The sequence below is a fragment of the Camellia sinensis genome, chromosome 11 (assembly GCF_055761805.1).
Source record: "Camellia sinensis isolate YWXY chromosome 11, ASM5576180v1, whole genome shotgun sequence".
Lineage (NCBI taxonomy): Eukaryota > Viridiplantae > Streptophyta > Magnoliopsida > Ericales > Theaceae > Camellia > Camellia sinensis.
In genome coordinates, this window is record NC_138971.1 from 92,289,477 (window position 1) to 92,361,565 (window position 72,089).

The 72,089-nt window shown below is 36.6% G+C and overlaps 1 protein-coding gene across 8 annotated transcripts; it reads left to right on the top strand.

Annotated features, from left to right (window-relative positions):
* Window positions 1–6,535: 6,535 nt before the first annotated feature.
* On the top strand, window positions 6,536–45,290 carry LOC114314845 (uvrB/uvrC motif-containing protein). 8 transcript variants are annotated; one of them, XM_028261356.2, is made up of 9 exons: window positions 6,536–6,844; window positions 19,746–20,126; window positions 20,263–20,322; window positions 21,376–21,470; window positions 21,674–21,846; window positions 42,768–42,880; window positions 44,242–44,287; window positions 44,561–44,601; window positions 44,685–45,290. In XM_028261356.2, exons 2-9 carry the CDS (start codon window positions 19,812–19,814, stop codon window positions 44,835–44,837), a joined length of 996 nt encoding a protein of 331 aa, XP_028117157.2. In that variant the 5' UTR covers window positions 6,536–6,844; window positions 19,746–19,811; the 3' UTR covers window positions 44,838–45,290. The 8 variants fall into 8 exon arrangements, with proteins under 8 accessions (XP_028117157.2, XP_082750444.1, XP_082750447.1 ...); XM_082894318.1 differs by having other exon boundaries at window positions 6,541–6,844; window positions 19,719–20,126; XM_082894321.1 differs by having other exon boundaries at window positions 6,669–6,844; window positions 19,719–20,126; window positions 44,690–45,290.
* The last annotated feature ends 26,799 nt before the right edge of the window (window positions 45,291–72,089 follow it).

Sequence of the window (72,089 nt, forward strand, 5' to 3'; positions counted from 1 at the left end):
ACACCACTACCACCTCCACTTCGCCTACTCCTTACCTACTACACACTCACCCTCTTCTATATATAGGAATCATGAATCATTGTAATAGAAATCAATATATCAATCAATAATAATACATACAATTTATTCTCTCTCTTTCTCTATACATTATTTCTTACATGGTATCAGAGCTGGTTTAAAACCTAGTATTTTCGCTTCCCCGGCGGGCGGCAACCTCACCTTAGCCGCCCGCCGGACCTCAACCTATTCCGCTGATAAAATCAACAAAGATTTGTGCAACTGTAGTCATGTGTGAGGCTGATGGAGAAGAATTCTTCACCTCATATGACGAGACAGTCTGGAACTGGAAACACTGCAACATTCTGCTCTGGAATTCTGCAGCAGCTAGATTATAGCTTGGTTGAGTGCCAAGCTTTGGTTCTTCCACCCACTCTTGAACTTGCCCAGCAAAGTGTGAAGGTTCATGCTTGTGTTGGAGGGACTAGTGTGCGCGAAGATCAGCGCATTCTCTCCAGTGGGGTTCATGTTGTTGTTGGTACTCCTGGTCGTGTGTTTGACATGTTGCGGAGACAATCACTTCGCCCTGTTTACATCAAAATGTTTGTCTTGGATGAAGCTGATGAAATGCTGTCACGAGGTTTTTTAAAAATCAGATCTATGATATTTTCCAGTTGCTGCCACCCAAAATCCAGGTTGGGGTGTTCTCAGTTGCTGCCACCCAAAATCCAGGTTGGGGTGTTCTCTGCCACAATGCCACCAGAGGCTCTTGAAATCACCAAGAAATTCATGAATAAGCCTGGAAAGAGAAAAAGCTCATGCTAGGATTTGCGAAGTGATTCGCTGCAGGAATTTTGGCTTTGGATGAAACCCTTACCATACTCCACTCATTCTCTCCAACTGTTCTAACTTTTTATTTTTATTATTATTATTATTATATCAAATAATCAATGCACTCATGTTCCCCACTAACAGTGTCCACTTTTGACCCAAACCATTTTCAATCCATCATTTCTCCTTCACCTTTTGCACCCCACTCACCGACTCTCTCTCCACTTTATCACATGGGTTTGTCCCTCTCTCTCCTCCATTTGATTTCAAAAATCACTTATTTTTATTTATTTTTTCCAAGTCACTTTTCCTCTTTTTTAAATACCCCACTTTATTTTGAAACAATCGCACTGATGTTTTTCATATAATCCATCTATAAATATTTTTTATCTATTTTCTTTCTCCCTTGTTTTCTTTCATTTTATTTTTATTTTTTCAACAAAACACTCCCAAAACAAAAACAAAAACAAAAAAAAAAAAAAAAAAAACAACAACAACAACAACATTTTACAAACTTGTCATTTCTTCATGCCGGGGATCAACCCCGATCAACATTTTACACCATAAAAAAAATAAAAAATAAAAAATAAAAATAAAAAAACACAAAACAAAACAAAACACAACCAACACAAATCGGAACAGTGGGATTTTTCTTCTCGCCTATTCCTCTGGTCTTTTCTTCTTGCCACCGTCTTGGGCGGCCCTTGCCGGTGTTGCCTCCGTGTTTCCCACTCCACTGGGCATGATCACTACTCCCTGCTCCTCCACTGCAGCATATGGCGGCCCTCCAAATCGGAACATAAAACTGGCCTTCCGTTTCAGCTCCTTGTTTTCCGCCTTTAGCACACTTATCTCTGCTCGCGCATCCTTATACATGCGTTGGAGCAGAGCCAGTTGGGCGTTTAACTGCTGCACCTCATTTGTCCTACTCTGCAGCCGGTTCGACAAATTTGTAACCGCAGTCATGGTTTCCACACATGACTTCAAGGTATACTGATTGGCCTCCACATCCGACTGCACCGCCATTTTTTGCTCCACCGACCGCATCGGAAAGTTCAACGGAGCAAAACCAGAGGTGTTTGGTTGAGGTTCACTGGCCACCGCACCAGTTATTTCTCTTGTGGACTCGTTCAGTTCTGGAAAGAGCGTGAGCAGACCACGGGAAGAGGAGGCCATGTTCTGGGTAGCTGGACGGGAAGAAGAGGCCATGTTGCTGAGTGTTTCAGAGACGGGTTGGTTACAGAGTATTACAGAGTTTCTTTCTCAGCAAAGGAAGAGTTGTTTTCAGAGGATTTTCAGAAGTTTTTTTGTCTGCCTCAGCCTGAGCATCAACCTTGGTTAAATAGCGAGGCAGCCACGCGTATCGCGCGCCATTTGACGCCAGACGACAAACGGGCGCGCCAGTCAAGGCACTCACGTGCCTCGTCATCATGTCCGGCACACCTTTTGATGAATTGGGCACGCCTTTTGATGGCACGCCTTTTTATGGATTGGGCACGCCTTTTGATGGCACGCCTTTTGAAAGATTGGGCACACCTTTTGAGGGTGCGACTTTTTAGGGGTCCGACAAGACTCTGTAAACTGTCCCGACATTGATTCCGGTTAGTTTCTACAAGGGTCCGACAAGACTCTGTAAACTGTCCCGACATTGATTCCGGTTAGTTTCTACAAGGGTCCGACAAGACTCTGTAAACTGTCCCGACATTGATTCCGGTTAGCTCCTTTATGGGTCCGACAAGACTCTGTAAACTGTCCCGACATAGATTCCGGTTAGTTTCTACAAGGGTCCGACAAGACTCTGTAAACTGTCCCGACATAGATTCCGGTTAGTTTCTACAAGGGTCCGACAAGACTCTGTAAACTGTCCCGACATTGATTCCGGTTAGTTTCTACAAGGGTCCGACAAGACTCTGTAAACTGTCCCGACATTGATTCCGGTTAGTTTCTACAAGGGTCCAGCAAGACTCCGTAAACTGTCACAACAACTGTCACCACATTGTCTGCTACAACGGTCCGACATGACCCCATAAACTGTCTTCTACAACGGTCCGACATGACCCCATAAACTGTCTTCTACAACGGTCCGACATGACCCCATAAACTGTCTTCTACATCGGTCTGACACCCCCATACAGTGTCATCTACAACGTTATGACACCACCATACAGTGTCCTCTACAACGTTATGACACCACCATACAGTGTCTTCACCAATGGTCTGACACGACCATACAGTGTCACCAATCCTCTTTTATTTTTATGTATTTTCTTGTTTTGTTACTCTCTCCAAACTCAAGTTGGTTAGTTCCTATCCCCCTTGAGTTTGCGGGGGGCTGTTAAAATCCACCTACTCTCCACCTACTTCACCCACTTAAACCTACTCCACTAAACCTAACCCACTACACCACTACCACCTCACCTACTCCACTAAACCTAACCCACTACACCACTACCACCTCCACTTCACCTACTCCTTACCTACTACACACTCACCCTCTTCTATATATAGGAATCATGAATCATTGTAATAGAAATCAATATATCAATCAATAATAATACATACAATTTATTCTCTCTCTTCCTCTATACATTATTTCTTACAGATACATTGTAAACACTCAGCTGTTGAGCTTATGGAGTTGTAACTAATTGTTAAATTTGAAGCTCATTACTAGGGAACTCCTTTGGTGTACACTTTTGTAACCATATATGCACAACGATGTGCATTTTTCTGATATATATTATCAGTCCGTTTTGATTAGTTTTAAAAAACCATCTCTGAGTTTTTTATTTTTTATATTTTTTTGTCTTTAGTAAATTTCTTTCATTTGAAAACTGATACTGAGGGCTAGATTGATAGAGGGCCCATTTAAAAGGTGATTTTTTTAATGGCTTTTTGAATTTTTTTCTTTTAATTTTTAAATATAAGATGAAAAAAACAAATTAAAATGTTTGGGAAGGAATTTTTTCAAAAAAAAAAAAAAGTGTAAAAAGTTAAGGGAATGGAAAGAAATATTTGACTCTTTTTTATAAGTTGATTTTTTTTTTTTTTTTTCATGACAGATAGTCTTTTTCCAAACGAAAAGTCTAATTTACCTCTACAGTTGAAGGATATTTTTGTTATTAAGATCCAAATTGAAAAAAATATTAAGGTACATTTGTTATTAAGGTCTAAATTTAAAAATAATAATAATAGATGAAGGAGATTAAATCATCTCAAACACAATTCTTTTCGTCTCATAAAATAATTAAAAAGTCAAAAAGTTAACTATAATATCGAAATTCCAAAACGAGGCCGAACGCCTTATTTGAGATGCAATTTTTTGGTTAAAATAGCTAATAAAGTAAAAAAAACTAAAATAATCAATAAAATAAAATATCGCATCCAAATCATAATCATATCATTTTTTCTCTCACAATCATCAAATGAATTGGAAAAAAAAAATATTAAAAATCATCACTATCATAAGTTTTTGTCAGACTAAAATAACCAAATAGCCAAAAAGGTAGGCTAAAAAATTTCATACAAAAGGAGGGCTAAATATTACAATGTTTAGTGTCGGGGATGCTGTAGCAGTTTGTTGTGCCCCCTTTGTGAAAGTTCGTCCCGAATGTTTTTTTGATAATATGAACCGTACATATTGTAGAGTTCATTAATAATATTGTTTATGTAAAAAATCAAGTTAATCAGATATTCATAACCCCATGATTAGGTCTTAATTGTTTTTAAAAATTTATGAAAGTTACGTTAACCGTTAATTTTTATAAAAACAAATGTGCTTTGGTTATAGGGCTCCAGATATCCAATTAACTTGATTTTTTGCATGGATAATCTACTCGACGAACCCTACAATATGAACGATTCAGATTATTGAAAAAAAGCTCGGAACGACATTCCAAAAGAGAGCACAATAGCCTACTATGTCCAAAGACACAACAGGATTGCTAGATCCCATGTTTAGTTCAACGAGGATAAAGTGGTATAGAAAAATAGTTATAGGAAAGTGTGTTTTGTCGAGAGATGATTCTGCTTACGCCACTATTTAATCTCTTTACACTTTTTATCTTATTGCATCACTAAAAAAAATATAATTCTCATTATATCCACAATATATTATCAAAATTAACCATAAATTAACTATTTTATCTCTTTATACCACTAATTTTGGTAATACGGTGCTAAACAATTTACACTATTCCAATGTTATGTTGCTAGAAAAAATAAATCTTTTCAGCATTTTGTTGCTGTACATTTACAGAGCCACTTTTTTCCAAACAATAATTTTTTAATTTGTGGTGGGCCTGTTCGGTAATACAACGCTAATTAATTTGAATTATTCTAGTGCCATGTTATAGGATAATATATTTTTTCCAACATTATGTTGTCGTCTAATTAGATGATAACAATAAATTAATTTGGGCCACTTGTGAAGTGCCTGTTCAGTGATACATTATTATACAAATGAGATTACTCTAGTGTCATATTGCCAAACTACAATAGAGTTGTGTAGGATCCAGTCGCTGTACATTAAAAAATGTACTTTTCCTTTGAAACATCTATAAAAAAATTCATAAATCAAACATGCATCCATAGAATCGCATATAAAAAGTATCCATAAAAATATCAAGTGTACGAATATCCATCTATAAAATCTGTTATTATTTGCATCCATCAATCAAACATATTATTACAATTCGTCTTGGTAATTTGTAGGTAATTTTTCCTCCCTTAATAGAAATAGACATCACACTTCTTAGAATTTGTTAACCTCAATCGTTCCCTCTTGATCTTCTCGTTGTCTTTATAGTAACTACTCCTTTTACAAGCAAGTGTAAGTCTTGGTTTTCTGCTATTGCCTCCCACATCTGATGTCTTTATAACAATGACAAATCCAGTCTTCTTCCCAACGTCAGAAGCCCATTTAATTAATACTTTACGACTATTAAAAATCTAAAGATAATAAATATATTTATACATCAAATTATTAATAAAACTCAATACAAGTTAAAAATAAAAATAAAAATAAAAATAAAAAACATATTCATAAAAAAAAACTTACAAATTTCGTTTATAATGAATTCATGACTAGTCCACTAATATTTCAGTCCTTGCGTTGTTGCAATAAATATAAGTATAATCTTTCCAGGCAAAAAAAATAAAAAAATATAAAAAAATGAAACTGAATATACATGGTAATGAGAAACCGAATAAATTAAAAAAATTCAATTTGGGGTTACTGGAAATGTATCTTTTATTCGGTAGTTGGTTGCCGAACTAATATTTTTTGTTCAGTAATGTGATGCCAACCTATTTTATTTTGTTCGATTTCGAACCACCGAACGAAAGTCGAACACCAATCCAGCAAAACGAAACAAAAACCTACCAAATAAATAAAAAAACTCACAATGTCACTTTTTTGATGGTTATTTACCACTGTTTCTTCATCCATTGCTTTCTTTAATGATCAAAATATTATGATTATCACTTTTTCAAAAGAGATGCGTAAGAGAAAAGAAAAATTAAGAAAGAAAAAAGAGTACGGATTAAAGACTAAGGGGTGTAAAAAGATAACAAGATATATTTAATTTTAGTGTTTTGTCCTTAAAGATAATTTCACACATGGATAAAATTGAAAAAAAAAACTCATACAAAATGTATAAAAAGATAAAATAGTGGTATAAATAGAATCACCATTTGTGTTCAAAGCAAACTGTAATAAAATGATAAGAGTGTTTTGTAATCAGCTTTCAATATAAAAAAAACTTCTTCTATTTTTTTAAAAATGCAAAATAGGCGTTTGTCAAAAATAAATAAATAAATAAATAAAAACACGAGTTGTTGCGTATAAAAATGGATGGTTATGGATGGTTTCCAGATGCTCAGTGCCATTTGGGCCTTTTTTGTTTCAGAAAAAAAAAAGCTTGAAAAACACTCTTCTGTCAGTCACAGCTTTCTTTCTTCTACGGCAACTACATCCCTCTCAAGATTCAAGATTACCTATATATATATATATCAGGTAGGTATATATATATGGGTCTTCTGTATATTCATGAATTATACACTCTCATATTGGCTTGTGCGAATCTTCGCCAGTGTTTCAATATCGTCTCTTTTAGGGCTTATCATGTCGTCATTTTTGCGGTGTTTATGATTGAGTATTCTGTCGATGATTCCTGATTGTTTTGGGGGTTTGTTTAGCGAATCCTAATTATATATGAACTGTTTATTGATGATTTATTCATCTATCTGTGTTGCTTATTTGGGCACTGTTTGGATATCATTTCTAGAGTACTTGAATGATGTGAGGACTGTGATTGAAAGCAATTTGCAATTTGTAAAATATACATGAAAGTTTTTTTCAATTGGTATATGTACCAACTAATCAACTGCTCACCGCAAATTTTGTAAATAAAAAAATCTGCTTGTAACTTCAAAGAAGGAATATATAACACTAAAAATGATGTATTAGTGGTATTTATTTCAAATAGTAGACCGTATACTCCTCAATCTTGAATACAAAATGCCCAAAACAATTAAACAATAGTATCTATGTCTATGACCATGAATGTAATGCAAGGCATATCAATTAGTTACCACCTATGAAGCATGGCTACTTCGAAAAACATGCCGTACCCGTACCGGGTACCGGCATATGGTACCTTGTACGATACTTCTGCATACGTACCAGGTACACGAAACACATATCCAATTTTTTTCTCTCTTAATTTTTGGCGTATCTAGACGTAACTAGTATATATCCAAACCGTAGTGTACCTCAATTGAAATAATATTTTATTCTACTATAGAGATAAAACTCCTTTCACTAAACTTCTTTTTTATTTTTTGTTTTATGCTTAGCATGATTTTAAAATTAAACTATGGTTTGTAAGTTATTTAATATATTGACATTTGACTTTGATTTATATCTTTACTTTTGGCATTAAATGTTAATTGTAGGTTGGACCTTAACAAATTAAACTATTTAATTAATTTTTGAATTACTCTAAATTAAAAATAAATATTTTTTTACAAGCGTACCAAACCGTACACATATCTTATTTTTTTTTTGAATTTTACCGTATTGACGTACTCGTATTCTACCAGTACTAGTACTCGTACTCGTACCCGTACTTCATGGTGACCACTGAAAAATAAAAAATATAAATAAAAATATGATTGGATGATTATAAAAAACTTGTGCTTGAAGGCGTTATTTGGGCATGACTAATGTGGTCTAGCATACAGTTAGGCAATTTCCTCAATGTATTGATTTAAGCTTAGGCACGCCTTTGGGCCTTTATTGTGCATCTTATTATAAGTTAAAAACTGATAATCAGAAAGGAGAAACTAAAAGTATCCCTCCCGCAACTTTTAGAAAATTAGCTTATTTTTTTTTTTACTTATTTAAGGTATTTCTGCCTAATAAGCTATAAACAAAAGTTGCACCAAACAGTTAGACTCCTGAAATAAAATAAGCTATAATCAGCTCATTTTAGCTGCAACAAACAATATCTTTAACAACCGTGATATACCTGAACAATCTCCTTCACATGTATGCATGACTAGAAGACTTCCGCACACTAACGTGTCCAATTAAACACTACAATTTTTGTTGGTTGATTTTACTTTTTACTCCTTAAAATAACTGCTAGGCAAAGCTAAATATTTTGAGAAAATCTAGTATTCTTGTGGTTACTTTTTGAAATCAAAATTATGTGACAACTAAGTAGCATACAGACACGGACACGGCGACATGTTGATTTTCAAAAAATGTAGGACATAACACGTTTGGGGCACGTTAAAAATTTATATTTTTATAAATTTATTTTGTACAAAATATATGAATAGTTAATAATTAAAAGGTAATAAAAAAATACCCTAACACTAATCAAAATTAAAATCTATATATTCCATAGCTTAAACATCAAAATATCATTTATGTAACAATTACAATCTAAAAAATGCAAAATAGTTGTAGAGTATAGAAATACACATGATGTATTCATCTTATAAATGTTTCAAAACATATTTAGAGTGAATAAATTGCATTCCAAAGAATATGTAACATTGTTATTATGAAGAGATTCATCACATTGGTTGAATTTAGAGGGTTCAAAAAGTTACTGAAGTGTCCAAGAAGTGTATGATATTATAAATTTACATTTTTAATTAAGGCGCGTTGAAGAAGTGTTTGACACGACATGCTCTCTCTATAAAAGTGTTCATGCTTTTTAGTGTGACAAAGTATACACCCATGAAGTGAATTGTGTGCTTTATATAATAGAATAGATGTTTTTGTGAAGCGAAGATTCGTTTTATTGTTTTAAGAAAATGAGAAAAGTAAACTTTTGAAACGAGTTGGATAAAATTCAATTTAAATTCTCCTTTGAAGTGGAGATTGCATTTAAGAAGATAAATCGAACAAGGTTTTAGGACCTCGATGATATCCCTATTGAAACTTGGAAATGTTTGGGTAAGAAAGGTGTTGCTTGGTTGACTAGGTTATTTAGCAAGATTTTGTTGATTAGGAAAATGCCAGAGTAGAGGATGAGTATTTTAGTGCCAATTTATAAGAATAAAAGAGATGTCCAGAATTGCAACAACTATAGATGAATCAAGCTGATGTGTTATACAATGAAAATGTGGGATAGAGTGATGAAATGTCGGTTGCGAGATATAACAGAGGTGTTAGAGAATCAATTTGGATTTTTGACTGGTAGGTCTACAATGGAAGCCATATATCTTTTGAGGAGAGTGATAGAAAAATATAGAGAATTGAAAAGAGTGTCTCGGGATATAGTCTGGTGGGTTTTAGAGAAGAAAGGGCTGACAAAATGTTACATTGATGTAATTAGGGACATGTATGAAGGTGTGGTGACCACTATTAGATCGGCTGCGAGAGAGACAAGTAAATATTCAATTGCTGTAGGGTTATACCAAGGATCAATCTTAAGTCTTTATCTTTTTGTTTTAGTTATGGATGAGTTGATGAGAAATATTCAGAATGTTGTGCCATGGTGTATGCTTCTTGCAGATAATATCGTGTTAGTGGATGAGACTAAAGAAGGAGTCAACACTAAGGTCTCGTTTGACAAGTAGTGATTTTAGCCAAAAAGTCAAAAAGTCACTAAAAAAAATCAAAAAGCTAACATATACCAAAAGGTCAAAGATTCTATTCTCTCTACCTTTTGCATATCTTTTCGTAAAAAATCAAAAAGTCATTCCAAACATACAAGTTTTTTTTACATCATATTTTAGCCAAAAAGTCAAAAAATTATTAAAAAAACTTGTTCCCAAATGAGGCCTAAGTTGGAGGCTTGGAGAGAAGCATTTGAATCTAAAGGATTTAAGATAAGCAAAGCTAAGACGTACATGGAGTGTAGGTTTAGTAACAGTAACAATGGAAGCAGAGGAGAAGTGAAGATTGAGAATCAAGAATTACCGAAGAGTGAACATTTTCGTTATTTGGGATCAATTATCACAACCGCTGGGGAGATTGAAGCGGATGTGGTCCATAGAATTAAAACGGGGTGGCTTAAGTAGATGAGTGCATCTGGGGTATTGTGCAATAAACGAGTACCCACTAAACTAAAATGAAAGTTCTATAAAATGGCTATTAGACTAGCGATGTTGTATGAGACGAAATGTTGAGCAACTAAGAAATAACATGTAGATAAGATGAGTATTGCTGAGATGAGGATGTTAAGGTGGATGTGTGGCAAGACTAAAAAAGACAGAGTTAGGAGTGAGTATATTTGGGAATTGTTAAGAGTAGTACTGATAGAAGATAAGTTGAGAGAGAATAGATTGAGGTGGTTTGGTCATATATAACGGAGACCAACAGAGGCAATAGTGAGGAGATGTGATATAGTAACGGTAGGTGAAAGTATTAGGGGAGGGGCAGACCTAGATTGACATGGGCTAGTGTAGTAAATAGAGATATGAATCTCCTTAATTTGACTAACCAAATGGCTGTTGATAGAGTCGATTGGAGAAGAAAGATTTATGTAGCCAGCCCCATTTGATAGGTATTATTTAGAGATGGATTGATACGCATTTCAAAATTGTTTAATTATGTTGCATTATGATTATAGTTGTTGTGTGGTGGACCATTCTATTTAAACTTGTGGAAACAGATTAAACTACTTTTATAATTTTAACCTTTTGAGTCCTGCTTGGTAAGTTTTGATGCAAAATATAAGAAGCTCAATGAAGGCTAATGTAAAGAAGCGATGATATTTGGACATTGGTATGATTTCATGGAGAAACTAATAGAAATCTTCTATAATTATGTTTCTAGTATTGTTGGAGTCTTATTTTATAATTATATTTATGTTTTTTTAGGGTTTTAAGCTTAGGTATATTTTGGTAATTTGCAAAATTTTCGAATATGGATTGTGTGGGTCACTCATGGGTTGTCTTGTGGGTCAAGTTATTTATTAGTCTTTGTTTTGTTTATTATTTAGTCTTTAAATTAGTTTTGGAAGCCTAAGATATTATAGTAGTTTCATTTTTTGGTTCAAGTTGGTTCAGGAAGTCTCTAAAGTCTATATAACGTCATGTAATGCTTCTAATTCAATAGACTTGATATTTTAGAGATATTTTGAGCTTTTAAAGTATCTTTATGGATTGTGTGATGCAATCAAACCCCAAGTGTGATGCCTAAGGAATTCTAAGAGTGATTCCTAGACTATCTTCTTCTCTTCTTTCTCTATTTTATTTTCTGCACTTTTCACAGTCCAAAAACACTGTTCACCGGTACTGTTCACAGCAGCCAGAACAGCCCGTCTTTTGATCTCTTTCACCTGATTTATTAATCCTAAACCTAGTTCATTCTATTCATTAATTGAAATCCTAAAATTCTTACTGGATTTCAGCTTTAAGCAATCATAAAAGTCCATAGAAAGCCAGTTTTACAGTTCTTACTACCCTGTTCCTAATCATCCTACATCAGTTTTTAGTTTTAGTTACTTTTAGTTTTAATTATTTAACCGGGATATAAATTTAATACTTTTAGGTCCTATTTAATTAGCCCATACTTAATTACTTTAATTATGTTAATGGTGGAGACCCGCTTTAGTCAATTCAAATTATTTTGTACTCCAATCTCTATTGGTGGATTATTTTAGATTATTAAGCTTCATTTATTTTGAACCCAATTGATTAAATCATGACTCCTTTGTAACCAACCACCTATTATTGTTGTTGTTATTATATTTATCGTTAGTATTATTATTATTATTATTTTATTACCATGAGAAAGTTACCAATATTTATGGTGGGTACCATCATGCAAAATATATATTTTTTGATAAGAAAAATTATGTCATTTTATCATTTATATTACAAAATATTAAAATATTATTAAAATATATTTTGTAATTGATATATATATATATACATATAGATAGAAAACGATACATAGATATTTGCATAAAAATAATAATAATAAAAATTTAAATAACATAGCAAAGAGGCAACCACATGGGTTACCCCCTCCCCCACTTTCTTTGTCTTTCCTTTCCTTACTTCTATTCTGTTTCTTTTCTCTTTTCTCTCTTCTCTCTCTCTCTCTCTCTCTCTCTTCAAACCTTAAATAAAACCCTTCGATTTTGCACCGTCAGAGCTAAATCTCAGCATAGTTCTTAAGGTCGAATTGTAGAGCATATTGAGAGCGTCATTTTGGTCTGAAAGATCGTCAATTCAGCAAAGTTGATTTTCAGACCTTTTGCTACCTTTAGCTACTAATTTAAGGCAGGAATTTTTTTAACTTTGTGTATGTATTTTAACAAGATTATGTGGTATTTTGATAGTTATAATTGTTTGATATATTTAGGTTTGTTTATTATTATTGTTATTGCACAAATTGGGGGTTTACTCAAATTTTTAGAAAGTTTCTCAAATTATTCTTCAATAAACAAATCATGGTGTATGAACTTAAACGTTTCGTTCTTAAATTGAGAAAACCCCAATTTTTTTAGAACCCTAGAAAATATGAAAAGTTTGAATGTGAATTGTGAGTGGAGAAATTATGGAAACTCTTGGAAATTATGATCTATCTTGAAAAATGTGAGAAGGAATTGTGGGTTTCTTGAAATTGAAAGTTATGATTTAATTTGTGGTATTATTGGAAGTAGTTGAATTATCTTTAAATATTACCTTATTGGAATATTTTGATATAGATAATTGTTTTGGGAATCGGTAGAGGATTGTTAGAATAGTATATTATTAGTTGGGTTTATTCAATTGTAATTATTCTATGCCTTAGGGCTCCCTTGTAATTATTAATCTTTATTAATGTAAAAAGGTGATGATATCACAATCATTCCCTAATCTTGGTATTCTCCAAAAATCATCATGATATCAGAGCCACAATCCTAAACTCTAAACCCATACACCACACAGCCACCACCAAGCTCCCGTCTAAGGTTTGACTGTATCTGCCGGAGTCAACCCTAAGTCAACCACTGTCGCAGGTGCCCACACAGTGGTTGGTCACTGTCAACAGGCCTTCTAGCCTAAGTCGACCTCTGGGGTTTCGGCCGACAGGCCATCTTGCCTAGTCGCACCTCTGTGGTCCTAGTCGTATCCTTCGTTTGCTATTGCAGGTCCCCAATTATGTGTTTGATCCCTGCTGACAGCCATTCTAGCCTAAGTTACCACCATGTCTGTGTCGTTTGTCTTGTTGACTGCCACTGGCAGTCTCTCAGACCTAGCCGACGGCCCCGAGGCTTTCTTTGGCTTCCTTCGTCTCCCTCTGTGTCGTCTCCCTGTTATGGACCTTCTACTGCCTTCTTTGATGAGGTATTGACCTCGTTTTGTTCTGTTTTTCTTCATTTCATCCCCTCCAAAAAAAAAATAAAAAAATAAATTATGAGTGCTTAATTCTTTAATCTTCTTAGTGGTCTTCGTGCTTATTATTCCTCCACCATCTTTTGGGTGTGTGATTGGCACTAGTTTTTGTTGAGGGTTAGGTAATATAGTATCCATGGCAGATTCCACCAGTGGGTCCACTATTTCTCAAACACCTAAGAGTGAGAGTTTTATTATACCTACAACTATGACTGATAACCCCAACCCTAGTCTTAAAATCACCACCTCTCTATTCAATGGTTAGAACTATCTAGCGTGGTCGCAAAGTTTGACTATTTTTTTGAAGAGCAAAGGCAAGATGGGATATGTTGATGGCAGGATATAGGCACCCAGCACCATGGACCAAGGTTATGATCAATGGGAGATCACCAACTCCCTAATTATGGGTTGGTTGATACATTCTATGGCCTCAGAGATTGGAGAGGGCTATCTATTTATGGACACTGCATAGGATATTTGGGAGGCAGTGGCTACTACTTATTCCCGCAAAGGGAATTTCTCACAGGCATTTGAGTTGCACCGCTCTATTGAGAGCTCTGTTCAGGGGGAGCAAACTGTTCTTTAGTACTTTACTTTCCTCATCAACAACTGGAAACGTCTTGATCACCTGCAGGACTATAAACCTGTTTGCACTGCTGATTCGGTTGGGTATTGGAAGTTCATTGCACAGAAAAGGGTCTTCAAGTTTCTGGTTGGTCTCAATGTGGAGTATGATCCGGTTCGGAGTCGGGTTCTGGGTATGGACACTCTTCCTTCACTTCCAGAGGCATTTGCTTATGTACAAAATGAGGAGAGTCGCCGGTCTGCTATGATGCCACCTGTCTCTATTGACCGCTTAGCATTACGGTCTACCCCTAGAGATGGCCTCAATTTGACTCCTATCCCTCCGTCTGCTGCCAAGGATAGACGCGTTGGAAGCTTCATGGGACTCTATTCGGGGGTCGAGGTGATCGGTCTGGTTCTAGAGGAGGTCGGTCAGGTCAGTCTCGAGGACGTGGCTCCCATCCACGGGCTCATCAGTCTAGTGCCGCTGATACACTTCATTCTCCTTCTGCTTTCACTTTCGTTGGCCAGGCTTCTGATGGTCTCTCTAGCATGACTACTCATGAGCTTGAAGATGTTCTGCGTCACTTACTGGATCGACGGTCTTCTACTGCTCTCAGTACATCTTCCTCGTCGTTTGCGTGCTCAGGTAACTTAGCCTCTTCTCCTCGTGTTTTCCTTTCTCATAAGTTTTTGTCTTGAATTATAGATTCTGGTGCCTCCGATCATATGTCTGGATCCTCTGACCTTTTCTCTTGCTATAAGCCCTCTTCAGGTCAAGACAAAGTTAGGATTGCAGATGGTACTGTTTCTTCCATTTCTGGGAAAGGTTTAGTCCACGTCACTCCTACTATACATCTATCTTTTGTTCTCCATGTTCCCAATTTTTCTGTTAACATGTTATCCTTGAGTCGTATTACAAAGGATTTGAATTGTAATGTGACTTTTTTTTCCTGATCATTGTCTTTTTCAAGACCTTGTCACGAGGAGGACGATTGACAGTGGTAGTACAGACAATGGTTTGTACTTCCTGGATCAACCGGACCAGCTTGTTTATTCTTCTACCACGAGTCTTACTATCCAAGATGATTTATGGTTGTGGCATTGGCGTCTTGGGTATCCTTCTTTTTATTTACTTAAGCATTTATTTCCATCGGTTTTTGCAAACAATAATGTGTCTGAGTTTCTTTGTGAGTCTTATCAACTTGGAAAATAACATAGAGCTTCTTTTGCTCCCAGTTTTAATGAAAGTTTAGTTCCTTTTTCCTTAATACATTATGATGTCTGAGGTCCATCTCGTGTTATGTTTGTGAGAGGTCATCGCTGGTTTGTTACATTTATTGATGATTTTTCTCGTACTACTTGGGTGTATCTCATGAAAGACAAGAGTGAGGTTTTCTTTGTGTTCTGCAATTTTCATAAGATGATTTATACTCAGTTTGGGGCCACTGTCAAAATCTTGCATTCTGATAATAGGGGGAATATGTAGATTCTGGGTTAGGGCAATATTTTCTGCTCATGGCATTATCCTTCAGACTTCTTGCACCAATACCCCTCAAGAAAATGGGTGGCAGAACGCAAGAATCGTCATCTTCTTGACATGGCTTGGTGCATGTGTTTTTCTATGAGTGTGCCTTGGTCCTACTGGGGCAACGCTATTCTCACCACTGCTTATCTTATTAATCGTCTTCCTACCCAGGTCTTGCAAAAACAAGCTCCTATTCAAGTCCTCCTAGGTTCCGAGTCCTTGTTTTCTATTCCTCCAAGAATATTTGGCTGTGTCTGTTTTGTCCACAATCACTCTCCTACTCGTGGTAAGTTGGACCCTCGCTCCCTCAAATGTGTTTTCCTTGTATACTCTCCTACTCAAAAGAGATATAAGTGTTATTACCTTCCTTCTCGTAAGTGGTTTATGTTCATGGATGTCACATTTTTTGAGTCTCAATCCTATTTCTTGTCCTCTCCGGTCTCACCGTCCTCCCTTCAGGGGGAGCCTTGGAGTGAAGTGACCACCACCTCCTCATATAGAGCTTTTGTGTCAAATATTTCCTCTGTTAGTATTCTTACCCATTTTCAGGATGCTCTTACTACCTCTGACTGAAAACTTGCCATGATTGAGGAAATGAAAGCACTTAGGAAGAATGACACTTGGGAATTGACTAAGTTACCTAAGGGCAAACGACCTGTGGGATACAAATGGGTGTATACTGTGAAACACAAAGCTGATGGTTCTATTGAGCGTTACAAGGCTAAACTTGTGGCAAAAGGGTTCACTCAGACATATGGAGTTGACTATCAGGAAACCTTTGCACCCGTGGCTAAGATGAATTCAGTTAGAGTACTTCTCTATCTAGCAGCTAATCTAGATTGGCCACTTCATCAGTTTGATGTAAAGAACGCCTTTTTCTATGGTGACTTAGAAGAAGAGGTATATATGGACATTTCTCCTGGTTTTGAGGATCATCAGACAGAGGGTAAAGTATATCGGCTTAGGAAGTCATTATATGGTCTCAAACAGTCTCCAAGGGCTCGGTTTGAGAGATTCACTTAGGCTATGCTTAAATATGGCTTCAAATAGAGTCAAACAGATCATGACTTATTTGTGAAACATTCCCCACGGGGTAAGACTACAACGTTCATTGTTTATGTGGATGACATAGTTCTTACAGGTGATGATAGTGAGGAAATATCTCTGTCAAAGAAATATTTAGCAAGTGAGTTTGAAATCAAAGATTTGGGAAGCTTGAAATATTTTCTGGGAATTGAAGTTGCTCGCTCTAAGGATGAAATATTTATCTCACAGCGATGGTATGTGCTTGACCTATTGAAGGAAACTGGGATGCTTGGTTGACACTCCATTGGAACCCAATCAGAAACTGGGAGATGATGAAGGAGGAGTAGCTGTTGATAGGGGTAGCTATCAGCGTTTAGTGGGTAAGCTCATCTATCTATTTCACTCCCATCCTGATATAGCTGTTGCTATTAGTGTGGTTAGCCAGTTTATGCATGCTCCTCATCAGATTTACTTCGAGGCTGTCATAAGAATTTTGCGGTACTTGAAGTCTGCTCTTGGTAATGGTCTGTATTTTTCAAAGCATGATCATCTTCGTGTGGAGGCCGATACAGATGCTGATTGGGCTAGATCAATAACTGATAGGAGATAGACTTCAGGGTATTGCACCTTTGTTGGAGGCAACCTAGTTACTTGGAGGAGTAAGAAACAAAATGTGGTTGCCAGGTCCAGCGCAGAAGCTGACAAAATGTGGTTGCCAGGTCCAGCGCAGAAGCTGAGTTTAGAGCTATGGCACAAGGGGTGTGTGAGCTCTTATAGATCAAGTTATTGTTGGGTGATCTAGGTCTTGATCAGACGGACTCCATGCGGTTATACTGTGATAATAAGGCCACTATCAATATCACTCACAATCTGATTCAACATGACAGGACAAAGCATGTTGAGATTGATCGCCACTTCATTAAGAAGAAACTCACTAATGGCACAATATGTACTCCATTTGTGCAATATGGTGAACAACTCGCTGATATCCTCACTAAGGGAGTTGGGAGTAAGCCATTGCATGACATCCTAGGCAAGCTGGGCATGAGAGATATCTTCGCATCAGTTTGAGGGGGTAGTGTTAGAATAGTATATTATTAGTTGGGTTGTATTCAATTGTAATTATTCTATGCCTTAGGGCTCCCTTATAATTATTAATCTTTATTAATATAAAAAGGGGATGATATCACAATCATTCCCTAATCTTGGTGTTCTCCAAAAATCATCAAGGATTGCATTGATTTGTTGTAGAATTGATATAAAATTAAGAGAATTGAAATCGTTTGCAAAACCATGCATTACATTTGCATTTCTATGAAATTCATGTTATTGGCTTTTATTACATTTTGAGAAAATGCATTTAAATTGATTTATTTCGGAAATTTTGTGAAGGAAGTGTAATGGCGGTAAATAACGTGGTAAATCCGATTAGGGGGTGTAGCTATGTTTGAGAATTAAGTTGGCTTGACGTCCATGGTGAAAGTCCTAAAACACGTGCAAAATAGGTATCAATTTTCTTCCGATTAGTAACCGATAAAGTGGGGGTGATTTTGGTAGTTCTTTGATAGACTAATGGCGGAAACGTACCTAGAAATTTTTTTGGTTTGTTTGGTTGTGTATTTTGAAAGTAGTTTTGGAGTTTGGGATTTTGGAATGATTTGATATTTTATTGTAATTGAGTAGATGTGTGTGAGAGAAAAAGTGATTGAGAAGGAGAAAGGAGAAAGAAAAAGTGATTGATTGATGTGTAAGAGAGAGAAAGTGATTTTAGAAAAATTACTAACCAAACAAGTTTTTTAGAAATTTTTTTCCAAAATCACTATACAAATCCAAACCAAACATACCCCTAGTGTTGTATTTACTGCCCAGTCTATTTTGAAGAAATGAAAGTGTTGAATCAGATGTTTGGAAAATTTTGCATGGAACATTCTCATGGAAAGAAAAACTTATTTTTTTTTAGCAGTACATGTCATTGCATCTCATGATCATGGTTGTGTTAAAACTCATGCACATCATTAAGATTATCTCTGCTGGGCATTAGTGCTCGTCTCTTGTGGAAATCATTTTTTAGGTGTTGATGTTGTTCCTCTGCTTAGAAGATGGCTCGGGGATTTTAGAGCAAGACGCTCATTATTTTTTTGTTTATTTGTAAAGCCTTGGGCTCTTTTTGTATTGGGTCAAGATTCCCCTTTTGTTGTAAATAGGGCAATGTCCCTTTATACATGTAAGCCTTTGGGGCACTTTATTTGAATAATCGATCAATTTTCAATGTGATGTTTTTGCATGTTTCATCTTCATGCCACGTAGTGATTGAATATAGAATGCATGACATTCCTAAATTTTCATGAAGTGAATGAAATGCATTGCCGGAGAGTGGTTCGTATATTATATTGTCTAAATTAGGAAGTTGCTACATATATGTTTTTATTTTATTTTATTTTATTTTTTATAATTTAAATCTTAAAGGTTTTCTGTAAAACTAAATATATTTTTCCCAAATTAAATAAAGAATCGATTTCTTTTATTATTCGGATTCTTTAGAAATCAGGGTGTTACATTGATAGTGCCCCTTAAACTACTCTTACGTACTCAGTGGTATATATTGTAATACATGGCCTGTGAATTCAATCTAAGAGAATCATGGGGCAGTAAAAAGATTTTTAACTTCAAGTGCATATTATTTTGGGATTTGTAAGGGATGTGTATACACTTGATTATGCTTTTGTTATTGTACTTTGAGTTTGTTGTATTTTTTAGTTAGTTTTGATATACTTTGAAAAGCTTTTCACAATCATTATATATAGTCACATTGCATGGCATCTGTTCTTTGATTTGCTTTGTTTTGTATTTTATATTTTATTTAATTTAATTTTTATATATTAGAATCATTGTAAGATGTGTTGAGCATTGCTATTTACAGTAATTTACTTCTGATGCGGTGGAATAGGGAGGGCAGTTGTTTTTAAAGAACAGGCAAAGAAGAAAAGAAAAGGGATTTTACTTTAGGGTATAAATGGTGCAAGTTATGTCTACAAGCACTCTGACAACCTCTGGAAGCAGTAGCCATTTACTGGGGAGGCATTCCAGGCTAAATAAAAGTGACATAACCTATGGAGTTGAAAGACTATGCCTTTGGTATCAAGGTGCACGTACCTTTTCCTTTATAAGGCACTTTGATATATCAAGACAACAAAGTTTGAGAGTTGAAGCTGGATGGCTGTTTAAAGGAGGCGACCAGGGGTTGGATGCAAGCTCGGAGCGCAGTGAAACTGCCAATGAGGATATATTAATTTTCTTTTTCCAGCTGGACTTGGGGACTCAAGTACAGGTTGGCATGCTGTTCTAAAGTTTCCTTTTTTATGGTTTATGGTGTTTACATGCTTTTGCATACCTACAACCCCCTTGATCACTGCTGGAACCCAGAAGAAAGTTGGCTTACAATATTTCTCTGTATATATTGGCAGCGTGCTCTGAATTTGGAGGAGTATGAAATTGCTCAACAACTAAGAAACAAGCTTACTGAGGTTCGATTATTTAACACTTGTCTAGTTATCTTGGTTAATTCATCATACTATACCCCCTCAGAGTGAGGTTCCATCTTGCAAAAACTGTGTTTTAAATATCTTGGTTAATTCACAAATGTTTATCAATACATCTTTTTTATTTCTATTTTTTTTCAGACGACTTATTCAAAATTTTATCCAGCCATTTCCATTTGCACAAATGCTTATATAATAGAGTTGTATCTGTATCGTATGTGTATCAGATACCTATACTCCTCAAATACTCATGGATTCGTGTCTGGTACTTCATGTTAATTTTAAGAATTGTAGGATACCTTTCTGGATACTCTTTAAGTCATTTATCTGAACTATTGAAATTGGACTTAAAAGTGTATGGACCAGATTATTCAAATTGAACCAATAGGGATCATAGTGAAACTTGGATCAAACTATAGAGACGAAAAATATAATTTACCGATATATATATATATATATATATCCCATATTGATATCCATACTTTTTTGAAAGTAAGGATAAATAACAAACTATGATGATATACTAAAATTGGATTTCAATAGTTAAAAACAAGTGAACTTTTCTTTTTTGATTGGCACATACCCCTAATACCCCACCCTTTCCAAACCTACCCCCCCTACTGAGGCTTGCGATATGCTTGCATACAACGCTCTTGCATATAACACATTTAAGTATGTAAGGAAAAAGCACAAGGGCAATAAAAATAGTTTAGACTTGGTACTAAAATGAAATTTTCATAACACCTTCTTAAAAAAAAGAAGAGAATGGTTTCTCACCATTCTTTGAGCTTATGCATAATACAATACTAAAAATTATAAAATATTTTTTTTTTTTACGAACATAACCTGGTTGTACTCGTATTCTATTTTTTAAGGTTTTGTCGTATTTGTATCGTGTCATACCCGTATTAGTATCTGTATATGTATCCATGCTTCATAGATGATTCGCATCTAATCATTTATTTGTAAATCCTAATCTTGTGTACTTTTGTGTCCACCGACTCTTGTGACATGCTTAATAAGTATTTCCCTTGGTAGGTTGAAACAGAGGTTATCAGGCAACAAGAAGCAAGAAGAGGATCAACCTCAAAGAGTGAAGCTCAAGATGTGGCTATAAATATCTTACGTGTACGGTGAGTCTCATGTCTTATTACACAATATGTAGTTCGGGCTTAACTAGATCTTTCTTTTTTTGGGGGGTATTGTATATGAGGGTCTTGGTTCTTTAACTTTATATTTTTCTTTATGTTATTTATTTATTTTCCCCTTCTAATGCAGTAACATATTGCTTTAACTTGAAATATGTATTAGACTGTCTCCACTTCTTCACATGCAGTGCGGATCTGCAAAATGCAATTCAGAGCGAGAACTATGCTTTGGCCGCTGAATTACGGGATGAAATTTCTAAACTTGAGGCAGAGTCACTAGTTGCCTCAGCAAAGGCTCAACTGCATGAAAATGCTCAATATGCATTTCGTTTGGGCCAGAAAGTGAGGCACAAGATGTTTGGTACATATTTGTTCTACCTTTGTTTGTCCTTCATTGCTCTAGTTAAGAATTATTTGTGTTTTGATTGTTGTCGTCTAGTATCAACTTTGTTAGAATTCACATGGAAATAGTTATTATTCAATGTTTAACAACCAATTCATCCAAAATCTTAACCTGATTAAGGGAGGTGTAATTTAATTATTTATATTCTCAACATGTAGTCAGCCTCCCCTCTATAAACAGGAAAAACAAGTGAAAATTTTATAATTATTTGGTAAGCCGTGGGGTTTGAATGCGTGATCTCTGCTTACTCTAAAATCATCTTACATGTTTAACAACCAAATAAAAGGTTGTACCCAGTGCACTTCTTAGTCCGCTAAAATGTGTAAAAACTAAATCATCTAAAAGCTTAAATTATTAGAGAGATGTATAACTTAATTATTTATATCCTCAACAGTTTGAAGTTATGATTTCCTGTCCCCTATGAAGCAATTGAATTTAATTCCTTTTCTTGAATAAGCAATAACTGGATGGAATCAAGATACAAACAATAGAATGAATGAGCAAAGTAGATTCTTTATTTAATAACTCCAAGGTCTGAGTGATTCATGAGCTCATAAACCTATGAAATATTTCTAAGACCCACAAAAAAAAACTCCCACAATTGTACCCACAATGATGTATATGTGTCAACTTTTGATTTGTCACACATCCAATGATATAGGGCCCAACTCTGTTGCCAAATCATTGTGGGTGGATTTGTGGGTTTAAAAGTGTGGGTCTCTAGCATTTCTCTAAACCTATTCAACATTTGTCCTCAAGAGAAAACCCCTGAAAGTCCACATGATTTTTGGTTTTGTGTTAACAATGTTAGATCAATTGTAGAATAACATGCTTCAATCCTCATAGTGGAATGATGTGTTACTACTGTATTGATCGAAGAATAGTAGAGATAGTTTAAATGCAACTTTAGAATCCCTTCATCATCAAAGGAATAACAATAACCCAAGGGGTTGACTTGGTGGTTAGTCACTTGGCCCTTGGCGCCCTTATAAAGTATTTGGTTTGAGGTTCGACTTCAATTGAGTGCTATTGATTGGTTTGATTTGGTAGTCAGTCACTTAAAGCATTTTGGTTTGAGGTTCAACTCCCATTGAGTGTTATCAATCCTATAGGGCCACACCTTGAGATCTGCCCCACCCTCATGTAGGGGGTGCTTTGCGTGGGTCTCAGGATTAGTCAGGGTTTTACCCGAGTACTTACTATTAAAAAAAAAAAAAGTAATGATGATTCACAATCACTAAGCCTTTAATGCAAGGAGTATCTCAAGGTAAAACCCATATTGATAATTGTTTGTGAATCACTAGTCATTGTTGGCACATAAATTTCAACCAAATTTATGTTAACATTTCAAATACGGTCAATCAGTTAATGACACGCATAGAGCCTATGATAGGATTGTTGTAGGTAATTACTTCATAAAATGATCAACTTTTGAAGTGCATAATTAAAACGACGTTGTATCTTAGCGACTATATTTAAGATACTCAAATGACACGTGGAGCCTACGAAAGATGACACCTATAGAGCTTACAGCAAGGACACCACACATGATGAAGTCCAAAGGATCAATATGGTTAATCAGATATGGTTTCACCCATATTCAGATGGTGTTATCATTTTAAATTCAAATGGCGTTATCATTCAATTTGAAATTCAAATTGAATGATGAGACACTCTTATCACCTGGATGACCCTCTATAAATATGAGGGATCATCACACAAAAAAGGGGATCGGAAAACCAACAGTGAGAAGACCAAAGAAAGAGAGAAATCAAGAGCTACAAAAATCGTTACAAGAAAGAAGAGGATAAACTCAGAGAATTCAAGAGTCTATGCAACAAACACATAACGGCGATGAATAGGTAAAGGGTTCCAAGCCCAAGAATTGTACTTTGTATTCAAGAGTTTAAAACCCACAACAATTTTAATAAGATATTTCTTTTCCTCATTATTTTCTGTTAATTTTCTTGTTCTTCATTAATCGGAGGTTTCATTTAATAAAATGTGAAATTAACGATCTGGAATACAGATCCGAAATAGGAACCTGCTATCCAAAGAATCAACACTGTTTAGTTCAAAAACTAAATAGTGGACATTTGTAACCAGAATTTTAAAATGTTTTGAAGCACTTCACGTTTCAAAATTTGTGCCTACAAATTCTGGCACGCCATGGGATCTATTTCTCCTCCCATCTTTTAAAGAACAAAAATATATATTTGAAACTTATTGACGTATTCTTTTGTTATAGGAATGCTAAAGCAACTGTTAAGAGGCTAACTTGACACTCCGTTGGTTTTGAAATCACGAAGGATGGAGATAGTGCTTGTCACCCGAGGGGCTCCGAAGCCAATGCTCTTGGCTGTCCCAAAGTTAGAATTAGTGAGATCCTGGAAAGATGCACTTCTTTCCCTATCACCTGTCGCCTAAGGGGCTTCGGAGCGAATGCTCTTGGTTGTCCCAAAAGTAATTGGTGTCATGAAGGTCACACTTTTCTAGAAAGCTGAAAATTTGAAAAAGATTGATGAAGATTATGTGAAGGCTTCGAAGCAGTACGCAACGGTGAGGGTCACAGCCCGAACGAAGATCTTTCTAATCCAGGCAAGGGAGGCTAATCGAGTTCCAACTACGACTACGGCCTTTGTTGCAGCTTCAGCAGGCGCAACACAAAATGTTGTGGCCCAGCTACTCACAAAGGTAGAAGACTTCGTCAAAACGACAGAGTTTGCCCAGATCTGCTGAAAACATGGCCATCATTAGGGCCATTGGGAGGAGGTTAATGACCCAAACTCTTGTTGATGGAAAAACAACAGCAGCCTACGAACCGACAGTTCTCTTCGGGGCTCAAAGTTTGCCTATTCAGAACCCAATCGTTTATGAGAGGCCAAATCAAAAAAAGGAGCACCCGTTGGCCCGATGGGGTTCGAATCTACATCAACTGGTCCCAGTTATGGGCTATAAAAAAAACCTCCCTGTTCCCAAAAATGCAGGGATTGTTTTGAAAATCCACGAGGAATTTGCAAAAATGCAAATGGCTCCTTCTATGGCCCATTGAATATCGGAAAAAACTTTATTTAGATCCAACATCAACTGTTGAAGAACGCAATAGGTTGATTACTCAAATTCAAAACCTATATTTAGAAAATGAAAATTTGTTTACTCATTTTGGGTATCAGGTTTTTATTATAGATGATGAATTTTATGATGACGACTCTTCTCATTTCATCAACGCAACTAGCATGGTGATCAAAGCCAAACAGACTTCAGAATTTGAAACTTCAGACTCTAAAATTTCTGATGAAGAAACCAAACCTACAGCTACAGGTAAAGGTAAAAGAAAAATAGATGAACCATTAGATCCAGAAGAATTTGAAGCAAAACCAGAATTTAATAAAAACTATCGAACAAACGGTACCAAACACATCCACTAGTGAAACTAAACCTAGTGATCCTAGACCATCTTACCAAAGAAAAGATGATTTAAACAAAAATCCAATAACCCAACACGGTACTTATTTGGATTTAACACATGTTTTTAAAGATCAATTAAAAACATTTGATGATTGGGCACAATCCATGTTTATTTTAATAACAAATTATAAGTAAACATGGACAAGAGAAAGATTCGTAGATTATATTGCAGCAACATTACATGGAAATTGTTTGCAATGGCTAATACAATGGGAAAAATCTGATTCTGGAAAAAACCAAAAAACGACTCTTTTATTTAACTTTTTTAAGTTTTGATAAGATGTTGAGTGATTTTGTCACCATAAGTAAAGAAAATATGTGTGGCTATTCAGGAGAAATTAATTTGCAAGAAGATGCATATTATGCTCTATCCAAACTAGAACTATGTAATATTAGAGTATGTGACATTATTCAAAAAATATTACTATATTCTAGATCCTCCACAAAATACCTACTAGTTAGATCAGTGTTTTCATAAACTCCCAAACCCATGGGATGAATTAAGTTTTAAGAAATATCCTAAATTTTCCCAAACCCATGGGATGAATTAAGTTTTAAGAAATATCCTAAATTTTTAGAAAAAATAGAAAAAAGTGATAATCTTGGATTTAGGATAAACTTTGTCTTGAGACTGATAGCAAATTAGTGCTTAACAGTGGTACAAGCAAAGAAACAAGTGAAAAATCAAATCACCAATTCCACAAAAAGAAAAAATTGTTGTGACCAAATTTTGTGAGAAAATTGAAAAATTGGTTGCACACCTTCTTATAAAAGAAAGAGTAAAATTAAGAAAAAGGAATTTAAGTAAAAACTTGGAAAAAGAAGAAAATTTCTTAACATAAAAAATATGTTAAGAAAAGAAAAACAACTTCAAAAACATCTAACAAGAAAAATCTCGTAAATGTTATAGTTGTCATGAAGGACATTATACATCTCAGTGTCCTAAAAATGAACAAGTGCTAAAAAGATGATAAAAGTTTTTGAAGAGCAAGATGTTGAAATTTGTTTTGGTGAAGAAATTTAAGATACAAAAGAAATACTGTATGAAATTTCAAGTGAAGAATATTCATCAGATGAAGATGAAGAATACATCTTTATGATGAATACAATTATAGAAAATCCTAAGGAGGAATCAGAAACATTCCAATTAGGCGGTAAAGAAATTATCTTTTTCGAAGAACAATTGGCTAAGTATGAAAAACTTTAAGGAATTCGAAAAGAAGAAATTTATAAAATTTCAAAATTCAAACCTTGGTTTGTAAGAATATTTGAGCAACATGCTAGAAACACCAAGGCTCAATTTACAGATGAAGAAAATGTCGATATAACCTTATTCGACAAAAAGAAAATTGCTAGATGGAAAAAGAATAATCCTGAATTAAGATATATTCATATAGGACTAATTCAAGTAAAAATCATTGCTTTGTTTAGACAAGGTACTGATACGCCTATCTTAGCAGTCTTACTAGATAAAAGATTTCATGATCCAATAAGAGCCATTATTGGAGGAGTACAATCTAATTCAAGTAAAAATCACTGCTTTGTTTAGACAAGGTACTAATACACCCATCTTAGCAGTCTTACTAGATAAAAGATTTCATGATCCAATAAGAGCCATTATTGGAGTACAATCTGTAAGAATTTATGTATTATTGATTGATGTCTTGATTGATAGATTACAAGATTCATGATTCCTATATATAGAAGAGGGTGAGTGTGTAGTAGGTAAGGAGTAGGTGAAGTGGAGGTGGTAGTGGTGTAGTGGGTTAGGTTTAGTGGAGTAGGTGAGGTGGTAGTGGTGTAGTGGGTTAGGTTTAGTGGAGTAGGTTTAAGTGGGTGAAGTAGGTGGAGAGTAGGTGGATTTTAACAGCCCCCCGCAAACTCAAGGGGGATAGGAACTAACCAACTTGAGTTTGGAGAGAGTAACAAAACAAGAAAATACATAAAAATAAAAGAGGATAGGTGACACTGTATGGTCGTGTCAGACCATTGGTGAAGACACTGTATGGTGGTGTCATAACGTTGTAGAGGACACTGTATGGTGGTGTCATAACGTTGTAGATGACACTGTATGGGGGTGTCATAACGTGGTAGAGGACACTGTATGGTGGTGTCAGACTGATGTAGAAGACACCGGAATCAATGTCGGGACAGTTTACAGAGTCTTGTCGGACCCAGAAAGGAGCTAACCGGAATCAATGTCGGGACAGTTTACAGAGTCTTGTCGGACACTTGTAAAAACTAACCGGAATCAATGTCGGGACAGTTTACAGAGTCTTGTCGGACTCTTAAAAAGTTGCACCCTCAAAAGGTGTGCCCAATTTTGTCAAAAGGCGTGCCATCAAAAGGCGTGCCCAATTCATCAAAAGGCGTGCCATCAAAAGGCGTGCCATCAAAAGGCGTGTCCACTTTGTCAAAAGATGTGCCATGAAAAGGCGTGCCAGTTTGTCGGGCGGCAAGAGGCGCGCGATACGCGTGGCTGCCTCGGCTATTTAACCAAGACGAAGGCTGAGGCTGAGGCATACCATTCTGAAACCTCTGAAACCAACCCTTCGCTGAAAAAACTCTGCCTCTGCGGAGAGAGAAACTGTGGAACACTTTGTTGCCATTCTGTCACCAACCCTTCCGAACATTACCAGTCTGAAATTGCTATTTCGCTGAAACACTTAGCAACCCAAAAACATGGCCTCTTCTTCCCGTCCAGCTACCCAGAACCTGCTCACGCTCTTTCCAGAACTGAACGAGCCCACAAGAGAAATAACTGGTGCGGTGGCCAGTGAACCTCAACCAAACACCTCTGGTTTTGCTCCATTGAACTTTCCGATGCGGTCGGTGGAGCAAAAAATGGCGGTGCAAACTGATATTGAGGCTAATCAGTATACTCTGAAGTCATGCGTGGAAACCATGACGGCGGTCACAAATTTGTCGAACCGGCTGCAGAGTAGGACAAATGAGGTGCAGCATTTAAATTCCCAGCTGGCTCTGCTCCAACGCATGTATAAGGATGCGCGAGCAGAGATAAGTGTGCTGAAAGCAGAAAATAAGGAGCTGAAGCGGAAGGCCACTGTGATGTTCCGATTTGGAGGTCCGCCGTATGCTGCAGTGGAGGAGTATGGAGGAGTGAACGTGCTCGGCGGCGTAGGAAACACGGAGGCAGCACCGTCAAGGGCCGCCCAGGACGGAGGAAAGAAGAAGAGATCTGCAGCAGAGTAGAGAAGAAAAATCCCACTGTGGGTGTTGGGTGTGTTATGGTGGTTTTTTTTTTTTTTTTTTTTTTTTTTTTTTTTTCTCGTGTAAAATTATGATCGGGGTTGATCCTGACATGAATAAAATAAGTGTGTTTGGCAAACTCGAATGGTAGGTGTGGTAAGGCAGAAAAATCAACTGGAATGAATTTTTTTTTTTTTTTTTTTTTTTTTTGTGAAAATAATAATAATAATAATAATAATAATAATATTAATATGGAAATCATGGAGTGGGCGGTGGTACAAAAATATTGTGTAGAAAAAGAGGGAGATGGTGGAAAAGAGAGGCCACTCATGTTATTAAAATAAATTAAGGAATTAAAAAAAGTGATATTGGTTTTGTTTTCAAAAAAGATGGATTAAAATAAATATAAAAAAAGAAAAAGAAAGTGGAGACCATGATGAAAGGTGGGAACAAGTGTGCTGGTGCTGTGTTGTAATGGTCAGAAAGAGAGATAAGAAAATAAAATAAAATAAATTTCAAGGTGCTACATATGTTTATGAGCATTATTTGAGGCCTTTCTTTCTTAACCCACAGCAGACTGTTAACGTCTAGTATGTCCCAAGGAAGAAGGACATCTTCAGTAAGCCAGATGACATTCTAACTGCTGCTGAGAAGTACATAGAAGAACATGGCCCGGAAGCATTTGAGAAGCTTGTTAGCAAGGATAGGGAAACCAAGTTCAGGAGTAGCAATTACACGTATTTTGATGAGGACCACAGCTATTGAGCCTTGTTTGGCTGAGGGAAACACCTTTTTTTCCGCTGCTGTTAGGAGTATCTTTCCGGTGGAGAAGCTGCTATGGACTATTTGGGGAGAGTGATGTCGAAAGCCGGAGCCTTGGATCTCGCCACCGGCGTCGGCGGAAAGATCGAGAAAGACGATGTTCTCTCCGCTGTCCAGAAGTATGAGCAGTATCACGGCTACTATGATGCCGAGAGAGAATGAGATGTTATGAAGATATGATGAGGAGGTAGGTATGTAGTAGACAATTCTAGCGGACTAGGTTGAGGTCCGGCGGGCGGCCAAGGCGAGGTTGCCGCCCGCCGGTGAAGCGAAAAAATATTAAATTCTTAACCTTGCTCTGATACCATGTAAGAATTTATGTATTATTGATTGATGTCTTGATTGATAGATTACAAGATTCATGATTCCTATATATAGAAGAGGGTGAGTGTGTAGTAGGTAAGGAGTAGGTGAAGTGGAGGTGGTAGTGGTGTAGTGGGTTAGGTTTAGTGGAGTAGGTGAGGTGGTAGTGGTGTAGTGGGTTAGGTTTAGTGGAGTAGGTTTAAGTGGGTGAAGTAGGTGGAGAGTAGGTGGATTTTAACACAATCTAATTTAGTAAATGGAATACTATGGTTTAACATAAAACCAAATTTCTTTGTGTCAATAGATGATCCTAATATCGAGGATGTTGTTAGGATTCGTCTAAAAACACAAAATATAGGAATGAAAAAAGATTCTCCTATAATCTCGCAATTCAATGTAAAACTATCCATGAATTAACAAGGCTACCTGAAACATCAATTAAACCAATTAATACAAAAATAGTTGACATGTGGGAACCAAAACCATATGAGACAATAATTCAACCAAAGCTTATAAATTGGTCAGATTTAGAAATTCCAAACCAGAAAACAGCTCTTTTATCAAACCTTTAAAGTTTTGATAAGATGTTGAGTGATTTTGTCACCATAATTAAAGAAAATAGGTGTGGGTATTCAGGAGAAATTAATTTGCAACAAGATGCAAATTATGCTCTATTCAAACTAGAACTATGTAATATTTGTCAATTTGAAGAGTATGTGACATTATTCCAAAAATATTATTATGTTCTAGATCCTCCACAAAATACTTACTGGTTAGATCAATTTTTTCATAAATTCCCAAACCCATGGGATGAATTAAGTTTTAAAAAATATCCTAAGTTTTTAGAAAAATTAGAAAAGAGTGATAATTTTGGATTTAGGATAAACTTTGTCTTGAGACTGATAGCAAATCAGTGCTTAACGGTACAAGCAAAGAAACAAGTGAAAAATCAAATCACCAATTCTGCAAAAGGAAAAAATTGTTGTGGCTAAATTTTGTGAGAAAATTGGAAAATTGGTTTTAGACAAATACTTAGTAGATATATTTTCTAACTAATTGCTGAAGTAGTAATATAAGATATAAGCAAACGATGAAATAATTTTAAGAATTTACAATGTTTCATTTCGTTTGCTTCAATGCCATTTTATAGAATACATTCGTAGATACAATCAACAAAAGTTCAAAAAGCTATTAATCTAAAATTCAAAAAGCCTATACGTAGGCTTATTAATTTGCTTACACTAAAGTCAAACAGCCTATACTTAGGCTTATCAAAAAAGTCTATCTACAATACATATGCAGTCCTCCTCCCTCATTTTTGAAAAAGAGATACTACTCCAGATAAGATTTGGCTAATCTTATCTTTTGATTATTGTTGCAGATGCTACGACGTCTGCTGGATAAGGATGGAATCGATCCGGCATATCTGCAACATGTCTTCATGGGCCCACTATGCTTCCATCATATTGTCTAGATTGTGCATGAAGACACTATCTTCGGATAATGGAGAATCTTGGGGCTAACTCTATTCCTGTGTTTTGAAAGCTTCGACTTCATCAACTTGCATTGCCAAATCTAGAGGAAGATCTAGCAAATTTCTTTTTTGCTAGATTGTTGAGAAAATCTTCTGCTTCATTTTGTTGTGTAGCAGTTCTTGTATATGAAATTGGCTCTATAGTAACAAAAAGTAATGCAACTTTTTATGCTTTGTGCCACTTGGGAGAACAATATTAGACTTTCTACCCAGTATTGTTTAGGACATAAGACATTAATTAGTTCATGAGGATTGACGACCTCTCCCTTTGAATTTATTAATGGTCCATCATGAGCTAATTCTGATTCTTCAGTCTTTTTCAAGTACCAAATTTGATATGGCTGATAGAATTTTTCCCTTTCACACCATCCAATGGTGCTAGCAATCCAAAAAGTGAAATATTTGCTCTATTTGTAATTTTTTTTATTACTTTTGAGAGCATTGCCTTGATCATCTTTGGAAAATCTTTCCATTGTATAGGATGAGAACTTTGAAGAATTGCTCGATTAGTTATTCCCCAGTCAATTTCTTCAAAGACCTTCCAATCATTATCCTCATAAAACCATTCTTGGGTATCTAAGAATAATGTGATTTTTGTAATATCATCTTGTAAATTAATTTTATTAATCGATGGTTATGGGTTAAGACTTGGCCTAATAACTTTGAAGTTATCGGTTCAAAAGTTTTGAGACTATCACTTTGTGCATTATGCCAAAGGTTAGATGCATACTCAATCTTTCCCCTCTCACACACACATTAATGTGTACTAATTGGGCAGTTTTTTTTTTTTTTTTTTCCCACAATAATCTTCTACTTTATCCTTAATGATTTTAAAAATTTCACAAGGGAGAATTGTTCTTGATTTTTAAAAAGACAAATTCTTCTAATTATTTCAAAAGAAGAATCTGAATATTCATGGTTTATGAATTCAGAAATTTGAAGAAAAGTATTTTTTTTTTTCCAAATTAAAAATCTTGATCCCAATTCATTTGTTTAATGAGTTGGAAACAAAGTTTTTGTAACTCATTTATTCTAGTGGTTTGTTCCACTAATTGAAATGATAAATTGGACATATGTAATCGAAAACCTTTTTTATTTTCTGAAATGTGGGTTTTCCATACTCCATTTAATTCCTAACAAATTTTTCTGGGAATACCAGGATTAAAAGTCTTTAATTTCATATTCATTTGGTTTAGAATTCTGAAATTCAAAAGGGACTGTATTGGTTTGCTCCATTTGTAATTTTTTTTTATTACTTTTGAGAGCATTGCCTTGATCATCTTTGGAAAATCTTTCCATTGTATTGGATGAGAACTTTGTAGAATAACTTGATTAGTTATTCCCCGGTCAATTTCTTCAGAGACCTTCCAATCATTATCCTCATACAACCATTCTTAGGTATCTAAGAATAATGTGGTTTTTGAAATATCATCTTGTAAATTAATTTTGTTAATCGATTTGGAAAGAATTTGTTTAATTTTTTCACAATGATCTACTTTATCTTTAATGATTTTAAAATTTTCACAGGGGAGAATTGTTCTTGATTTTTTAAGAAGACAAATTTTTCTAATTGTTTCAAGAGAGGAATTATATTGTGGATATAATTCTGGCAAATTTAAACCTGTTGAAACAAGATATATTATTTTTGAAAAAGAACTTTTAGCAATAAAACTTTAAAAAGATTATGAATATATCTTTCTCTTGAATGTTTTATTGTTAGAACAAACAATCAAGCAGTAAAAGATTTTTTGGTTAACAAGAAGAATATTGAAGAAAGCCGCTGACTTCGATGGTGTAATGAATTGTTACATATACTTTTGAAGTTAACCATTTGAAAGGAACTAATAATTTTCTTTCAGATTTTTTAAGCAGAAATCACTAAATCAGTGTTTTCTCTTTTTAGCCATGAACAAGGGTAAACAGGCCGTTGAGTCTGATAAATAATAGGTGACAATTGCCAAAAAAGCAATCCCTAAAACCGAAAAAGTTTATGTTGTTTTTTCAAGTAGACAACCTGGAATTTTCAAAAATTGGAAAGACTGCAAAAACCAAGTTGGATTCCCTCGAGCTTGCTATCAAGCGTTTGACAATTTGGCAAAAGCTAAAAAGGCTTTCTATAGTGCTCCATCAATGCCTATTTTTCAGTAGCAGGAAACTAATCCAGTCCCTTTCGAATTTCAGAAATCTAAACCAGATGAATATGAAATTAAAGACTTTCTTAACCCTGGTATTCCTAGAAAAATTTATGATGAATTAAATGGAATATGGAAAACCCACATTTTAGAAAATAAAAAAGGTTTTCGATTACATATGTCCAATTTATCATTTCAATTAGCGGAACAAACCACTAGAATAAATGAGTTACAAAAACTTTGTTTCCAATTCATTAAACAAACGAATTGGGATCAAAGATTTTTAATTTGAAAAGAAAAAATACTTTTCTTCAAATTTCTGAATTCATAAACCATGAATATTCAGATCCCTCTTTTGAAACAATTAGAAGAATTTGTTTTTAGAAAAATCAAGAGCAATTCTTTCCTGTGAAAATTTTAAAATCATTAAAGATAAAGTAGAAGAGGATTGTGAAAGAATTAAACAAATTCTTTCCAAATCGATTAACAAAATTAATTTACAAGATGATATTCCAAAAACCACATTATTCTTAGATACCCAAGAATGGTTTTATGAGGATAATGATTAAAAAGTCTCTGAAGAAATTGACTGGGGAATAACTAATCAAGTTATTCTTCAAAGTTCTCATCCTATACAATTGAAAGATTTTTCAGAGATGATCAAGGTAATGCTCTCAAAAGTAATGAAAAAAATTACAAATGGAGCAAATATTTTACTTTTTGGATTGCTAGCACCATTGGATGGGATGAAAGGGAAAAATTCTATCAGTCATATCAAATTTGGTACTTGAAAAGGACTGAAGAATCAAAATTAGCTCACGATGTTAAACCTCATTAATTAATTAATGTCTTATGTCAATATTGTTGTCCCAAGTGGCACAAAGTATAAAAAGTTACAGTGAATTGCCTTTCATGGTAATTGATGGAAGAAGACTATTTGTTACTATGGAGCCAATTTCATATACAAGAACTGCTACACAACAAAGTGAAGCAAAAGATTTTCTGGCAAAAAGAAATTTGCTAGATCTTCCTCTAGATTTGGCAATGCAAGCTAATGAAGTGGAAGTTTCCAGAACACAGGAATGGAGTCAGCCTCAAGATTCTCCATTATCTGAAGATAGTGTCTTCATGCACAATCTAGACAATATGATGGAAGCATAGTGGGCCTATGAAGACGCGTTGCAGATATGTTGGATCGACTGCATCCTTATCCAGCACTCGTGGTAGCATCTGCAGCAATAATCAAAAGATAAGATTAGCCAAATCTTATCTGGAGCAGTATCTCTTTTTCAAAAACGAGGGAGGGGGATTCCATATGTATTGTAGATAGACTTTTCTGATAAACCTAAGTATAGGCCTTTTGACTTTAGTGTAAGCAAATTAATAAACCTAAGTATAGGCTTTTTGACTTTTAGATGAATAGCTTTTTGGATTTTTGTTGATTGTATCTACAAATGTATTCTATAAAATGGCATTGAAGCTAACGAAATGAAACATTGTAAATTCTCAAAAACTCTCTCATCGTTTGCTTACATCTCGTATAACTACTTCTGCAATTAGTTAGAAAATATATCTATTAAGTATTTGGTATTAGAGCCTAAGTAACGAACTTGGTGAAAAGTTATGAAGCAAGATCAAGTTTTATGTAAGTATACTCTTTTAGATTTTATTTCCTATTGATAGTTCTACAACTATTAAATTATTGTGGTCTTTTGTTTCACTGTTTGCTAAAATTCATAATCTTGTTAATCTTCAAAGCCCATATACCTACAGACTGTTAACCCAAAATCGCCAGTTGAAGGCTCTTAGGGTGTCAGTCATTTAGGGACACGGTTCTAGGCACTTGAAGAAAAACAAGAAGGTTTTAAGTACCATTGATAGTATAATATGGCAAAAGATACTCAAGAAAATATTAGATGTATAGTTACGCAAATAGGAAGGCTAGAATTTGAATTTGATCATAGTATGCACATAGATAAAAGAAATAGTAATAACTTACTGCTGTAACCTCTACTATTAATGGTATGTGTGATTTATTTTCTTGGTTTGAAAATATAAAAAAAAAAAACACAAAAACATATTCATATGTATATAGATAAGAAATTAGATGTTTTGCATCAGATTTTAGTAAATGTCGAACAAGATGTTAGAGATCTTGGTAAAATAATTAATATAGATTTAAATGAAAAAACAAAAAACAAATGGAAAATCTAATAACAAAAATAAATTTTCTAAGTAAACGTAATGAAGAATGGAATCTTCCGGCGGATACATCTGTTAAAATGTACCAAAACCTACCACTACACCTACTCCACCCACTTCACCTACTCCTCACCTACTCCTCACCTACTACACACTCACCCTCTCCTATATATAGGAATCATTGTAAACATAACAAAAAATTAATCAATAATACAATTCTCTATTTCTTTTTATACATCAATTTTAACATGGTATCAGAGCAAGGTTAACAACCTAGTCATTCTGCTTCACCAGCGGGCGGCAGCCTCGCCTTGGCCGCCCGCCGGACCTCTACACATACCTTCCCATCGTTGCCCTTGACCTCTCATTTTCATAGCCAAATCTCCTACAAATACAGAAAGATCTAAACCAGTATCCACACGCCTATCACCTGTGCTGAAGCCTGCCCAATTTAGGCGGAAGAGAAAACCTCGCCGGTGTGAGCGAAGCAGCTGTTGACGTAGCATTCATCCATTGTTGCAGGTCACCGATCCAGATCATCCTCTTCTCTTCACTAGAAACTCTCTCGCTGCAAGCCTCGCCGGAGTCGCTGCTGCCGATGGCTCTATTGGTCCATCGCCCTCATCCTTTTCCCACCGCCACTGCCCTAACTCATCTTCGATGACATTGACAAATACTCCGTCGACGACATCGCCATCCGAGGCTTCAACCCGACGTTACTCTCCCTGATATCAAAGGAATTTGTGCTCTCTGTCGCCACCGATGGTCGCAGTCCCTCCATCGTCGCCGATGTTGTCTTCGATCTCCCTCCTCCGCCGTTGCACTCAAGAGGGTGTTCGAGCAGGAGTGAAGGCAGCTTCCATTGCTTGTGTTGCCAGTGCCGTGCCTACTTTGGTTGCTGTTCGTGTGATTCCTTGGGCAAAGGCAAACCTCAATTATACAGTTCAGGCACTCATCATATCTGCTGCATCCATTGCTGCATACTTCATCACTGCTGACAAAACCATCCTGGAATGTGCAAGGAGGAATGCACTTTATGAAGCACAGTATGATAACTCATCGACCTGAGATTGTTGTTCTGATACAGAGCTACTGCAATTCCCCTCCTGTAAACACGTGACGTCCGACACATGTTGGTCTGGCCAAAGAATGCCTTGAACATCTCATCAGGATCAAAATCCTCACATGGGACTTGACCCTCTTCTCTCTCTCTCCACTTTATCACATGAGTTTTGTCCCCCTCTTTTCATTTCTTTTTATTACTATTATCTACCCACTCTTCTTTACTTTAATCATATCCACCCATATCAGACCCACTTTAATCATATCCACCACTATTCACCTATCTTTATCTCTTTTCTCTACAACTCTCACCCGCGCACATGCTTTCCTCCTTAATATATTATTATGATTATTATTATTATTATTATTATTATAAAACCAAAAAAAAAAAAAAAAAATAAATAAAATAAAATAAAATAAAATAAAATAAAATCAATAAATCAATAAATCTATATATATATATATCTATATACCGCACACCGTTGCGGCTTTCACATATATTCTTATTATTTCTTTCTTTATTTTTCTTTCACATTATTTTTAATCTTTTTCAAATTCCTTTCATACCATATAGCTTTGCACACCAAACCAAATTTTATTCATCTCAGGGCTCAACCCCGATCACAATTTTACACAAAAAAAAAAAAAAAAAACACCAAAACACAACACCCGACGATTTGTTTTCTTTTCTGCAGACGGCCACCCACCGACCTCACTTCTTCGCCTATTCCGCCGGTCTCTTCTTCTTGCCTCCGTCCTGGGCGGCCCTTGCCGGTGTTGCCTCCGTGTTTCCCACTCCACTGGGCATGATCACTACTCCCTGCTCCTCCACTGCAGCATATGGCGGCCCTCCAAATCGAAACATCACGGTGGCCTTCCGCTTCAGCTCCTTGTTTTCCGCCTTTAGCACACTTATCTCTGCTCGCGCATCCTTATACATGCGTTGGAGCAGAGCCAGTTGGGCGTTTAACTGCTGCACCTCATTTGTCCTACTCTGCAGCCGGTTCGACAAATTTGTAACCGCAGTCATGGTTTCCACACATGACTTCAATGTATACTGATTGGCCTCCACATCCGACTGCACTGCCATTCTTTGCTCCACAGACCGCATAGGAAAGTTCAACGGAGCAAACTCCGGGGCGCTTGGTTGAGGTTCCAGTGCCACTGCACCAGTTATCTCTCTTGTTGACTCGTTGAGGTCGGGAAAGAGAGTGAGCAGACCGCGGGAAGACGAAGCCATTTTTCTGGGCAACAGAGTGTTACAGAGTATCTTTCTCAGCAAAACGAAGAATTTTTCAGAGGTTTCTCTCAGTTTTTCTGTCTCAGCTTCTGCCTCAGCCTCAGCCTCTGTCTTGGTTAAATAACCGAGGCAGCCACGCGTATCGCGCGCCACTTGACGCCAGACGACAAACGGGCGCGCCAGCCAAGGCACTCACGTGCCTCGCCATCATATCTGGCACACCTTTTTATGGATTGGGCACGCCTTTTGATGGCACGCCTTTTGAAAGATTGGGCACACCTTTTGAGGGTGCGAATTTTTAAGGGTCCGACAAGACTCTGTAAACTGTCCCGACATTGATTCCGGTTAGCTCCTTCATGGGTCCGACAAGACTCTGTAAACTGTCCCGACATTGATTCCGGTTAGCTCCTTCATGGGTCCGACAAGACTCTGTAAGCTGTCCCGACATTGATTCCGGTTAGTTTCTACAAGGGTCCAGCAAGACTTCGTACACTGTCACAACAACTGTCACAACATTGTCTGCTACAACGGTCCGACATGACCCCGTAAACTGTCTTCTACAACGGTCCGACATAACCCCATAAACTGTCTTCTACATCGGTCTACCATAACCATACAGTCTTCTACAACGGTCTGACACGACCATACAGTGTCTCCTATCCTTTTTTATTTTATGTATTCGTCTATTTTCTTGTTTTGTTAGTCTCTCCAAACTCAAGTTGGTTAGTTCCTATCCCCCTTGAGTTTGCGGAGGGCTGTTAAAATGTACCAAAACCTACCACTACACCTACTCCACCCACTTCACCTACTCTCCACCTACTCCTCACCTACTACACACTCACCCTCTCCTATATATAGGAATCATTGTAAACATAACAAAAAATTAATCAATAATACAATTCTCTATTTCTTTTTATACATCAATTTTAACAACATCCATACCTTATTTTTTTATGGAAATGATGAAATAAACGTCATTGAAAATTCAGTTTCTTCTTATAAAAAAGAAGAATATGAAAATCTTGTGAAAGTCATTGAATATTGGAAAAAACTTTATTTAGATCCAACATCAACTGTTGAAGAACGCAGCAGGTTGATTACTCAAATTCAAAACCTATATTTAGAAAATGAAAATTTGTTTACTCATTTTGGGTATCAAGTTTTTATTATAGATGATGAATTTGATGATGACTCCTCTTCTCATTTCATCAATGCAACCAACGTGGTGATAAATGACGAATAGACTTAAGAATCTGAAACTTTAGACTCTGAAATTTCTGATGAAGAAACCAAACCTGCAACTACAGGTTAAGGTAAAAGAAAAATAGATGAACCATTAGATCCAGAAGAATGTGAAGCAAAACCAGAATTTAATAAAAATTACCAAACAAACGGTACCAGACACATCTATTAGTGAAACTAAACTTAGTGATCCTAAACCATCTTACCAAAGAGAAGATGATTTAAACGAAACTCTAGTAACCCAACACGGTACTTATCTGAATTTAACACATGTTGCTTTTAAAGATCAATTAAAAACAATTGATGATTGGGCACAATCCATGTCTATTTTAATAACAAATTATAAGTCAACATGGACAAAAGAAGATTCTTAGATTATATTTCAGCAACGTTACAAGGAAATTGTTTGCAATGTCTAGACAATGGGAAAAGTCTGATTCTGTAAAAAAACCATAAAACAGCTCTTTTATCAAACTTTTAAAGTTTTGATAAGATGTTGAGTGATTTTGTCACCATAATTAAAGGAAATATGTGTGGCTATTTAGGAGAAATTAATTTGCAAGAAGATGCAAATTATGCTCTATTCAAACTAAAACTATGTAATATTTGTCAATTTGAAGAGTATGTGACATTATTCAAAAAATATTACTATGTTTTAGATCCTCCACAAAATACCTACTGGTTAGATCAATTTTTTCATAAACTCCCAAACCCATGGGATGAATTAAGTTTTAAAAAATATCCTAGATTTTTAGAAAAATTAGAAAAGAGTGATAATCTTGGATTTAGGATAAACTTTGTCTCGAGACTACTAGCAAATCAGTGCTTATGGTACAAGCAAAGAAACAAGTGAAAAATCAAATCATCAATTCCACAAAAGGAAAAAATTGTTGTGACCAAATTTTATAAGAAAATTGGACAATTGGTTGCACACCTTCTTACAAAAGAAAGGGTAAAATTAACAAAAAGAAATTTTAGTGGAAACCTTGGAAAAAGAAAAAATTTCTCAGCATAAATATATGTTAAGAAAAGAAAAACAACTTCTTCAAAAATATCTAACAAGAAAAAATCTTGTAAATATTATATTTGTCATGAAGAAGGACATTATGCACCCTCGACTTGATGTGTCATCAGATGGTCCAATTTCAAAAAGACATAGGTGAAGGAAGAATAAGGCCGTTATGTACTGTAACGAAGAACAGTGGTGACAAATGTTATAGGAGCTGTTGAAAAGTTTCTCTCGAGAGATGAACGCTAAAAACAAATTGAAAGACCTATCTTCACACTAGGAAGAACTATGGAATCGAACTCTATTGGAAAGTCAAGGCTCTCAAAGGCGGAGGGTAAATGATCCTTGGAAAATATTTCTGCCTTGATCCAACTATCTATGGAGGGAGTGAGAACGGGGTCTGTAACAAGGTCTACGACCCGTGAGGCTCAGAATAAAGCATCGTAGTCAGATGCGCCAAATGTAAGTAAGGCTATAGAGATTGATAATCCTTTATATGGACAAGATGATTCTGTCTCATCTAACTCATCTGTTTCAACGAATATTGAAAATGATGATTTGAGAGATGTCAACAAAGCCATTACAGTCATGATGACTGATGTTGAAAAGGAAGGTGAAAATTCGCAGGTCCAACAGGACCACCAGGGTCTCAAGGAAAAAGTGGTGGCCCTACAACGACAACTTGAAAGAAGAGAACGGGAAATGGTTGCTATATTAGAGCAAATACAATAGTTGCAGGCCCAAATGACAGGAACAGGAAGTGTACCCAAACAAACCGCACAACCTATAGTGGTCCGTAGGCGTACGAAGCACACTGGCCCCAGGGGCAATGGTCCTTGTTACTCTGACCTAACCAGTGGTGGTATGAATCCAATGCTCATGACCATGACTGATGATATAGTAAGGAAACAAGTAAAGAAAGTCAAGAAGAAAGATGATGAGAACTTTCGAGTAATTACAAAGTTTTACCCAGCATGAGCAGATGTTGTTCCATTTCCTTCTGGTTTTTCCCAACCAAATTTCAAAATGTTTGATGGAACAGGAGATCCAAGACAACATGTGTCTCACTTTCTTTCAAGATGCAGGCCAATAGCCCAAAATGAGGCCCTTTGCCCACAGCTATTTGTCCAATCACTTGAAAGTTCTGCATTTACATAGTATGCTAACCTTCCTGAGGGATTAATCCTAAATTGGGATTCCATGGTAAAGGAGTTCCTTAAACAGTTCTGCAACACGCAAAGGCGAGTTGGAGTACCATAACTGATTGAAACCAAGCAACGTGACAATGAGTTTGTTACAAATTTCATTTCAAGGTGGTGAGCTTTGACATTTGTTTGCCCTCAAAAGTTCATGCAATTAAAGTTAATTCGGATGTGCCTTAACAACTTCCGATATGAGTTCTCTACAGTTCTTATGGCTGAAACTTTTGAAGGGTTCAACGATCTATGCACTAAAGCTTATGATATGGAACTACATCTGGCCAAACGAAGGAGGTCTAGGGCGGTTGAAAGGGTTGAGTCCTCAATCGCAGCTATAGTTGAAACCAGAAAGAAGGGTCCTGTTGTAGTTGGGGCTAAAAAGCCCAAGAAATTTAAAAAGGTGACTATGAAAGAAAGGTTGGAGAAGAAATATTCGTCCACGGATGATCTGGTCGAAGACTTATATGAAGATTGGTTGGAGCAAAAGTTGATTGCTTTCACGTTTCAAAATTTGTGTCTACAATCATATATATTGAATCTCAATTTTGTAAGAATACATCTTTGATGGTGCTTGTGGTTTTGTTCTGGTTGGCTTGGGTAACCCCAATCATGCTTAACCTGAACCTACCCAGTCAGAATATTACCCATTTAAAACTCAACCATCTCAAACCAATATTCTAACATGTTAATTTCCATTTTTTTTTTCTGGAGTATCAGTTTAAAATATATAATATATGTCGAAGTATACCTTATAATGGTTGTTAATTACTTATAATAATGCTACTACATAACATAATGAAATCATGGGGGAATAGATTTGTGGAGGGTTGGGTCCTTGGAACCACTTCATCGAGTCATTTTAATTTCAACCACTAAAGAATCAGAACAACCTTTCTTAAAGAAATAAATGAATATATTAACATAGAGTTGCTATAATTCTATAAAAAGAAACCAATTAATTGACCAATAGTTTTGAGGAGTGTAAACCTGAATGAAACAGTTTACGAGAGGGCTGAGCAGCCACTTCATGTAAATAATACCAATGGTTAAGTCTGTAGTACCTTGTCTACACCTCCCACTATCTTGTATTGGTGAAACCAATATATGATAATGTCCTCTTCCCTTTCTTTGAGAAGAATGGGTGTTCTGTAACACTTTAGATTGGAGTTTTTAATAGCATATCAGGCTGTTATCTTTTTTATTTTATTTCATAATTTAGCATGTGAGCTGATTTTCTGCAAACATGATCTGTTCTGTTATGCTCTACTTTCCCTTTAAATAAACAAACATCTTCTTCATTGTCAACCTTTCAAAAGAAATTTCTCTTATTACATGTATTGTTTGACACCCACATGGATTTCATAGGCAACATTTTGATAAGATTTGTTTTTCCATTTTTCTTTATTTGTTTCATATGCTTAGTTTAAACTATCAAAAGCTGATCTTATTGAATTAGGATATCGAGGTGTGGTTTGTGGAATGGATCCGGTTTGCTGTGAATCAAGTTCATGGAAGGAAAGTGCACATGTTGAAAAGTTGTCTCGTGGTGCTGATCAGCCATTTTATCAGGTCTAACTTGCCTTACCATCTTGTACTTTATGAGATACTATTGGGCTTGCTTTTAAACCTCCTTTCTGTAATGTTTGAGATTTGCATAAAGTGATTTTTTTGCTTAAATTTTTCTTTTTTGATAAGATGATACTTAAGACGGGTATACTTTAGATGAGGCAATTGAGTGGGAACAAACCTTTTGATATTTGGGGGAAATAGCATTGTTAACATTTGATTCCACCTCTTAGCTTGGTAAAATCCGAAGTTAATAAAAGTTTTAATTTTAATTAATTAATTTTTATGTATTTATTTATTTTTCATATGTCACTAGAGTTCTGAAAAAAGGGTAAATAGGGTGGCATTAACTTAATCATCCTGTGAGTGATTTATTACATTCTTTGATGGGGTAAGAATTGTAATGGTCATTCAACTGGTTCCGCATGGCAATCAAATGAGTTCATTTTCTATCAATCTTTTGAAGATATGTCCTTGTTAAGTTAACTTTCACAAATGAAAGCAGTAACATCTGTTATCATCATTATTTGCTGATGTTTTCAATTCTCTCCCTGGCCTCCTAGCTTGACAAGCTTTTGCCATCAAACGCTTTTGTAGTACTGGAAGGATTTTGTTTCAAAAACTGAAAAATAGATACATGCATTCAAGTAAATTCTGGATCTTCTCTAATTTGTTTCAGCTTGTTGGCCATACAAGTAGTCCATGCACAGATTGGAATGTGGTATTCAGCATCATTGGTGTTCATTATTATATAGTTGAAAAACTCACTGTTACATTTGTACTGAATGGTCCCTTCTCTTATGTGATGGTTCACATATAATTGTCATAAACAAAGGTCATCACAACAATGACAGTGAATTGACACTAACTATATCATCACTATGCAAAGATTTCAAATGTCAATCACCCTACAGGCCATATTGATAAAATATGTGGGAACAAATTCAATAGTGTTGATTGAACAACAAATAATAAACGTCATGCCATAGTGGAGGAAATCATGGTTTCAGAATTATATAATTTCGCGAGAATATTTCATGTTGCGAATGAGTTGGTGACATAATAATAGTATACAAAATGCAAAGAGGAAAACTGAGATTTTCAAGGTTAGGTGTTGGGAAAAATAAATACAATGGAGAAATTAGTCTGGTAATTTAGTTACGTTATTTGATCACAGCAGGGTGGTTTTTCTCATTGCTGATTTCATCTCATCTATGTGTTGCCACATAATTGGCACTTAAAACATAGAACATTTCTGGAACTTGGATGCCCTTGTCATTTCATTGATTTGACAAACTAGCAGACATTGCAGGCAAATAAAGATTTAAGAAATCTCTAATTTTGTTTTGCCTATTGTTTTACAGGTCTTGGTTGATGTATATGCAAAACCCAACCTACTAGTAGCATATGGTAATTATCGGGATCTTGATCTTGTTCCTTCAGAGATTTCTCTTCTATTTGGTTAAATCTAAGTTATTGCCTTGTCATCAACACCTGTATATTTTTACTTGAGAATTCATTAATTTCATCAGTTTAGATTTGCATGTCATCTGACCTATGAAGGTGTAGTTCTGTGTGTGCTTCGATTTGGCATTGTCCTGCCTTAGATATGCTGTTTTGCAATTATTTGCTGTTTCTGTCCCTGATATCTGATTTTCCGTGCAAATGCTTCATGAATTGCAGTTCCTGAGGAAAATTTATTGGCCCCTGACCAACCAGACATGGTGAGTTGAATCATAATCTGAAGAAACAAGTAGTGTCTGGAAATCTTGTATCTTAAAGTGTGGCTCTGCTTGGCAATGTGCAGGGCAGGTTTGATCATCCCTACATTTCTTTTCTATTCTATGGTATGGATGCAGCTGGGGATTTCATTCCAATCAAACAGCTGCGCGAGAAGTACAATAGGCCTCGGCATGAGGTGCCCCAAGATCCACCAGAAGAGAATGGAGGTGATTCTTAACTGGGTATTGCCTGATTTCCTAGTCATGTGGGTTTTTAGGAAATCGAAAACCTTTAAAGGTGTTTTGAGTAGCTTCCTTTGATGTCACCGTTGATTTCTCTCTCCTTTTGCTAGTGAAGTTGATTGTACATCCAAATTCTATTCGGCTTCATAGCTCACTTGTATATGATCTAGGGATCCTCTATTTCAAAATTTGTCTCCTTATACCCAATACATTCCTAGTGGTATGATGTGGTGGAAACCTTAAAATATGGAATATGATCATATGATTGAAAAATGCATTGAAACACAAGGATGGAGATTTTGGGGACATGGTCTGAATAGCTGATCCATGTGTGTATACCATGTCTTTTTGGCACTGGGAGGATTTATTGTAATTCATATGTTGATCATGGATGTCAAAACAGTAGATAATAAAACAAGTAATAAATAAATGGGTAATTAATTTCTTAATTTACTTGTTTGTACATATTAAAAAAACATAATTGAGATCAGCTGGTAATATGTTTGAAAATTTATTTACAAATTATGAGCCTATGATTGTGAAGTGGCTGCCTTGATTAGTCCATATAACTGTGGAATGGCTGGGTAAGTGGTTGATGCTGGTGTTTGGTGCAAAAAGCTAAAAGTTATAATCAGGAAGCTCTAAACCATCATATCAATCAAATATATAAAAAGGCAGAACAACATAGAGTTTCAAATACATCCCTTAACCCCTAACTTGCTACTAAGTAACTTGAGCTTAGACTTTTGAGTCATGTTGGTAGGCTCACAGATTACATCCCCTAACCCCTCATGTTATTTCCTCAAAATTGTTAACAACTCAAATATTTTGTATAAAAATGCCACAAATACATCCACAAACTCATATTGAACTAATGAAATAAAATCCTACATCTTGAAGAGAAGAGAAGACAACTCTCAAAGTAATGACCAAATTGACTTTTCGGTTTGTTCTCGAAGCCCTCGTTAAGCTCTACAATATCGACATTTGCGTTGGAGATCAATTTCAACCCCAAGTGCTCCGAAATCAAGGTTGAAACTTGGGAGTTATGGTGGAGAGAGAGAGAGAGTAGAGAGAAAATAGAGATACAGAGTGTAAAGAGAGTAAATGAAAAGAGAGGGGAAAATGGGTTGATGAAGAAAAATGGTCAAAATAACACTTGGTTAGGAGGCTGCCACATGCAGGATTCTTAGCCTTCGCCACGTGTAGAGCCTCCTTACTGCACGTACAAGCGTTCATGGCCGCACCTGGGGTTTCACGTAGTGTCAAACCCAGAAAATCACCCATTTGCTGCACGTATAGACCTGTCCTACGGCATGTATGGGGCTAACTGCCACATCTGCAGGCCTTCTACCCAGAAACTTATCCTTTTTTACACCAATCCGCATGTACAAGACATCCCCGCCGCATGTGTGACTCTACCAGCTAAAGCCCAAATTCTCAAGAAGGTTTTCTACACTTCTATTTTCTCAAATCTGAAAAACGTTACATGCTAAAAAGGGTTCAACTCCAACTCACAACAAAAAAATCCGTCAAATCATAGGTCCAAAAGTGTATCGGGCTGCCTGTACAAGTGAAATCAGATCGAGTTTAAGCCCCGTGACACTACAAAAAATGACCATACTTTAGGGGTAAAAGTGTAATTTAGTCCATTTCAGTCACAAAAGTATAACCATTGTTAACATTTAGATCACAATAGAAAGAATTACATAGTTTAGGAAATTTTTTCTTAATGATCAAAGTGAGAAAATGTCATATTTTAGGGGTGAAAGTGTAATTTACTCCCAAAAAATGTTAAAAAATACATTGTAAATTAAATTATGATTTAACACTTTAACTTATTTGATGCAACTTTTTACAAGCTAATAATTGATATCAGAAATCAAAACTAAAATAAAACATTTATTCCCATAATCATATTTTAACTATTCCTGCTTCATAAGCTTCAAACAAATGTTGAATCATTGACACATATTTAAAAAAATAAAAAATCAAAAAAAACTATAAGAAAACTCATAAGATGTACTAAATAGGACTAAAAAGTTTTAGGCCCTATTTGTTTACCATATACAAGGGCGCGGATATGAGAGTGAGACCGGATATAATATAAGGTGGGTCCCATATGTTTTCTTATCTCCCTATATCTCGTGTTTGGTTGCTCCGAATACAGGGAGTTCAGATAGTATATGATGCAAAATAGGGGATATGCAATACCTCCTATGGTATTGTATATCCCTTACCGTCGGATATAGGGAATCTTTCATCCAAAGGTAAAAAATAATCACTCATCTTATCTCATCCTACATCTTATCTTAATTAAACATAGTATAAGTGATCCACAATATATATAATCTATCTCATATCCTAGAACATATTATATCCCATCTTTTTCCTTAAGTATTACATATCCTCCTCAAACTCTTATATCCAATCCGAACAATCAAACAGGGTCTCAAGTAATGAACATTTTATTCTATTTCGTTTTATTTTAGTGAACCAAACATAACAGAGTGATTGATGCTAAAATACTATAATCGGATAATTCTTCTCTAATGGTGTAAATGTTTTTAGCGTAATTTGCATTAACATTTCTTGAGATTTGTCCGATTACATCCCATTCACATCCCTGCGGTTAATAGTCTCATTTCACAAAACCTCTTACTTATATAAAAGGTAACTCTTTATAGAAAAATGAAGGAAATTATATTGAAAAAAAAAAGTAAACCAGAGAAAAGAAAAAAATAATAAATAGAAGAAGTAAAGCAAAACAAGAAAAGAAAAAGTGTATGAATTTATTGTCTTTTTAATATCAACGTTAATTCCGTCTAAATAATTACAATCCAAGGGAGGTTAGTGTAATTTTCCAAACGTCAAGGGGTGATATATATTAAACACAAATCTCAAGGGGTGTAAGTGTTATTCACCCATGTTTTTATTTTTACTTTTCTTATAGAATGTTAAATAAAAATTATAAGGGTGATTCTACTTACATCACTATTTAATCTCTTTATACCCTCCATCTCATTACACCACTAAAAAAAATGTAATTCTCATTACACTCCCAATATATTATCAAAACTAATCCTAAATTAACTATTTCATCTCTTTACACCACTAATTTTAGTAACAAGGTGCTAAACAATTTACATTATTCTGGTGTTATGCTGCCGGAAAAAAATAAATCTCTCCAGCATTTTGTTGCTATACATTTACAGAGACACTTTCTTCCAAACAATGATTTTTTTAATTTGTGGTGGGCCTGTTCAATAATACAATGCTAATTAATTTGAATTAATCCAATGCCATGTTATCGGACAATATTTTTTTTCCCAGCGTTATATTGCCGTCCAATTAGATGATAACAAGAAATTAATTTGGGCACTTGTGAAGTGCATGTTTAGTGATACATTGTTATACAAATGAGATTACTCTAGTGTCATGTTGCCAAACTACAATAGAGTTGTCTAGGCCTCCGTCGTTGTACATTGAAAGATTTACATTTTCCTTGAAGCATCCATAAAAAAAATCATAAATCAAACACGCATCCATAAAATCATATATAAAAAGTATCCATAAATTTATTCATAAAAATATCAAGTGTACATCCATAAAGTATCCATAAAATTTGTCATTGTTTGCATCCATCAATCAAACATATTATCACAATTCGTCGTGGTAATTTGTAGGTAATTTTCTCTCCTTAATAGAAATAGACATCCATACTTCTTAGAACTTGTCAATCTCAATCGTTCTCCCTTGATCTTCATATTGTCTCTATAGTAAACCTCTTCTTTTGCAAGCAAGTATAAGTCTTGGTTTTCTGTCATTGCCTCCTACATTGATGTCTTTATAATAATGACAAATCCAGTTTTCTTCCCAATGTCAGAAGCCCATTTAATTAATGCTTCACGACTACGAAAAATCTAAAGATAATAAATACATTTATATGTCAATTTATTAATAAAACTTAATACAAATTAAAAATAAGAAAAAAAATTGTGTTCATAAAAAAAACTTAACAAATCTCGTCTGTAATGAATTCATGACTAGAGTCTACTAATATTGTAGTACTTGCGTTGTTGCAATGAGTATAAGTATAATTCTTCTAGGTAAAAAAATAAAAAATATAAAAAAAATGAAACTGAAAATGCATGGTAATGAGAAGCCGAACAAATTGAAAAAATTTGGTTTGGGGTTACTGGAAATGTATCTTTTATTTGGTAGTTGGTTTGTAGAATTATATTTTTTTTTCAGCAATATGATACCGGACTATTTTATTTTGTTTGATTTCGAACTACCGAACGAAAGTCGAATACCAATCTAGAAAAACGAAACAAAAACCTATCAAATAAATGAAAAAACTCACAATTTCACTTTTTGATGGTTCTTCACCACTGTTTCTTTATCCATTGCTTTCTTTAATGATCAAAATACTATGATTCTCACTTTTTGAAAAGAGATGTGTAAGAGAAAAGAACAATTAAGAAACGAAAAAGAAGAGCAGGGATTGAAGACCAAGGGGTGTAAGGAGATAACAAAATATATCTAATTTTAATGTTTTGTCCTTAAAGATAATTTCACACATGGATTAAATTGGGGAAAAAAAAAAAAATCATATGGAGGGTGTAAAGAGCTAAAGTAGTGGTGTAAGTAGAATCAACCAAATTATAATTGTAAGTTCCATTATAAGAAGAGAAATTTTATTTTTACCCCTATACTTTGCCTCGATTTTCAATTACACCCTTAGACTTCTACTAATTTCAATTTTATCCCCAAAACTTTTGAAATCATATTAATTTTGCCCCTACCGTCACATTTGAAAAAGAAAAACTTTAAAAAAAAAAATTTACATTTTGGTCTCAAATTTCAAAAAAAAAGATGTAGACCCACCCTTCTACCACCAAACCACCACTACCACTTCAAGCCCTTCTATCTTCTTCGTCATAACTCCGTTTCACCTCATTTTTACGTCGTTGGATTCGTCTCATGGCCTAGTTTTTGTATCACCTCTCACATGTCTCATTCTTCTTCTTTTTGCATGCCGTTGGAGCTCCGAAAGTTGATAATAAAAAAAAAAAGACTTTTCTTTCCATTTTTGACTTTTCTTCGAGCCATATTTCGAACTTCATATCTTCCTTGATTTTTGATGGTTCTACTTTATTCTTTCGCCATTCTCTTCACCTCACTTTCTAATTCGTCCTATACTGCCTCGCTTTCTCAATTCTTCGTGTAATGGGCGGTTTTGGTATGTCAAAAGTTGTCCAAAAACTAACTTTGAAAATTCTGAAACATTCATCGTTTGTTTCTTTGTCCTCCATCTTCCTCATTATTCTTCTTCTTCTTCACTTATAACATGAAATTGATGAAAATATAATATGTATATATATATATATATCTTCTTCTACTAAACCCTTCTCTCTCTCTCTCTCTCTCTCTCTACGTATATATATCATTTGTAATATATATAACACCACTCAGGTGTTGATATACCCACTGTAAAGAATTTGATTTGGTTAAAGCCATCCATTGATGACTAGGTTAAAACACTCCACTAAAGGCCTACCATTTTTCTAAATTAGTGAAATGAAGAACCTCCATTGATGCCTAACATCTACTTAAATTAGTAAAATGAAAAACAATCTGGTTCATCGTCTAGTTTGCAGGAATCAACCCCATCTTCCTCCACTAGCTCAGTTCCACTTACCCATCCCCATCTCATATGGCTAGCCCCACTTACCAGCCTCCATTACACAACTTCTTCCATCAACATACATTGTATAATCTGTCACGACCCAAACCTACCCCTAAAAGTTTAGGCCATTACCGGCTTGTACTTAGGCCTTAAAACAAAAATTTAGAAGAATCAAATCATATTGGGGCCTAAAGCAGAACCAAAATTACATATCAGAACATCTATTGAGCAATGCTTATATTCCAGGATTTTAAACCATCATATCAAATATAGAAAGTGCACATACATTGGCTTTATATACACAAGCCCAAGTCATGTAAAAAGTTAAAAATCCAAAATTTTCATATTAACAAAGTGTAGCCACCAAAGGCTTAACAAAAAGGGTGGCATTAATGGAACTTCTCCAAAAGACAAAATGGCTCCAACGTGGAGGCTTAACAAAAAGGTCTATCAAAATTTTTCTGAAGCTGACCTGGGGCTGGCTTCCAAGCTGACCGACCATCTACAAAACATACATAAATACGGACTGAGCAAGGCTCAGTGAGTAATAATAATGCAAGGAGGCATATAAATGAGCATGTGTCTTGAAGGATATTTACATAACACATGTACATTTTATTCACAAGAACATTCCAAAACGGCCTCAGGCCCACATAAGACAGAACGGCCTTGGGTCCAACATAGTACGAAACGGCCTCGGGCCCAACATCATTACAGAATGGCCTCAGGCCCAATATAATAGTAGAACGGCCTCAGGTCCAATATAATAGTAGAACGGCCTCAGGCTCATTCCATATGTCATTGTTGTCAATGCTTAACCAATTTAATCAAGCACAAGTTATATAAAATATAACATTCGTGATTGAAAATATATCACTCGCAATGTTCAACATGTCGTTACACTACTATTACTCACAGTGATCCGGTTGTGCAATGGTCCCTTTCGACGAGTGACCTACACATCACACACATAAATTGATAAGCAATGTATTCTTTTCTTAACTTCTTGACCTTCATCATTCTTCTGTGTCGTTCACTTTCTATTTATTTTTAAGCATTCCTAAGGGATTAAATATACACATTAACAGATTCAGAGGCTCAAAGAGGGTAATAGAAATCAATAGAATTTTTTCCCAATTCCTGTACGTACGAAGGTCCCTCACCACACATGCGGAGAGGTGTGCCGTACGTGCGGCCCCGTACGTGCTTTTATTTAAGAATGTCAACCTTGCCTCCCCTATTTTCTGCACATGTGGCTGTGAGCCCCGCACGCGCGGTTCTAGGCTCTGTTTGTGCAGTCCAATAATTTAACAAACCCAAGCTTTCCAAACTCATTTCTAATGCCCAATTCAAGCAATTTCACTTAAAAAATATAAACTATGAATACAATAAGTATGGAACTCAAGCTCAATGAGATCATAACTTACTTTAGCTTAACATACAAAACCTTAATCTCCATATTTCCTTAACTTGCTTTCTTTTATTTTCATCATATATGTATATATGTGTACACATGAGTTCAAAGCATGCAAACATGCAAGATTATAAGCCAAGTTTCCACAATTAACTCAAATCAAACTAAAAAGAATGAGGGAATCAACTCTTAAATCAAATAAATGTGAAAAATCTATGGTAATTTCATATTATTTGTTCAAGCAAGATCATAACTCATAAACCCTAACTTCCATGAGTGTCAAAGCTTCATTTTAAGTCTTGATTCTAATCAATTGAAGAAAATTTAGAGTAGTTGAGTTGGTTTACACTTACCTTGAGTTAAATCTTTGATTTGCCCCTTCAATTCGCAAGCTTCAAGCTCCTAAATTGAGTTCTCCTCTTCTTCTCTCTTTTCTCTTCTTTCTTTCTCTAGAAGTTCTCCAGGAGATATTTTATTTGTCTTTTTGAGTCTAAGTTTCAACTAAGGCTTAAGTATATATCTCTTCTCTAGCTTATTTGAGTCTAAAGTGAGCTTAATTAAGAAATTAGCCAATTAATTCATTACGAATCAATTTTTTACAAAACTTCATATTATGGCCTAAAAATCATGCTAATCATAACTATAAAGTCAATTTCCGGTTATTGCGCCTCTAAGGCTTCCAGTTTTTTATCCAAAGGTTGTAAGTTCAACAGATTTTCTTGTAACCGACAAATACAATTCCATAAACATGTAATTCGCACATTTAAACCTAGAATTCACATTAAGCACATAAACACACATATAATCACACATATAATGAGGAAATGAAAGCATATGAGAGGGTCGGGTTATTACATAATCACCTTTGCTACCTAAATTTTTAAACCTAAATCAAAATCCAATTTTTAAGTGAAATCAAACTCAAATTAGACAAGTGTTGTGTTGTGAGTGTTGTCTTAATTTTGAGTGGAAAAATAGATTCGAAAGAAGCAAAGTTATCTAATTCATATGTAGGTTGTGTCTTAATTTGGATGGGGCAAAACAAAATGCTCTCAGCAAATTGATAAATCAAGGAGCATGTATACCACTTAGAAGATGCAATTGACTAGACAACGCATTTATGGCCTCTGGGATTTTGTTTTCGAGATCAACCTAGTGAGTAACAACTAGGGCTATCTCATAAACTGATTCAATAGCAAATTGGTGCAGCTCTGTAGATTGAATGTGGTAGAAATGGTGGTGGAGAAGGATTGGGAAACAGAAAGAGTAGGGGTGGCGGGAGAAAGAAGAGGGCGAGAGAAAAGGGTGGGTATGCATCTTTCTTTTGAAATTTAGGGTCAAAATGTAATTTTTTTAAACCTTTTCCATTTCAAATGTGATGGTAGCGACAAAATTGATATAATTTCAAAAATTTTGGGGGTAAAATTGAAATTATTTAAAGTTTGAGGGTGTAATTGAAAATCGAGGTAAAATATAGAGGAAAAATTAAATTTTGTCTTATAAGAAAGATAGAGAGTTTTTTTTTTTTTTTTTTTTTTTTGGGGGGGGGGGGGGGTGGGGTTACAAAATTTGTCAATGTCATAATTTAACTAGAGTTTTGATATATTATTAGAGAAATTTTTTGTTGTTTACTCAAATTTTAATTTTGACATTTTATTAGAAATGGTATTGGAAGTACTCTAACAACTGGGGATGAGATTCATATCATGTTTGTGTAGTGTTATCATGGATTCGTGTTCAAAACGTCCTATTACACATGATGTATTTAACTAAACATGTCCATTATCTTGATATTTACCTGACATATTAAAAATCATGTCAACCTGAACACCACACACCTAATATAGCTAACATAATTATAATCAACATGAAACCAGAATTTCAATTTCGGAGAGGGCCAAGACATGAATAGAATTTTTTGGCCAATTGATATAAACTATCATATTTCAATTCAAGAATGAAAATAAACTAAATACACCCCAATTATTTTTAGAACCTTCGTTATATATATATATATATATATATATTTGAATTTCATCTTTGTACTATTCCAATGCACTTAAATTGTTGAAAAGTTTTCATTTGTTGCCATGCATTATTTTATTTAAATGTGTTTTGTTTATATAATAGGGGTAATGTTAGGAATCTCACCTATGTGAGTATTGTGTAAATTTTTAGTAATTTTTTTAGACTCTCTAACATTTTTGATATAGTAGAGATCAGTGTGAATTTTTTTTAGGGACAGTGGGTATTCCAAAAAAAATTTAGGGTAGACTTTAATTTTTTTTTTTGATTTTTCAAATCACACAAATAAATAAATAAAATTATAATATATTGATATCATTGTTTCAAAAAAATAAAATGTAGATATAAAAAATTTACATAAATATATTTTATTTTTTATCACTAGCATGATATATATATATATAAAAAAAAGGTGAAGAAAGCTCTTTTAATTCAAATTGGGGTAAGCTATGTACTTTGTATAGGCTAAGGAAGCAAAGTTTCAAAACGTACAAAGAAGTAATGCACAAGATTTGAATCCAAGATCATAAATTTTATTAAAAACACTTTTACATCTGTATAGACATAAAAAAATACCATATTTGATGATAAAGAAATTCAACGAAGAAGAAGATCAACACCACTACGCGATCGCTATCTTCAAGACAAAACACCCCCAGCCGTAGCCGGGGGCCCTCCGACGCCCAAGTCAGCCCTCCAATATTATCAAAATATTTAATGGACTAATTCACAGAGAGAAATTGCGTATTTATAATATTCAATGACTTACCTCACAAGTAGTTTGAATGTTCCAGAAGTTCTATCCCAAACAAACTTCAGGTTTTTAAGACTTCTATATCGATAAGATTTCATATCCTGATGAGTTTTGCATAACATAAAACACTAATGCAGCGTTTGATAAGAATTTGACCATTGTCATACATGTGATAATCCATGACCATACAACGTGGCAATGCTTTCATTCTCTTTTGGTTATTTTTATTCCCTCTAAACTGCCCCAGCTTTCATTCTCTTTTAACTCAGTGAAAGAGTGGAAACTTTCTATTGTTCTGATAAAAATAGAGTGTAATATTGCCTAGCTAGAACCGTATATGGGTGCTAGGGCTTATTCCAAAATGCCTAACTTTGTTAGGAATTATTTCGAAAATGCCTAGCCTTGTTACAACTTTCAAAGAATGCCAAACATCGTTAGAACTTATTCCGAATGCCTAGCCTTGTTAGGACTTCTTCCAAGAATGCCTAACCCCAGTAGGACTTATTCCAAGAATGCCTAACCTCGTTATGACTTATTTCAAAAATGCCTTGCTAGGACTTATTCCAAGAATGCCTAACCTTGTTAAGACTTATTCCAAAAATGTCTAACCTTTTTAGGATTTATTCCAAGAATGCCTAATCTCCTTAGGAACTACCAAAACACCAACTTGCTTATTGGCAAGCAAAACCCGCTCGGCAAGGAATCCCACTGTTGGATAAACCACCAACCTACTCCGCAAAGACTTTCAAAGTTGGTCAAACCTATCAACCCACTTTGCTGAGTGAAACCCGCTCGATAAAGATTTTCCAAGTTGGTCAAACCTGCCAACCTACTTTGCTGAGCAAACCACTCGACAAAGATTTTCGAAGTTGTTCAAACCTGCCAACCTACTTTGCCAAGCAAAACCCGTCCGACAAAGATTTTTTAAGTTAGTCAAACCTACCAACCTACTTTGCCGCGCAAAACCCATTCTACAAAGATTTTTTAAGTTTGTCAAACTTGCCAACCTATCTCTTGCCCAAATCAACTTGGCAAGGAGATAAAATTTTTAGCCAAGGGGCAGCGTAATTAATTTTTCCCTCGTGATCTATAAAGCGCGGATTCCATTTTAACATATTTGACCAAATAACGGTCTTCTTCCAACATAGAATAATAATGCATAAAGTTGATGCTCCACATGTAACAAAAATCCGACATAATTTATAAAATCTATGCTCTGTAGCATAATCACATATAATAATACCTCCATGTCTAGAATGATAATGCATATAACCCATATGCCGAAGATAATAAAAATCTAATATAATTGACCTTCCATATCTTTGTGATCAAAATAATAGTGCATAAAATTCGTACTCTACATATAAAAAATTTGATATAATAATTGATAAAAGTATCTCCAAAATAATAATACACAAAAAATCATGCTCCATAGAACTGCTCAATTCTCTTCTTGAATTAGGTTTGGCACTGACCAAGGCAAACTAATTCATGTTGACAGAGTATAACGTGCCATAACATTGCTCCAAAAGAATCTTTGTTTTAGAAATTCCAAGCCAAATTGAGAAGAATCTTTGTTTTAGAAATTCCAAGCCAAATTGAGAAGATCCAAATACCTCAATTATTCAGGTAAAACCATAGTGATTATAAAGACATAAAAATTTATCCTTTTGTTCTTTAAAATAATTATTCACAAAATACATAATTTCTGACAATGGACACTGTGTTAGTTTCCGTGATAAACAAAACAAAGCCTTGTGAAAGACTTTGTATAAGATATGGATTGTAGCCTTTCAAAAGTCTTTAATGCTCATACAACTTGTTATGGATATAACTCTCATAAGTTTTATACTATACATGTTGATAATCAAATGTCAACAGAATAAACAAAGATGTTATCTGGACACCAGCATGATCTTTTCTTCTCTATGTTGGATCCAGTCGTTTCCCACAAACGGCGCCTATTGTACAGACATAAAAAAAAAACCGTATTTGATGATAAAGAGATTTTGTATGTACCATAGGGGAAAAGATTGCAGTTTCTGTTGATCCTCAAGATGAGAATAATATTGATTTTTGAGCTATTCAAGCTGGAGAGGACTATGATTTTTAAAATACCATGTCCTAAGTTCTTGATATTTGTTCTGGAAAAAATCTTGATTTAGGATTTTTCGAGTTTCACTTCTTGGTGTGAAGTCCATTAAACTTCGAAATTCAAGTCACTGGCCGTTGGACTATAAGGCCTTCTAGATGCATACACTCCATGTGGTATTTGGTTTTCTAAAAATTGGATTCCCTGGATCCCTTGCACAACTGGATCTATAGGATTTTCAGGAGTAGTATCACTTGGAGGCCTGGAGGATATGCCTTGCAATGCAGACTTTATAGGTCCTGAAATGGATTGTCTAGAGGAATCTGGTAGATCTACTCGATAAGATGGAGCAGTTCTAAAACTAGCACTAGACATACTTCTGGATAATGGTCTATTTGGTCTGTTAAAAGTAAGATATACATTACCTCCTTGTGTCTGTATGACATCATCAAGGGTTTGTCTTACGATGGGTCTTACTGGCACAGCATTAGAGATTTGCCATCTTTCTGGAAAAGTTATATTCTGCTAAGGTATCATTCTTGGAACAGTAACGTGACTACTGAAAAGGTTGGTATCAATTAGAACTGTGTGTCCTAATTCACTCTGTTTTTTGGTATAAGGATTCAAAGTGGTTAAAACCTTTAAATAAATCCTAGAGATTACTATAAAAGGTGGTGATCCTGGTAAATACTGATATCTATGAGATAGGATCCTAACCTCTAAGACTTTTGACAAATTAGGGTCAATAAGTGCTATGCTTAGATTCGGATATATGTTGAAATACACTGGACAATGGGAGAGACTGGTTTCTATAGCTCCCATAAGAGATGTTGTCCAATCGAGACATCTCCTATCTCGAAGGGTGCATTAGATACTGGTATTTTGCCTAAGTAAGGTTAAAGGTTTAAATGCAATCTGGACAAGTCCTATATGGACATACTTATACTTTTGTAAAAATGAGTATAAGTCCTGTATGTGAAGTATGTTCATAATCTCATCATCATTCTGTATGGGTACAGCATGTTCAATGGCTTTAATTATTTTTCTACTAGTAAAGTCGAAGGCATCTATCCTATAGATAGTATATGGTTTGACTTTTGGGATAGTCTACTTGTCTAAGGCTTCCCTAACATGCTGGTAGGCAACTAATTCAGCCGTTTCTAATGTAGAAGCTACTGTATTAGCTACTGTAGTGATTGTGTCCTTTGTAGGTGCAGTACTCATACAAGTGTATAGGGACCATATATGTATAATTTAAATAAAATATAATTATAATACAAATAGTAATAACCTTGGCCCTAATACCAATGTGAGGTGCTTGACACAGAGTAAAGCTAAGCACATCTGCCAACGATTTACAAGGATACGACCTAACCGCAATCATTGCTAACTAGTCTACCTCTATGTGACTTGGGTGACGTTCCACTTAACCTGACACAGTTCTACCCTCAATTAGCACAAACCCAAGAATACTACTGTTCATATTATTATTATAATAAAGTCAAATTATGCCATATATGGCCTCATGCTATTTACTGTAGAGGACGTGGTGGCTGGATGACCGCTGCCAACAAGAAGATCTGCTCTTGGATCTACTGCTCAATTAACTGTATTTGACTATTAATGTTCTGTAAATGTTGTGTTCTTACAGACTGTAAATGGCGATTATCAACAGTAAGCCAAAAATTACGACGTTGTTTATAATATTCTAATATTTCATATAATTCAACAAGTATATCTACAGGAATACATTAAAACATTAAAAGTTTGAAAAAAATACTTGCAACCAGAACTTCAAACTTTATTAAATAGCAGGAGAGGCGTACAAGGAGAGAGAAAACACACTTATATGTTTATATATAATCTTTCATACTACTCTGCCTTCAACAAGGGTGAGGATATCCCTTTTATAAACAAATAAAAGAAAAGATAAGATAAGGGTGATGACAGGTGGCGTGTCCTTATGGAGTGGAGTCGATCGTCCTTATCCTCAGCTGATCTGATAATGACTCAGCACCTTATCTTTATTGGACTGTAGTGAATAGCTGTGAGAACAGCTGTATGGTTAGTGCTAGATAGTCGACAGAGTATCTGCTTTTGTCTAAAGTCATTATACTGGTTTTTGTCGCTTTGTGCTGACGCTTCTGAAAAGTGATGCTAGTGGAGGACAAGGTTACTCCGCCTTGCCTTTTCCTTTTCTGTCTTTTTCCTTGTCAATCTTTTCGGCAATGAGACTAGTTAGAGAGTCCCAAAAGTCACCAAGATTAGGTTCATTGTCGGTAGGATCCTGAGCTTCACCGGCAAGTACTACGAACTGATTTTCATCCTGATCTTGATCTTCCTCTGGGTCAGGCCCTTGGCTGCTAGTAACAAATTGCATACTGGTATCATCACTGGAGAGGGATTGAAGGAACTATTAATTCATGTTCTGACAAATCTGGATATCTTTGTCGTAATTTAGTTTGAATCTGTAAAAAAGCATTCTTCATAACTAGAGTTGCTAAGAGTAATTTGGGAACAGCCTCCCAGCATGCCTTGGTATGAGCATGGATTTTCTGTAAGGTATCTTGCTGTTGTTTAGGGGCATCAAGCCCTTTGTAGACGTCCCCGAACGTCCCGGGAGGGAATCCCTCATTTTGTTCATTGGGCTCACTACAGTTTGGACTCAATGTTGTCACGGTTCTTAATCTGATCTCACAATGTGCAATATGAGATTGATAAATCACCAAAGAGTCCAAATCTGGCAAATCGTTTTGGAAAACAGATTTTTGTAAAGAAGTGCCAAACATGGACTGCTTTGCCAGATACAGAGTCGCCACCTAAATATTTATTTTGGGAGAATTTAGGAAACCTTGACTCGTTGCCTAAGGCCACGTGTCCGTCATCACCAAAGTTGCCTCGGCTCAGGAACTTGGGTACCATTGGGGAAGGTCAACTATGAGCACCCCCGCTCGCCCGATCCGAAGATCGGCCTCTACTAACCATGATATCTCGTTTTGAAAACGTTATGTGTTCTTATTGTGATTAATTAGCTAATCTTACTATGTGATGCGCACAACACAAAAGTATAGACTAGATCGCCTAATTTAGAACAAAGCATCGCATACCCGTTTGTTTGGAAAATGGTTTGCTACTCGCAAGTAGGCTAAAATGCAGGTTTTGTCACCCTCAAGTGGGCTTAGAGAAGATGGTTTTGCCACTGTCTAGTGGGCTTAAAACTCATAGTCAATGCATTATTCCAATTCAGATAACCCAACCTTCACCCATAGGAATTTAGGCAGATATATCACATAAGCATATAGCCACATGGTAAGCATGCTGTCATGTTAACATTCACACTCATGCAAGATGCTAAAGCATAAAACACTTACAGTGTATTCCAAGCCAAAACAATGAACATGTTAGTAACAAATGTATGATCCAAGTGCATGTTAAGATGGCTAATGCAACACATACAGAATGCAACTAGAATAGGCTCGGCTAATCTAAGAATGGCATGTGAAATGCTACAACTCGATACACGTATTCAAGTTGGAATGGAAATACTATGCAGTTAGTATGATGCGCCGAGCCTGGTGCATGCAATATAGGTGAATGATGCAAACATGCAAGCATAAGTATGCTAATTGAAACATGCCCTAATCTAACCATCGTAAACTAGTAAATAAAAAGGAGAAAGACGTGGGCTTGGAAGACATGCATCATACACACACACGCTTATTACAACATTGCCCTCTCGCGGAGGGTCCAAAAGGATAATACAAATCACCTAATTAACTAACTCACGAGCTAATTAATTAATTACAAAACCACTTAACTAATTAACAAATCAATTAGTCTACCAAAGCAGTAAAACAACCTCGGGAAGAGGGATGCACGCATGCTCGGTCGGCTTTGTTCGGAAATCCATCGCCATGCCACAGTTGCCTCTGTTTACACTGCTCTGCTCTTTTGAAAAGTGTGCCAACCTCTGTGACACCTTTGAAACATCTTGGAGACATGCTGAGAGGCCATCGGCCATGAGATGGGACCACCGGCCAAGTGAAACAGGTCATCGACCAAAAATTGTGCTCTCGGCCAAAAATGGATAGCCGACCGGCACTGAAGATGGCCGACCGGCCATCTCTTCTTGCAGAATCCTGTTTGACAGCAGCAGAGGGCAAACAGAGCATGGCAATCCATTTTCAAAGCAATGTATGCACAACCACCCTCCCTATCATGTCATGAACTCAAGGGAGTATGGTTCTCGACCCTCGGGCTACCAATCACGTATTTCAATGCATGATGGCCAAAGGAGCCGAGTAGGAGCCGAGTTGTGTATTTTGATGTCAAATGTAATGCACACCAAACAAACACATAAAGCCCAACCTCAATCATGGTGATTTCAAGAGGCAAGGCATGCATGCAAAATGCAATGCAACCTAGGCATGCAAACTAAGTATGCACCATGAACATGAGGGCAAGCAATGCAAACATGCAACATGGACAACACACAAACATGTAACACTGTAGACGTCCCCGAACACCCCGGGAGGAACGAGCTCCCGTTCCGTTTTTGGGGTCGCTACAGCTCAGGACTCTCAAATTTGTCACGGTTCTAAGTCTGAACCAAAGAGTCCAAATCCGGCAAATCGTTTTGAGAAAATAGATTTTTTTGAAAGAAGTGCCAAACATGGATTGCTTTGCCAGATACAGAGTCGCCACCTAAATATTTTATTTTGGGAAATTTAGGAAACCCTGACTCGGTGCCAAAGGCCACGTGTCCGTCATCACCAAAGTTGCCTCGGCTCGGGAACTTGGGTACGATTGGGGAAGGTCACTTCGTGAGCACCCCCACTCGCCCGATCAAAGATCGGCCTCTACTAACCATGATATCTATTTTTGAAAACTTTGTGTGTTCTTATTCCGGTTATTAGCCTAGGTTACTATGTGATGCGCACAGCATACAAGTATAGACTGGGTCGCCTGAATTGGAACAAAACATTTCATGTTTGTTTGTTTGAAAATGGTTTGGTGGTGCTACCCGCAGGTAGGCTTAAAATGCAGATTTTGCCACCCGCAGGTGGGCTTAGAAAAGATGGTTTTGCCACTATCTAGTGGGCTTAAAACAAACATTTGATGAATTATTCCAATTTAAATAACCCAACCTTCACCCACAGGCATTCAGGCAATTATATCACATAAGCATTTAGCCTCATGGTAAGCATGCTATCATGGCATTCACTCACACGCATGCAAGGATGCTAAAGCATAAAACTTACCGAGTACTCCAAGCCAAAATGGAAACCATATTAGAAATCATGCATGATCCTAAGTATACAGAAATGCCTAATGCAACACATGCAAAATGCAACTATAGCAGGCTCGACTATTCTAAACATGGCATATGAAATGCTACAGCTAACATGTATTCAATTTTGGAATTGAAATACTATGCAGTTAGTATGATGCGCCGAGCCCGGTGCATGCAAAACAGATGAATGAATGCAAACATGCTATCATACTGTATGCTAATTGAGATATGCCCTAATCTAACCATCATAAGCAGGTAAATAAAAGGGAGAAAGACGTGGGGTTGGAAGACATACAACACACTCACGCACACTTATTACAATTATGCCCTCGCGCAGAGGGTCCGAATAAATATACAGTCCCGAATAAAAGAATATTACAGTCCAAATAATACAGTCCAAATAATATACAAATTCCTAATTAATTAATCAAATTAACTAAGAAAGCTGTAAAACTGGCGTGCAAGCCAGGGACTGCCTTGCTCCTGATGAATGATGCATGTCTGGGCTGCCTTGCGCGGAAATCCACTGGGATGCCCCAATTAGCCTCTGTTTACACCTTTTCTTGAAATGCGCGCCAAACTCCAAAAGTTGCTGATTCTTCATTTTGCTGCAACAGAGAGCAGGAAAGGGGCATGGCAATGTATTTTCACAGATATATGCATGCCTCGATCCTCGTGCCACCAATCACGCATATCGATGCATGATGGCAGAGGAGTCGAAATGTGCAACTCAATATAGAATGAATGCACGTATAAACACAACAAGAACCTAACTCCATCATGGATGATCCGGAGTGTCGGTGACTAGGGAATTGAGACACGTTCCGTCACTCGGAGTACGAAATGTACCTCGTTTCCCGTGCCCGGGCTAACTCCTATCCCGAACACGATGCAATATGCATGACATGCATGAAATGCAACTAAGATACAATCCTAATATGCACAATGCTATGAAAATGAAATGTCTCGAAATGCGTGCACACGGGCACGCAAACCGAGGAAATGCATTAATGCGATCTAAGATACAACCTAGTATGCACTATGCTGTGAAAATGAGATGTCTCGAAATGCGTGCACACGAGCACGCAAACCAAGGCGATGGCATACGCAATGCAATATGGCTAAAATGGCATATAAAATGCAAAATGGACTTATACTAACATGAGAGAGCCTCAGCCACACTCACATAAGAGGCAGAAGGATGAAAATGAAGTGCCTCGAAACGCGTGCACACGGGCACGCAAACCGAGGCAATGGCATACGCAATGCAATAATGAGCTTACACCAACATGAGAGAGCCTCAGCCACACTCACATAGGAGGCCATCTGACGAAAACAAGACAACTCGAAATGCGTGCACGCGTGCACGCAAACCGAGGACCGACCCTCAGGCACCGAAATGCCACTCTAATGAGACATGGCAAAGACATGGAAAATGATATGCAAACATGCAATTTTCAGTAGCAAAATGAGGGGTAAAACAGCCCCGAAACGAGGCGAAATGACACCCGATGCATGGAATCTCTCCCGAAATGCAAATTAGGCGCATAGAATGAACTACAACTATACAAAGCATGCATAATTGGTACATGGAATGAAAATAAAGAAGCAAGGCAGCCTCAAAATTAGCATTTTACTAGTACAAATCATGGCCAAACAGCAAGCAAAGATAGGGCAACGATGACATGCAAAAATGGCCCTAAATATGAGGTTATGAAGCAACTCACAGCTGCTGACCCCAAACAGGTTAGGACCCTTCAACAACATTGAAGAGGGGCCAAAAATTAGCCACTTTACAGAACTGTAAAAACCCTAAAAACAAACAAAGATATGGCTAAGCTTTTATGCAAGAAAAAGGGCCAAAAGGTGGCCAAAGAGGCAAGTGGTATATGCACAGCCCAAACTGAAAAATTCCCTTCTACAACATTGAAGAGGGACCAAAAATATGCATATTTACAGAACTGTAAAAACCCCAAAACAGTATACAAACATGCTAGAAATGCAATGTAAAATGAGGCTCAAAAGTGGCTATAACACAAAGTCTACAAAATATTCCACAAACGGCCAAAGACCCTTAATGAAATACGAAGAGTGGGCCAAAATAAGACTATTTCTAGCTCTGTAAAATAACCAAAAACGGAAGCACAATGGGCTGCCAAAGCATGCAAAAATGGGGACCAAAAGAGAGATATAACACAAGGTGTATAAAATATGCCTCAAACAGTGACGAGCCCTTCTTCAATGTTGAAGAGGGGCTCAAAATAAGCCTATTTTTAGTTCTGTAAAACGCCCAAAAATGGAAGCATAATGGGCTGCCAAAGCATGCAAGAAAATAGCATTCAAGGAAGATATTGAAGCAAGTGCAAGATGGGGGGCTCAAACAGGGTTGAGCCCTTAATGAAACAAGAATATGAGCTCAAAAAAATGACCTTTTCAGTTTTGGTCGGAGCTCAAAACAGCAAGCATGTATGGCTTACAAATGATACAAGAAATGGAGCAAAAACAAGGGAAATTAAACTCACCCTTGGAGACAAGTCTTTAGCAACTCTTGGCTTGAGTTTGTAGCACCCTTAGGCCTTGGAGAATACCTTCAAACTTCTGGAATGGAGGATGGAAGGGTGGGGGTTGGTGGTGTAGAAGAAATTGTGGTGTTGGACTTGGAGGTTTTCAAGGAAATGAGAGAGATGGAGGAGGATTTTTGCATGCAAGCTTGAAGATAAATTTTTCTAACCCCTAATACCAATGCTTGCAGCTGGTTATAAGGACCAAAAGGAGGGGGAGCATGGAAGGAAAGGGTGGGGGAAAAGGACCAAGGCTTTCCCCCACAAAATATCCCCCGGATACAGATCTTTTCTGGGGGAAACAGCTATACAACTGTAAAGTACCAGGCACAAGGAAAATGGCCGGCCACCTTTTGGTGTTGCAGGTGGCCGGCCGGCCACCCCCCCTAGCCGGCCGGCTAGGGGTCAAAAGGGTCAAGTTCATTTAGTGGCCGGCCACCACAAAAAGGTGGCCTCCCAGGTCCCCTCATCACAACCCTGTGGTTCGAATTTGGAAATTGTAAAATAGGAGAGAGAATAGGCCACTTTTAGGAGGGGTTCAAAAGGGTCAATTAACATTAGTGGCCGGCCACCAATTTTTAGGGTCCTCCCATGTGTGTACATCACAAATATGTGGTTAAAAGTTCAAGAAAATGGCCCAAGGGTGTTCAACATTAGCTCGGAAGCGAGAAAAACGGGCGTCGGAGGACGCCGGAGGATATATAACTGGTTGCTGAAACAATTGCTGGCCTCCCACCCTTCTACGGCCTTCCTGGTGATGAAACAGAGGTACCTGCCAAAAATGAACGAAAACCGATGCAAAACGAATGCTCGGGGGCCAAAACACGCAGTTTGGGGTCCCGAAAATGGGCTGCCAAGCACCGAAAGTGGCGTTCGGCCACGAAGTGGGTTTCTCAGACCCCAGTGTCCCTCAAAAGGGAGTAAATAAGATGTATGCCAAAAATCAAAGCAAATGGAGATGGTTAAGCGGTCCCGAATCGAGGCACACGGCCAACGGTCCCGAAAAACCGGAAACCGGGCTCCGAAATGGGCAAAATGGCCTACGGCCACTGAGAGATGATCTACAGGACCTCTCCCTCCCCTCAGGAAAAGAAACAGAGAAAACCGAGTCTGGTTCGCAAACCGAGGCAAGGCAAAGAAGAGGGTTCGGAAGTCCGGAGGCAGGGCTCACGGCTGCGACTCTGGGACTTCTGAACGAGCACGATATGCCACATCACCAAGTGCTCAATCGGTGATGTCTGAGTCTTAAGGTCGGTCAAAAATGGGGTGTCTACAGTAACAACATGTTAAGTGGCTAGAAGAGAGAATACATGCCAAATGCATTACAGCCTAAGCATGCAACAACATGTCATATAGCTCAAGCAATGCAACAAAATGCAATATGGCTAAGCATGTGTCAACAATGCAAGTAATGGGCATGCAAAACATCATGCAACCAAAGCATGCAAACATGAAGCAATGTAACAACATTTGATCAACATGCAAAAGGTGGACTTAAACTAATATGGACAAGCCTCAGCCATGTCTAAAATTAGTGGCCAAATGTGCTAAAATGATGGCTTGACATGCACCAAAATGAAGCTCATGTAATGGTCCAAAAATGAGGTATTCATGCATAACTCTCAAACGCATTTAAAGTGTGGAAAACTTGGGAATATGGCATACATATAAGCTCTAAAATATGATGCACAATGATGCCAAAACATAGAAACACCTCAACATAGGCATGCAATAGGCTCCAAAACTCGAAGTTAGGCAAGGGTATTGAACTACAACCATGCATAGCAAGAAACATTCGACCATGAGGCCCCAAAACAGAGCTAAGGCAGTCCAAAATACACACAAAATCAGTTTATGGCATGGTCAAAAAGTGCTAGAATCAAGGGTCACCAAAGCATGCAAAGTAAGCTAGTGGACCATGATTTGCACTACAACTATATGAAGCATATGAGAGGTTACCAAACCAGCCAAAACAAAAGTATGCCATGCCAAAATATGCCCAAATAACTACTGAAACTTAGTCAATACATGTTAGAATGAAGTGCTCCTATGAAAGGCCATGCAAGGGGTTGTTCTACACATACATGACAAACATACAAAATGGCAAAACCACCTCTGGAAAGAGGTTATGACAGCCCTAAAACTCACTGAAAAGGGCCTGGAATGAGTCAAGGAAACATACAAGTAAAGACCCCTTTGAAAGGCCTTGAGGAGGATTACTCTACACATGCATAATAGACACTTTATATGGCGAAATGGGCTCTGGACAGAGCCTATGCAGACCTTAAAACTCACCAAAAAGGGCCTGAAACATGCTCAAGAAGTGTGCAAATATGGGCTCCTTTGTAAAGCCAACAATGCTAGTAAACAAGGCAACAAGGGAGAGGGTCACCCCTCTCCTTCTTAGGACCTCAAAACACCATCCCCACCACTGAAATCAATACAAGGTGGTCCCGAAACTCACAAAAAAGGCACAAAAATGAGGCCAAACAAGGCCTAAGACGGGGTAGACAACCCCAAACACAAAAGTGATCTCAAACAAACTTAAAAAGGAGCTCAAAATAAGACTTTTTTCAATTTATGACAAAGCTCAAAAATACTTCTAAGTATGGCTAAAAGATGAAGCAAGATAAAGACCAAAAGAGGGTAAAGTGTGTTACACTTGTAGCTTCAGCAAAACCAGTGGCTTTGAGACCCAAAAACCAGACCTTCAGCCTCTGAAAATGGCCTCCAAGATCCTTAGGTTGATGATGGAGGTGTTAGGCTAAGAGTTGGTGTGCAAAGGGGCCAAGAACCAAGCAATTTGGAGCTCAAAGTAGAGAGATATAGGAAGATATGTATGTCTCTTGCCTTAGCAATTTTCTTCAACCCTTGCTAATGAGGGAGAGGCTCCCTCTTATAGAAGAACAAAGGGGGTTCAAGCTTCTCCAAGAAGCTAGAGTAGAAGGTTCAAGCTTTTTGGAGAAGCTAGAGCAAAAGGTGCAAGCTTCTCTTGGAAGCTTAGAAGGGTTCAAGCTTCTTGAGGAAGCTAGAGCAAAGGGGTCAAGTTTCTTGGAGAAGCTAGACAAGGGTTTAAGAGATTCAAGCTTCCTCAAGAAGCTAAAATGAGGGGTTCAAAAGGTTCAAGCTTCCTTAAGAAGCTAAAACCAAGGGTTCAAAAGGTTCAAGCTTCCTCAAGAAGCTAAAATGAGGGGTTCAAAAGGTTCAAACCTCCTCAAGAAAAGGGCTCAACCAGAAAAGGTGGCCGATCGACCAAAACAAATGGCCGGTTGACCAAAAACAGTGTCGGTCGACCATCACTAATGGCCGATGGCAATAAAATAGGGCCGGTGGCCTCAAGCCATGGCCGGTGAGGTGTGGGGATGGCCAACAAGCCATTTCCTACCCTCAGAGGCAAAAACTCAAGTGCCTGGTCCACAACCAAGCAAAAAACAGACAAGTCGAGAGGTCTTGAGGCAAGGCACGCGGCCGAAACCTCCGAGAACTCAAGACGAACACGAACATGGATAATCATCGAGTGTTCAAACGATGACGTCCAAGTCTTGAGGACGGTCAAAAATTGGTGTCTACAGTTGCCCCTCTCTCACAGAACTTGAAAGTCATAACAATGACGGGAGTGAATGTCAAAGCCCAGAGACGACCCATTTTTGACAAGGCCGAAGACTTAGACAAAGCATACAAGCTATATATGAAAGATATGCGCCCGAGGACGGGGGCAAAATGCAAGACAATGCACAAAGCCGGGCATAACTTATAATCATGCAAAGAAAGCTGGAATGAAGCATAACAATGCAACAGTTTTAAGCAAGTAGAAACCAAGCTACATTACAATGCAGAAAGGGTGGAAGAGAATTACTGTAATTCTCACTGCGAATACAGTGTGCATGTGTGATAGATACACAAAGCGAGAGTGTGTGATTGATACACAAAGTGAACGTGTGTGATTGATACACAAAGCGAGCATGGTGAGCATAGAGTGATGGACACAAAAAGCGAATGTGTGATAGCTACACAAAGGGTGAACACAAAGTGTGATAGATGCACTAAATGAACAAAGTGTGATGGATACACAAAAGGTGAACACATAGTGTGATAGATGCACTTAGTGAACAAGGTGTGGTGGATACACAAAGGTGAACACAAAGTGTGATAGATGCACTAAGTGAACAAGTGTGATGGATATACTAAAGGTGAACACAAAGTGTGATAGATGCACTAAGTGAACAGAGTATGATAGATACACTAAAGGTGAACACAAAGTGTGATAAATGCACTAAGTGAACAAGTATGATAGATATACTAAAGGTGAACACGAAGTGTGATAGATGCACTTAGTGAACAAGTATGATGGATATACTAAAGGTGAACACGAAGCGTGATAGATGCACTTAGTGAACAAGTATGATGGATATACTAAAGGTGAACACGAAGCGTGATAGATGCACTTAGTGAACAAGTATGATGGATATACTAAAGGTGAACACGAAGTGTGATAGATGCACTTAGTGAACGAGTATGATAGATATACTAAATAAATAAAGTGTGATTGATACACTAAATGAATGAAGTGTGATTGATACACTAAATGAGTGAGAGTGTAATAGATACACAAAGTGAATGAAGTGTGATTAATACACTAAATAAATGAGAGTGTAATTGATACACTGAATGAAGTGTGATTGATGCACTAAATAAATGATCTTAAACGGAACTTCTTTGAATGAACCATACATACAATATCGTGCCTGCAAAGAAAAGAAACTTAACAGGTACAATATTGTTAGCAATATGCATGACAATGCAAGCGAAAAGCTGTGTGACAACGCAAGTGGAAGGATGCAAGACAATGCAACCTAAGGGTGATGCATAACAATGCGGGATGGATGCAAAACAATGCAACCTGAGACAAATTTCAAACACGCAGAAAATGTGTAAGGAAATGGAGAACCTCTCAGCGTAGCACACGCGAGAGAGGAAAGGGGATGGTACAAACATTGGAACATATTCCAAATGCTCTTTAACCAAAGAAGGAGAAGAACAGGGACATATCCCGGTGCTCAGAATGGCATAAGCATTAGAATGTATTCCGAATGCTCTGACCCAAAAAGGGAGAAACATAGGGATGTATCCCGGTGTTTAGGGACGTGTCCCGGTGGTTAGGGACGTATTCTGGTGGTTAAGGACGTATCCCAGTGGTTAGGAACTAAAGAGAGAAACGTAGGGACGTATCCCGGTGTTTCGGAAAGGGAGAGAAACATAGGGACATATCCCGGTGTTTCGAAAAATGAGAAGAAACATAGGGACATATCCTGGTGTTTCGGAAAAGGAGAAGAAACATAGGGACATATCCCGGTGTTTCCAAACAAAGGAGAAGAAACATAAGGACATATCCTAGTGTTTCGAAACAAAGGAGAGTGCAAAACAATGCAATTGAAAGGGTGCATAACAATGCGAGTGGAATGCGGGTAACAACGCAAGTGAAGTGTGTATAACAATGCAACTAGAACCATGCATAACAATGCAAGTAAAGTGTGCATAACAATGCAACTAGAGTGTGCGCAACAATGCGATTGAAACGTGCATAACAATGCAAGTAGAACGTGCGTGACAACGCATGTTAGAGATGTGCAAAACAATGCAATACAGGTACACAAGACAGTGCGAGTGAGGTTAAATGCACAAAATAGTGCGATGTAATGCACTAACAAGTGTAGGTAAGATGCACAAGAAAGCGCGAACAATGCAATGCACTAACAAGTGCAGGTAAGGTGCGCAAGACAGTGCGAGTGAGGTGCACAAAAGAAATGCGATAAAATGTATTTTCTATGCAAGTATGGGAGCATTTTCTATGCAACATGAAAAGCATATTCTATGAAATATTGAAGACATATTCTGTGCATGAGACAAGCATATTCTATGCAACATTGAAAGCAAAATATATTCTATGCGGAATCGAAAGCAAACATATTCTATGCGGAATCGAAAGCAAGCATATTCTATGCATGAATCATAACGATGCGCGGCACGCATGTAACAAAAGTGTATATTAAAGTGCACATCCTATGCAATAGAGGGGCATCAAACATGTACTCTAATGCCTCCGATTTACCTCTCAGAGGACTTTGCAACACACTCAGCTTGAAAAGGGCACACCCTGTTCATATTGGCAAGAGATGACATCTGCATGTGAAGACCACGTGTGCTGCTTGGACTGCCATTCTGACTTGAAGCAGGCTTACACTTGAGGTAGAGGCACACTCATACTTCGGTAGCATTAACAAGGCCTAAGGAGGTGCATCCGGAATACAATCATGGAATTTGAAACAAACTCAGATGCTCCGATTTTCCCTCTTTTCTTTTGCTTTGCAGTCTGGAACCTATATAGCTTCAGATAGGCCTGGTTTTACTGTTCTCACATGACCTGGGTTGAACCCTGTGGTTTTTATGAAAGAACAAATCTTGTTTTGCACAAATGTGCAGAACGACACAGCACTCTGAGCACAAAACGATTCATTTTTGAAATTGAGAATGAGTTCTCGACCGGGTATTGAGCCTACAACTGACCACAGTCAAAACGACTCAAAAATGGAAAACAAAGGTAAAATAACCTAAATACAACGAGACACGCTCGGAACGACTCAAAACAAGATTTGAGACAAACAAAACCCCCATCCCAACAATAAATCTTCAAAACAATGACAGGATCTTATTATAAAAGAATTTGAACGAGTATTTGTTTGTAAAGGACACATGTGAATGCTGGCAAACACTTGCACTTGAAAAATGAAAAGTGAAGAGTACAACTAACAGACCCAAGCACACAAAATAAATCAAACACTGAGGTTCCAAGAGCCAAACTTGGAAGAGAGTATTTATCAAAAAAAAAAAAAAAAAAGTAATAGAGACCTATCTCATAATTCATAGAAGACATCATATTGACTAGGTTTAGCTCTTACCTTTATATGATTTGCAAAGAGAGGCTTCCATTGGAATTAGATTTGCAATCTCATATGCTTGGTAAATTGACATGTTTCTTTTCAATTTTATTATTTAATTTTGACCATCTACTAGTTAAAATAATTATTAGCCACGTCATGCTAATATTGCAAAATGCTAATACTACCTGGTTAATCCTTGATTTCCCGCTCAAGCGGCGGTTCCCCCGCTCGAGCGGACATCAAAATTTCTAGGTTTTCCATAACATATTCTTGAGCTCAAATTGACATTCAAAGGCTCCAAAGCTCGAATTAAGGTACCAAAATGGAGAAATACAACATATAGCATGAGTACACAAACAACATGAAGCGAATCTTCAAAATTAATTAACGTTCCTTTTGTATAATTCAAACTCATGTCTTCAAACCTCATACAAGCTCCATATCTTTATTTATTCAAACATGCATGCTAATCTTGACTT

Excerpts from the sequence above, each read along its gene's own strand:
- LOC114314845 (XM_028261356.2), top strand. The coding sequence starts at position 19,812 with ATGGTGCAAGTTATGTCTACAAGCACTCTGACAACCTCTGGAAGCAGT. Across the intron at positions 42,881-44,241 it reads CTGATCAGCCATTTTATCAG|GTCTTGGTTGATGTATATGC; the intron begins GTCTAACTTGCC and ends ATTGTTTTACAG. Across the intron at positions 44,288-44,560 it reads CAACCTACTAGTAGCATATG|TTCCTGAGGAAAATTTATTG; the intron begins GTAATTATCGGG and ends CATGAATTGCAG.